Here is a 72,089-nt window from a genome sequence, read left to right as displayed (position 1 = left end):
AACATAGGAGAAATATTGAGAAACAAACCAGCTAAGGCTGAGACATACAAAGGAACTAAAGCATGCTTGAACTGTGGAAACTGCAATAGTATTATCAAGGGAAACAAGATCAATCACCCTATGAGGGGGCACGAAATAAAACTGAAGGTCAATGCAACATGCGACACAACTAATGTTGTATACGCCCTTAAATGTCCCTGTGGAAAACTATACATTGGAAAACAGAGAGGTGGATAAAAACAAGATTAATAGAGCACAAATCCAATATCCGTAAAAAAAACACAAAATCTGAGATTGCTGTTCACTTCATCGAGGAACAACATAATATATCTCAATTAAGATACAGGGTACTGGAGACAGTGGAGAAAAAAGAAGGAAGATACAATACCAAATACCTCCTACAACGGGAAAATTATTGGATACAGAAATTATCCTCTCAAAAACCAAACGGTCTCAATGATCGAATTGAACTATCATGTTACCTATGAACCCATGAAACATTTTATGGATCCTTGGTCACGGATGTGGCTCTTGCGATATTACCATTATAATCTTTATATGTTCACGTTATGGTCAAATGAATGTGCTGTATTTATGTTTGTAAATATGTGTACTTTACCCAGTAGCCAACATAGCACCACACGATAGTTCACCTGATTGATAACACACTGCAGTTCAGGATTTTAGGGTTTCAATTCCCATTATTGGCATGTGACCAATCACCAACTTTTTATTTATTATTTTTTTATCCAGTTGTAATTTTCCTCTAACCTTAGAAAGTATTATTATTCTTATTTATTCTGGAGTTGTAGATTGAGCATTCACCTAGTTTAATCGGGTGGGAGCGCCCTAGTATATAGTATGTCGTTTATTTTCATCACTCACGTGATTGGAACTTAGACCAATTAGCGGGTGCGCGGTGAGATCGAAGAAATCGCTGATGACGTTTCACTTGTCGGAACATTTGATGACACAAGGAAGTTTCGCAAACAATTAGATAACAGGTTAGTAAGGGCAGCGTTTGAATAACATTAGTAGCGATTTTGGTATAGAATCATGAGCATGGCTTTATTACAGTGTGTTTTTTACGCTTGATAGCATAGCATATAGTGTTTGCCCCATCGACTTCACGGGGGCGTTAAGGTTAAAAGGTTAAAAAATGATACTTAAAAAAAACATAAGACATGTCAAAACACCATGTTGGCTTAATACACATGTTAGATATAAGCAAATCAGCATATTCAAGTACAGTTTATATGTTTATTTTTTGTCTTTTATTTTCATTCTCTAGTATTGTTCCCTGATGAAGGGCAGTTAAATATGCCCGAAATGCATTGGAATTGACATCAATAATGCCGCATGTACAAGACTAAAAGAAATGAACAATTGAAAAACATGCAACTAAACTATGTGAAATAAAACATGGAAAAAATTGAAATATAAACTGTGTTAGAGCCCTCATTTTGCGCTGAGGGGTCACAGAGTGCCTACAGGGATGCAACTAATGCCCCATTAGAAGCACTTGCCAATACATTCAGGTTTTATATCACCTGTTCTCTTCCTGCACCATATAACTATGGCCTTAATTAAAACTTATATAAACCAACTGGTTATAGTTTTACAGTTCCCAAGTGCTCAGAGAGAAATTTGGCTAGTGAATCCAGTTCCATAAAATAAGAACTGGAAAGTCAATGTATAAAAGCAATTTCCCTCACAGGGCCTCAAGAAATTCAGAACAACCATAAACAAGATGTTCTTAAAATAATAACCTATGCAATTACCTATTCAACTTCTATCTAAGGCAATGAAAAAAATGGTCCTAAAATGTAAGCAATTAATTATGATAACAAATCCCAAATAGTGTATTTCCACCTTAACCAATATTTGTCAACAAGGTCAAAGATTGAATGACCATTTAATAGGATAGGGAAATAAAACATCATTTAAGGATGCACAACATTTAAAGAAAAGAAAAATATAAATGAAGATGTCTGTTTGTCTCAACTGCAAAAATTGTAATATTATAATTAAAGAAGATACATACCACCACCCATGTACTGGAAAAGCAGTGAAGAAAAAATGAAAAGATACATGTGACTGTGGATATATAACACATACAATAGGATGCTAGTATTGCTACTAATTTATTGGACATATTGTGAAAAACAGTCATGGGATATGTATAGCAAAAAACTTAATTGAGTATTGACAAAACATTCTTGTTAAAAGAATCATTCCTTTCAAGTAAATTCCCAAATATTTTATAATGTCCCTGCACTAATGAGGAAACACTTAGTATTATCAAAAAGGAATAATACTTGATTATTGAGCTGGGTACACATTTACTAAAATGACTAAACAACAATCTGATATGTTGCCTCTAGGAGATAATTGACGAAATTACATGACAATAACTGGAACCAAATTAATAAGAGGTAGGGATAAAGATTGTCGTGAAGGTTTGACATAAAGGACTAACAAATCAGTGGTTTAATAGTTTAAAGGACTGACAATGCAGAGAATCTGACGGGTTTTCCTGAGGGATTATTTTATGAAAAGTTTGATATGGATATAGGATATATGAAATGTATTTCCTTCACAAGGATGCTGTGGAAATCACTGACTGAATACCTATTTGTAAATTCTCAATCAGATTTGAACAGACTGAGTTTAAAGCCGCATCATGTAATCTAAACATGAATACTTAAGAAGTAGTATAACCGTGAATCATCAAACGACTCAATAAAATAAGACATTGATCACTTCTGTTGAAGTAAAATTTTAATAGTTTCCTAAAAAACTGAAGTAAAAGTCGATTACATTTTTCTAATTGAAAAACGCCTTGGAGGTTTGGTTCAGAAGAACTATTAAGGTGGATGCTTTTAAGGAATAAGGATTAAAATAGTCTTTGGGATAGCTGGAATAGCGAATAGACTGGTGTTTTTAAAAAAAAAATGGATGAATTGACTCAAAAGTACATAGGGAAGTGAATGACATGATATGTTGAACTTACTGGTAATAGTGAGTAGATCATTACAAACAATACCATATCAGGCAGTTTTAAAATAATATGTCCTTTTGGTAGCTAGAGATGAAATTCAAATTACATCTAAGAGCATTTAAAAAACAACAACATTTTTGGGTCCTCATTACACCTTCAGTTGATTAAGGTGTCGTTCCCTCTATTGAAGAAACTGACTCACTGAGGCTACTGCTGCAAGCTTGCTCACTCCACCAGCACAGCATCCAAAGCTTTACCAAGGTAATCAACAGACAAGGCAGATATTTTTGCCTTTTCAAACATAGCTCTTCCAGACCCTCTCATAGCTATCCGAGTCACATGCAATATTCACTTGGGATACACAATTGGCATATTTTAATATAGAGTGGGTGCTGCTAACTTCCACAACTTGCATATCACTCTCCTCACCAACAAAACTAGATGAAAAATAAACCTCACCTTTGTATAAATTGGTGCGCTATTCAACATGGAATCACCACCAAAAATACCATCTGAAGTCTTAACCTAACTTAGAGCATCTAGTAGGAATTAGTAAACAATGGAAATATATTGAGAACGGGTTGGAATTATACTATGGACAACATGAGGTATTTGTTCATTTTTAATATGATTTGATACATAAATTCTTTCTTAATTTGTTACTTAATTTACTTTTGAATTGAAATGCTTGAAAGATAAGAAGAAGTACTATTCATCTGTCAAGAGCTGAACAAATGTGGGAAGTTAACCCAAAACCAGATGTCAACTTTTACCTGGTCTAAGAACAATTGTCAGATTATTTTTTTTATTTATCATAGATTTTGAGCAACATGATAATCATAAAAGAGAACATCGTGATAAAGGAGAAACTATCTTCCAAAATGTATTGGTCTTAAAAATAATCATTATGAACTGATTTTTCCACGGATATGAATATAATGGAAAAGTGTCAGAACCACATCATTAAAATATAAATATATGTTTAAAAATATACGCTCCAAAATCCCAGGAACATCGGTCCAAGAGGAAGGTAGCACACTCAGGGGAGGTTTCACAAAGATTTTAATGGGGAAACCAACAGCAACTGTTGCTGTTGGTTTCCCCATTAAAATCTTTGTGAAACCTCCCCTGAGTGTGCTACCTTCCTCTTGGACCGATGTTCCTGGGATTTTGGAGCGTATATTTAATTCGGGCACACCCCCGAAGTGGTGTGCACCCACTCGAGTAGTGCAACTGGCTGGTGTTCGTAGCTTCCTTCCTCATATGTTTAAAAATGTTAACAATACTGCTAAGAACAGATTTGATTTTTTTCCATGAAATAGTTTACTTATGACACCATATTTGAATCACAAGCATTTGAAGAGAAATATAGAAAATTTGACTACTGGATTTGGGTTGGGAAATTGAAGGAAGAACTTTGTGTTTTTGAAAAATAGCAGACAATATGTGTTTAGATTCCGCAACAACACATTATTATTCCACGTTTAGAATTGTATTTAGGTCTGTTTTTCAGACATTGTTTACAAAAGGTGGCACATTCAAGACATACACGGCATAGAGTTACTTTGAAATTAACTTTCAGTTAAGATGAAACAACTGTTGCAGTTATTATTAAATCCATCGTGAGATCAAGTCTATTTTCAAGTGTCAATATACTCTTATTGACTCAAAGAGATTCACACATTTTGCCTGTCACACATAAAAACAAGAAAATGATATTGTGGATTCCTCTTGCATTTGCTATAACTGCAAGTTCAGTGTGCAGGGATACAGTTCAGATGTCAACTCACCTCAATCGCCACTGGATATTTGGCCATCATAAAATAATTAATTTCCAATCAGTGTTCTTGGAGTTCCAATCACACCCTGAGGAATATTTACAAACCCTGTATGCTGTTGGAATGTACATTTTTGTGGCTTACCAGTGGTGCACAGTGCTTAGCAATATCTATAAGACCATGTAAAGACACCCTGTGTGGCTTTTCATAGGCTTTTAGATATGGAGTAAGGTACTTGCCTTACTCTGAGTGACAGAGGCATTCCATGGTATTAGAAATGGGGTCTCTGGTTGGCAGAGGTTTGCACCTTGTCCAAGTGTGGGCCCTCACTCTAGTCAGGGTAAGGGAATCACACAGCTAATATAACCCCTGCTCACCCCCTTCATAGCTGTCAGGTCAGGCTTATCTAAGAGACAATGTGTAAAGCACTTGCTCTCACACACACACACACACAAACAAACACACACACACAGTAGTAGCCAATATTTATCTGAATAGAACAAAACCAAAATGACAAACATCTTACATACACAAGTCAAATTATCGCTTTTAAAAGGTTAAGCAAGTTTAGTTAAAAGGAATAAATGGGTGTGTTCATTGTTGCACAAAGTACATTAGATGCCTCAAAAATCAAAGATAGTGCAAGGCGCAGGGGAGGTGAGGCACCGAAAACTTAAAGTGATGCATCAGTTCCTTACTGGCAGGGTAGGTGATGCGTTCGTTACTTACTGCTAGGCAGGGAAGGTGATGCATGGGTTCCTTACTGGCAGGGGAGGTGATGTGTCAGTTCCTTTCTGGCAGTGGAGGTGATGTGTCGCCTTCCATACACGTGGCCTCGGTTCCTTACTGCAATGTAGTGTTGATGAAGAATCAACAATCTGGAACGATGTATCAAAAATCGAGATGTGCTGCGTCGATGCAACAACAGTGATGCGAGTAAAGCCTTGAATCCCCTGCCATGAAGCAGGGACTGTGTCAACTTCACAGCCACGAGGCAGGTGCTGCATTGGAGTCAAAGCATGTAACATGGACATCAGTGAGAAGGTGCTCGGAACTCACACTGTGGCAATTTTTCTGATTTGCTGCTATGGCAATCTGGGGCCTGTGGTGAAAGCTGTGCTTGATGCTTCAAGTGGGAACCACCCATCAGCGCAGGCATCGATCTTTTGCAGCGATGCATTAGGAAAACAGGCACTGGGAGTCAGTGCTTAGATTTTCTCCTTAAGATCACCAGGTTACACTTCCAAGGGCCCAGGAACTGGATTTGGCACCACTTGGCAAGTCACAAATCTCAGCAAAGGAGCCCAGACACTGATAGGTGAAGTCGTTGATGGCCCTGAGACTTCCTAACAGGAGGAAAACACACACAAGCCCTTGGAAACCTTGGAAGCAGGATACAGAAAGCAAATTTCAGTCCTTTCACTCCCAGGACAGAAGCAGCAGGCCAGCACAACAAAGCAACAGGCAGAGAGGCAGTCCCTCCTGCGCATCTTTCTGGCAGAATGTACTCAGTCCAGAAGTGCTCTGCTTTTGGGGTGTCAAAGGTCCAATACGTATACCCCTTACTTCTTTTGAAGTAGGCAATCTTCAAATGAAAATTTTTGTAGTGCACAAGACCCTGCCTTTCCCTGACCTGGCTCCAAACACACTACAGGGAGATGGAGACAGCTTTATGTGAGAATAGGCACATCCCTATTTAAGTGTCAGTGAAAAGTCCTCCCACCACTCTAGCTCAGGAATGCCTGTCAGCCTGGTGCTGGGCCATCAAGATATGCAAGGCATACTTTAGCTCCCTTTGTGTGACTGTCTAGAGTGAATGCACAAGATCCCAGCTGTCAGTCAACCCCGACATAGATTCTACAGACAGGCAGAGGCACACAATGGTTATGCAAGAAAAAGTCCACTTGTTAAAAGTGCCATTTTCAAACACACAATTTAAAAACCAACTTCACCAAAAGATGCATTTTTAAATTGTGAGTTCAGAGACCACTAACTTGAAATCTCTATTTACTCCAAATGGAAAATTACATTAAAAAGATTTTAGGTCAATTCCCATGTGACCCTATGAGATAATCCTTCCAACAGTGAAAAATTAAATTAGCAGTATTCACTATTAGGCCATGTAAAGCACACCAGTACATGTCTTTCTTTTAAATACACTGCACCCTGCCCTTGGGGCTTCCTTGGTGCTTACCGTAGGGGTGATTTACTTGTAGTAAATAGGAAGGTGTTTACCTGGCAAGCGGGTGTACTTGCCAAGTAAAAATTGCATTTTAAAACTACACTCACAGACAGTGCAGTGGCAGGTCTAAGACAGATTTTCAGGTCTACTCATGCAGGTGACACAATCAGTGCTGCAGGCCCACTAGTAGCATTTGATTTACACGCCCTGGGTACACCTGGTGCACTTTACTAGGGACTTGCTGGTAAACCAGATATGGCAATCATGGATAAACCAATCACCAATACAATTTTAACAAGGGGTGGCCCAGCACTCAACTAATAGATCATGTGAATGGAGCTTGTTTAAACTCCACAAATTTTAAGACTAAACATCAAGATAACAGTGTATTAAGATCTACCCAAAAAGTGATGGATTTTGATTGTAGTTATTACACACATACGTGTATTCAGTATCTTTCGATGCTGAACTGGATGTTACTTGCGTTGGTGGAGAAATACATATCCCAAATACCCTAATCTTAAAACCAGAATAGAAACTAGATTCACTAGGATCAAGAGGAGCAACACGAATACACGTATTTGTGTTTTTGTAGCATACTGTCTTGCTTTTTAAAACTCAACTGGATTGCATATAAGAATCCCTGAAGCCAAATAAAGATCTTAAAATACATCGGAGCCCTGAAGAAGTCCGTATGAGGATGAAACATGCTGGCGATTATGAATTTTAAGAAATTGAGAAAAGAATAAAGATTTTCATAACTACAATAAAAATCCATCAGTGTTTCTTTTACTTTTTGGGAAGATCTTAATACACTGTTATCTTGATGTTGAGTCTTAAAATTTGTGGAGTATAAACTAAGTATGGGCAAATTTTGCGGATCTGCGATCCGCGAATTCGCGCGAAGTCGCAAAAAAGTCCACAAATTTGCAGATTTTCCCGCAAACTCGCAGATTTTTTTGCGATTTCCATCTACTCAACTGAAGTACTTTCTACTGGCTAATCAGTAAGTGCTACCTCGTTGGGTAAATATATAGTACTTTTCCTACACTGCAGCTGCGTAAAGGGCCAGAAGATTTGTCTCCACTGACCATGTGTGCCTGTAACTTTGCCACCGCGCCAAAAGGCGCTGAGGTCCCTTGAGTGAGCTGTCCATCATAGTTGGGAAAGGGCGGGAAGACGTTTGATACTGGTAGTGTGTGGTGCGGGGCTTCTATGCGTGTCAACATGCCTCTTGTGTATAAAGGGTCAGAAAGCGAGCAGGGCAGCAGGTGAGGAGAAAGCAGCCTCCTGGTCACAGGAACTACACAGGGATTGCGCTCGAGAAACTCATGGATTCAAAGACCTCCCTTGAGTATTACAGATAATTTTTCACGGCAGATATGGCATTAAAGCACACTTGCCCAGCCTCGACCGTGCTCACTAATGTTTTGGGCTGATTAAAACGACACTGAATTTGAGCTTCAACTCGGGCACCTGCTTTATTTATATCTGTAAATGCTTCCTGTTGAGGTTTAATTTTTGTGACAGGAGCCGCGTGCCAGAATGAATCCTGCCCTTCATAGTTATCCACGAAGATGCCACCGTTTTGTGCAATACCACTACTCAACTGGAGTACTTTCTACTCACTAGTGGTTAATCAGTAAGTGCTACCTCATTGGGTAAATGTATAGTGCTTTTCCTACACTGCAGCTGCGTAAAGGGCCAGAGGATTTGTCTCCACTGACCCTGTGTGCCTGTAACTTTGCCACCACGCCAAAAGGCGCCGAGGTCCCTTGAGTGAGCTGTCCATCATAGTTGGGAAAGGGTGGGAAGACGTTTGATACCGCTAGTGTGTGGTGCGGGGCTTCTATGCGTGTCATCAACATGCCTCTTGTGTATAAAGGGTCAGAGAGCGAGCAGGGCAGCAGGTGAGGAGAAAGCAGCCTCCTGGTCACAGGAACTACACGGGGATTGCGCTCAAGAAACTCATGGATTCAAAGACCTCCCTCGAGTATTACAGCTAATTTTCGACCGCAGATATGGGGTTAAAGCACACTTAGCCAGCATCGACCGTGCTCACTAATGTTTTGGGCTGATTAAAACGTTACTGAATTTGAGCTTCAACTCGGGCACCTGCTTTATTTATATCTGTAAGTGCTTCCTGTTGAGGTTGAATTTTTGGCCCACAGGAAGCACTTACAGAGTTAAGGCAGGTGCCCGAGTTGAAGCTAACTTTTTAACCATTTTAGAATGGCGCCGGCAAGCTGCCAGAGTTGCTTACTTGCAAGTTGCAACTCTGGCAGCTTGCCGGTGCCATTCTAAAATGGTTACAAAGTTAGCTTTCTTCAACTCGAGCACCTGCCTTAACTGAAATCAGCCCGCGAGCGGATTTGCGGATTTTTCGGCAATTTGGCGAGATTCGCAAATCGCGAAATTGCCGAAAATCCACAAATTCCGCGAGCGGAACGGATTTTCCGCCCATAGTTAGTATAAACAAGCTCCATTCACATGATCTATGAGTTGAGTGCTGGGCCACCCCTTGTTCAATTTGTTCTAGTGGGACTCATGTCACTTTTTTAGGAACATATGGAAGTCATGTTCCAGGCACCTGTGCACCATAAAATGCAATAATAGACTGAGCCTAGATAGGGTATTGCTGACTGGTGTGGGATCTTAGGTTTGACTCTCCTCTTCTTTTGAATCCACCAATATTATTTTTTTTGATTTCAAAAGAATTTTATTGTTATAAAGAAGCAAATGAAGATACAGAATACAAGTATAAGTGATACAATTGATAACAGATAAAAAGCAATCAGAAGCTGAAATTCAACAATGAATCGTAGCAAATACATCCATACATAAAAGTAGTCTGCCAAAAACAGAAAAATGAATTAATTAAGATAAAGTAAGTAGCTTAGGCAGAGTCCACAATCAAGAGTATCACTATTAGCTGGTATAATCAGGGGAAGAGAGGAAAGGAAAGAAGAAAGAAGAAAGAAAGAGGTAAAAAGAGGGAAAAGATGGAAAAAGAAGAGAAGACAGAGAAGAAGGAGAAGAAAGAAGAAGAGATGGATTTCCAACGAACTAACCCGACAAACAAGACGCCATTCAACCAGACAAATCGAAGGGATATTGGTCAACCAACCCCTTTGATGACAAATCCATATAGTTATCCAGAGCAGTCCAAACCCCACTAGCTATAGATGGAGAAAGGTGAGCATGATCGACCGAGGTATGAGCACTTCGTAAAAAGGAAACCCAAGCCCACCAAGTATGATAAGAAACAGAGGAAAAGGATTTCCATTCCATAAGAATTACTTTCACTGCAATAGTCAATAGAAGATCCAACAGCTGTAATTCCATGGGATCCAAGGGGAGAGGGGCTGGGGCAGCTAATGGACCTAATAGAATTAATGGGAAGGAGAGTTGGAACTTAATACCAAAGATGAGCATGAGGTGTTTGTGAATGAGGTCCCAAAAGGGTTGGAGGAAGGAGCATTCAAAAAACATATGCGGAAAGTCACCTGTCAATAAGCCACAGCTCCAACATAGGTCATCTTCTTTGAGATTGAGCGAATGTAAACGAACAGGAGTCCACTGAAGAAGGTTGACGGAGAAAAATTTAGATTGCATTAACGATGGGGCGATTTTATTGCGAAGAGAAAGTTTACCAATCATCTACCAGGTGTCTGAAGAAATATGGTCAGTAACATCATGATCAAAATGGTGCAACCATTTTTGTTGAGCAACCGTATGAGTAGGTAAGGAAACAGTTGATAAAAATGTATAGATTTTAGAGGCTACGTGACCAGATCTAGTCCATATTTGAAGTAGAGTAATCGTAGGAGAAGTAGGATGAAGACGCACCTTAGCAAGTGCTACTTTGATTTTGAGAAAAGTATAAAAATCCAAATTAGTTAAAGAATGTTGTTGAGCTAAGGAGGAAAAGGGTAGTGGCTCGTTATTAGAACCATAAAGATGTTTAACAAGCGAGATACCCTTATCAGCCCAATAAGATATCAGAGAAGGATCAATATTAATTTTAATTTTAGAATTCCGCCAAATAGACGACCACCTAGATTTGTGAAGTGGAATCGCCACTTTCTTGTCTACCTTCCGGACCGCAGCAAGAGTATCTAGAATAATAGAACGGGAGAACGGGATGGACAAGGTAGACGCAGTGCAAAAGGAGGCAGTCGGTAATGAAGAAGCCAATTCCTGCTCTATTAACAACCAGGAAGGAACATGAATAGGGGGATAAGAGAACCATAGAGCACTTTGAGACGCCAAAAAGGCAGTTTGGTATTTTTCCCAATCAGGAAGATTGCATCCTCCCATATCATAAGGCTTCCGCAAGAATTTATAGGCAATTCTAGCCCGTTTATCATTCCATAAAAATTTAGAGGTCAGAACATCAATTTCATGAAAGAAGGAATCCGATAACTTTACCGGGAGCATAGAGGATACAAAATTAATAATAGGTGTAATCATCATTTTGAGGGTCTGAAGGCGACCCCACTAGGAAATGTGTTTCGGAGACCAAGTGTCCAAAAGACGCCATACTTTAAGAATAGTCTGGGTTTCATTATAGGCAATTGTAGCATATAAGGTAGAGCAAAAATAGATACCCAAGTATTTTAATTGCTTAGACTGCCATTTAAAACCAGCTGAGCCCATATGCGTAGAGAAACAGTAGGCATTTAAGGGGAACATCTCAGTCTTATCCTTATTAAGGTGTACCCTGAAACCTTCGAAAAAAGGGAAATCGTATCCGAGATAGCAGGGATAGCCAAGGCAATATCATCTGAGAAAATAAGGACATCATCCGCGTACGCAGCAGTTTTAATACGATGAGGACCAAAAGAAAAACCTTTAATGTCTGGGTGTAGCTCAATCAATCTGAGGAGAGGGTCACACCAATATTATTTTAACAGAAAGCATATGCACTTTAGCACTGGTTAGCAGTGGTCAAGTTGCCAGAGTCCTAAAGCTAACACAAACAGGTCACAAAAATAGGAGGAAAAAGGCTACAAGTTTGAGAATAACCCTGCAAAAAGGTACAGGTCCACCACATGGGCGTTGCTTTGGGTGTTCCCACTTAAAACCCATGGAATTTGATGCTACCCTACATTTACAAAACCAGGTAAACCTAGGCCAGCGTGAAAACCTTCTGCCTCCCTAGAGCAGGTGTAACAAGGAGGAATGTTTGGATTTCACCCACTTTTTTCCTCTTTCCATGTGTGCTGCATTCTGCAGCACACATAGAAAGAAGAAAAAACCTCTTGTTATATTTGTTGTGCATAAAAAAAATTGTGAGATTGTGAAAACAACACAAACACCCTTGTATCATGGTGCAAGGGTGCCTGCATCAGCGCACGGCTGCAAAATGTGCCACAGCACTGGCAGAAAGGAGAGGAATTCACTGTATTTTGTAAACGTGGTGCATTCCTGCCCTTCAAAATTGGTGTAGGGCAGTGCAGCAAAATGATTTGCGATGCTGCCCTACTCCAATTCCTTGTGAACATGGTCCCTGTTTATATAGATTGCAATGAATTGTTTCACTTAATGCTGTTTATTAATCACAACTCAAATAAACATAAAAAAATGCCTTTTTGAAATATTGCTTGTGAAGGTTGACGGACTCTCTGCAAAATGCTTTAATATCACATGTATGAAGATTACTTATCTGTGACAGTATGGTGACATGAATTTCGGAACTACAAATAAGCAACATAAAAGCAGGATGTCAAAGATATTTGGGCGAGAAATACGGTAAAGTATGATGTGATGGGGAATAAGATCAAGCATAAAGATCATGTTTACTTGTTTCCAAGACTTCAAAAGTTCTAAATTAATGCAGTTAAACAATGCATCTTGGATAAATATTGTTGCTCCCATTTTGTATCCAAATACAGATTTAGAAATTATTTTGAAATCCGTGTGCGCACCTGGCTGCTCCAATCACAAAATATGCTTCTTCCACAGCGGATGCATTTTTTTGTAAATCTTCCGACTATTTCTAGGAGTTAATAGCAATTACTTTGATCCACCTTGATCCATGTAATTGGGGGACACCTTGTTAAATCTAGACCCTCTTATGGCATCCAATGATACAAACTGCATTTTGCATGCCTTATGTTTTGCATGTGTTATCCTATGTTTTCTACTGTTTATTACCTAGGACCTTATTCAGAGTTTGATGGTTGGGATACTCTTTCAAAATGTGACGAATATCCTGGCTTCTCTATTTCAAATGTCATAGAGCAGCCGCCTCCATCGCCCTCCAGCTTTGCTGCACCATCAACCACTCCATCAAACTTCCACCTTTCCTGACAACTGGAAACAAGCCAAGATCAACTCCCTGCTGAAGAAACCGTCCACTGACCTGACAACCTCAAGAACTTCAGATCCATCTCCCACCTCCTCCTCCCCAGCCATGGTCATCAAGAAGGCCATCAATGCCAAAGTCCCCGATTTCACCAAAGAAAACCACGTCCTGGACACCTCCCAATACGGCTTCTGAAACAACCAAAGCATCGAGACCGCACTCCTCGCCGCGACTGATGACATCCACTCTCTTCTTGACAGGGGCAAAACCGCAGCCCTCATTTTACTGGACTTGTCAGCTGCCTTTGACACCATCTCCCATTGCACCATATTCACGAGACTCCACGGCGCAGACATCCATGACAAGGCACTCAACTGGATCCACTCCTTCCTGACTGTACAAACACAGTGAGTCAGTCTACCCCCATTCCTCTATGAGCCTTCAGTGATCAGCTGCAGGGTATCTGAGGGCTATTCCCTGAGTCCCACCCTCTTCAACATTTACATGGCCCCCTCACAGCCATCGTCAGAAGCCACGGACTCAACATTGTAACCCATGCTGGCAACACCCACCCTCACAAAATAATCCACAGCCCCCAGAATTAACTTTCACAATGGAATGAAGGCAGTCGCTAACTGGATGAAAGACAGCTGCCTCAAGCTCAACTCGGACAAGATCGAATACTCATCCTGGGACCTACCCCCTCAGGCTGGAATGACTCTGGGTGGGCAACTGTACTAGCAACACCTCTCACCCCTACAGACCATGTCAGCAACCTCTGCATCATGCTGGACTCCTCACTCTCAATGAACCGCCAAATCAATGCAATATCCTCATTCTCATTCCATACGCTATGCCTGCTTCGAAAGACTTTCAGATGGCTCCACGCAGAATCCAGCAAGATGGTCACCCCCACACTCATCACCTGCAGACTTGACTACGGCAACGCACTCTATGCCGGCGTCACCCAGAAACAGCTCAGGAAACTACAGAACGTTCAAAACGCCGCAGCCAGACTGGTCCTTGACATCCCCTGCTGCAGCCACATGACACAACACATCTGACAACACCACTGGTTCCCAATCAACAGGAGAATCACCTTCAAGCTCCTCACAGATGCATACAAGGCTCTTCACAACATAGGCCCAGAGTCTCTGAATCACCGCCTCGCTTTCCACACACGAGCCAGGCAAATCTGCTCTGCCCAAATCACCCAGGCCACCATCCCATGGATCCACAAGACCAGAACCGGAGGACGATCCTTCTCCTACCTCGCTGCCAAGACCTGGAACACCCTGCCCCTCCACCTCAGGCAAACCGCGTCTTTGCCCCAATTCAGGAAGGACCTCAAGAGCTGGCTCTTCGACTTGAACCTCCATACCCAGACGAATCAGCAGCCCCCCCTCCAGCACTTTGAGACCCTCACAGGTAAGTAGCCGTACTTTACAAATCCCTCAGTGATTGATTGATTAGTAGGGTATAAAGCACTTGTAATATGGTGAAATGGAAAGCCAACACTTTTGCGATGGAGTGTCCCATCTACCAAACTGTGGATAAGACCCTTAGGGTCAGATTAACTAAGGTTTAGGAAGTCATGTAATGCAGCACAGCAACTAAAGGTGTTGCACTGCTTTGTGTAAAAGGAAAAGAGCAGAACGGTACCATATCTACTAAGATATGGTGCCCTTTTCCACCCTCCCAGCACTGGCCCACTTTTAGCTGTCATGTGCCAATACAAATATACTTGCACTATAGTGCATTGGTGTTTACAGTCTCTAAAGTGTAGGTTTTGTACTGGAAGGAGGCCCTATCAGTACAAACCTGTGCTTTACAGTTTTTCCACTTTGTATATGTGCTCCACAATGCAGTTAAAAAAAAATCGATTTATTGAAACCATTTCTCCTTTATTGTGCCTTCCTCGAGGAGCCATAGGATTTTGGAAGAAATCCCTGTCTATGATTCTTTGCAGATAAGAATTTGCATCAAAACCCATGGGTTGTAGCATGAGAACACCCATGCAACGCTCACGGAATGCCCCATTGACAGAAAATAATGCAAGGCAGTGCATCATCCAACTTTGCATTACGTTGGGATACTATCCAACACAAATCCAGATATACTTTAGAAAATAAATCCCACCTTACAACTTTGTGTTGGGTTTGTGTGACGGGGTGCTGGGTGAACCCCGTAATGAACTGGAGTGGTGGTCCGCCGCTCCCCTCTCACCGTGCCCATTGTCCCAACAGCCACCTGAGAACGAGTGGAGCGAGAAGAGAGACGACTACTGGACCCCTCCTGAAATGGGACACGGCTCCTTTAATTGGAACGAGCCGAGTACTGCAGCCACGCCCCTTCTCTACGGCGCAACGTCAAAAAGCGGAAGTACTGATTCCAGGGCGGACGGCGTTTCCCTCGAGGAGTATGGTGTGCAGATCGGAAGGAGCAACGCGACTGAGACCGGGAAGGAGGACGAGCCCCAGACGCGCCCCGTTGAGGTCGACAAGCCAGGAGGCCATCGTTTCGGCGCTTCGCCCTGCCACGGTCCCAAGGGAGGAACGTGGCTTGACAAGGTACGGGGCCGGGTAACAGGGTGGGTTGGACGTGGTAGCGTCCCTACTGAATAGTTACCGCCTCGGGGAGTGCCTTGTATCCCTTGTGCCCTTACCCTCACGAGCACTACGAGCACTGCGTTACATTAGGGGATTCACGTGCCCTTGACTCCTTCACTCCCCTTCCTTAACAGCTGTACGTATTGGACGTCCCAGTAACCTTAGTCTTGCCTGTCTTTTTGCTTTTGGGTGCCGGTGGACCTGTCATACTACGCCTTGCAGCAACGAGGAGAAGAAACAAGGCTGAAGCCCCATGGTGTAAACGACGGATGCGTCCCAAACCCCTCCTTTGTTTTGATGAACTCTTAGAAAGACTGATTCCGAGACAGGATTGTTGCTTCTGTTATGCAGAGGAAGACTTATATCCCAATAAAACCTTCTTTAAAGTCCTTACTCAAAGCCCCTACCTTTGTCTTTACTCCTAACGCTGATAGAACAGAAGGGCTAAAACAACAAGAGGAACCCCCCCTGGGACAGTTTGTGTTAAAAGAAAGTAACACAATCACAATGCAAAGCATTAGTAAATCTGGGCCCAACTTTGTAAACAGAGAAGTGCAGAAGTCCAAAGTCTTTCTTAAGAGCTCTGCTGGATTTTGGCATTGTCAATTTCAAGTTTCTCTCAATTTACTTCACTTCTTGCCTCTTTACTCTAGCTCCGGAAACCAACACTTCCTGTTTCTTTGTCTCACTTTGCTGTCCTTTTACATCCATGATGTCCTCCTTTATCACTTTGTTAATACCTTTCTTTTCTTCCATTCAATCCTACTCTGCCTTTCTCTCTGTTGCTCTGAGTCAAAGTATTGACGAAAAAGATTCCTGGTCCCCAAAAATGTGTGCTGATGCCTTCCAATTACAACCACTGGCATAAGGTAAGGACTAATTGTATTGTTTCTTGGTCAGACTGTTTAGCTCAATAATTTAAACTATATGTACATTAGAAATTGAATGAGGGGCAAGTTTGGTTCATGCAATCCACTATCAAAGTAAAGCACACTTTCCTACACATGAGTTTCTGCAACTTTCTGGAAAATGTATCACACCGCGACATGATTGTGTTACTAGAAGCCACATTTTTTGTTATATATGGCTCTCACTGAAAGCCATTACTGTGAATGTCACATTCTACATGTGATATTTCGAGGCTGTGATGTAGCAAAGATGTGTTACAGATCTCACACCTTGCTGTTGCTACATCATAAACGAATTCTAGGCTACTGTAGTAGGGCTCTGTGAGAGATTGTGAGAGCAGCGTTGGACTGCTGGGAGCACAGCTTCTGAAGGAGAGGGAAGGGAAGCCACAGAGATAGAGGAGTAGGCGGTGATGGGTATTCTTTTTTCAATTTAGGATGGGGGAGATGCATAGTATGGATGACTCTCCCCTTACTTCTCTGCATAATAGTTGAAAGCACGGATAATACATTTTGGGGAGGCACACACAACATAAAATTATAGATGGGTAAAAAATGATTCATAGGGATGTTTTTCACCACAGGGTTCTCTGAGTGACATCATAGGAAACTCGAGCTTCATTCTTGTTGTCTGTTTCATGTCACACTAAACCACTTGGTGGAAAACATCTCCATATTTCACTATAACCCATCTATAATCATATATACTTTTGATGGGTGCCCTCCAGCATTTAAGACCTCATTATGAGATCTCGGATTTTGGTGTGCTACCCCTCTGAGCCCCTAGGGTTACCGGTACCAGAAGCATTAGAGTTTGAGTTACACTAGGAGGGTATTATGAGGGGCATCCTGAGGGTATCGGGAATAATACTCACAGAATAATAAATATCAAACCCTATTCTGCAAGTTCTTTTGATTTTCCACCCACCTCAGAGTTTCACCTGGAGACTTTGTGTGCTCCAAGTAAAAAACATTATGCCTGTGAAGTTATTGTGGAAGTTGATTTTCTGACAGGGCACCTAACTTTCCTTACTGAAGACCTCCCAAGAAAGCAGGCACTCCTCAACTCAAACAAACATAAAAGCAGACGGAAGAGAATATCAGTAAACCACACTAATGGGGTGGAAGGCAGGACAGTAACATCAACTGAGAATGTGCAAATCTGAGACAGGTGACAGAAAATCACGAAACAAATGGTATGCACCCTTGAATTCACATGGTAAAAATGTCACAAACAGGTCCTGCACCACAACCAAAATATGGCACAAGCACATCAGCTCAAGCAAGTTACCAACTACAAAACAAAGAAAAAGTCAGAAACAAGTCCATCAGTAACCAATAAGGCAGTATCTCACTGTCCAACACACAACGTAGTAATACCTACACAAAGGAACAGACATGACGGGATAAAAAAGGCCTTAAAGGGAAGTCCAAGACAAAGCATGCCACTAAAGGAAATCAGTAGGTGAAAAACATACATGCTATGCATCAAGGTGCAACTAACCCCGCCAGAGCATAGGCTAGGTTGCCATGCAACTCAGAGTCTCCAAAATACAAGGTAAGTGGTCCAGAAACACCAGAGAGCCTGAGGCAAGTAACAAAGTAGTATTGTCATGAAGATTTGCAGTCTCTCCCCACTGTTCAAGAGAGAGCACTAGGTAAAGCTTTTGACCACTCCCCATACCAAAAGAGGGAGATGGAGACCAACAAGAAGGTAGGCAATAGTACACAACACAAACACCGGTCAAGCTCCTATTCCCATAAGGAGCACACGGGGCAGAACCACCAGGATCAAAAAACAACAATCCCAGCAATCAGGGTGCCACAACCAGAATAACAACCAGAATAAGTACTTCCATCAAAAGGCAACAGTCATCATAGATTTTGAAACCCCAGAGAAGTTAATAAAGACCTACAAATTAAGGGACTTATTTATAAAAACTGTTGCATCGCTGTGTGAAAACAGCAATGTGAATGTTTTCACTGCACCCTCCTTGTGAGATGATGGATGTGTTATGTTTCCTGTATGACGCATCATGTCACAAAGAGTTACAGATACATCAGTAGTTCTGATGTATCTGCAGGCGCAAAAGTGACGCATTGCTGGGGTGTGTCTGAAAACAGATGCAACTCCAGCAATGTGTCCCGAGTGGTGACTGATGGGTATCCTGTTAGGGATCACAGGACACTTATTTATGTTTGCTTATAGACTTTAAATGGGTTGACACAGACCTTCTCTAGTTTAATGTACCACACATAGATTTTGTATATAGACCCTTTGACACCTCTGTGTTTCTTATGTTCAGTTAGGGAATGTGTCTCTGTATGGTCTTTAAATTCCCTTAGGCCCTCCTTTACCTGATTGTTTTTTATGCATTTTTTATGTCGCCCGTGCATCACAAAATGTGATGCACCGGTGGCATAACAGTGACGCAAGGACTTAGTCAGTCAATAAAACTTTATTTGTTTTTTTCAACCAAAAAAGTATACAATAAACAGCATATCATTCAATAAAAAAAGCAAGGACTCATTAATAAGGACCTAGGTTTGGGGAGCAGAAGAGGGATGGCCGCACTCTGCAGCAAAGACCCAACATGCACAGCAGCCCTGGAAATGAAGAACCATTAAAGAAGATATAAACACCACAATCCTAGGATACTACAGGAGCAAAGGGTGGCCCTCAAAGAGCACCAACCCCAAGGGGCAATCCTGAGCCATGCATCCACTTTGAAAAACTCCTAACACACAAGGAGCTGGAGTATTGAAGCAGCAAGACAGTAAAAAACACAATGCAGCCCACATCATTCTAGGAACTCGTAGACAACAGGAAGGAGAGAAGGCGGGAGACCAGCAAGGAACAAAAACCGTCAAGGACATTCAAAGGGCAAATGTTCCACACTTCAAGACCTACAGACAAAGGTACAATGCACAAGGAGAGAAATCATCCAATAAAAGATACAATCTCTTAATCTCAATAACAAGGTCACCCATCTGCAGGCAAGCTGCGAGCAAAGCGAGAGATCAAGCAAAAACCCCACAGCTGAAATCCATATAGAGTCCTATAAGACAGAATTAGACAAGAAGGCTGTAATGCCCCAAGCATCAATACAATGAAAAAGAATACTCCAGATCAACAAACCTCCGAAGGGGAACATAAGTCCAACCAGCATACTAGGGAACGACAGGATCATTTACTACAGGAAAAAAACACTACCTGATAAGGACAAGTCCAACAAGAAGTACATGAGACAGACCACCACCAAAATGTATGCTATATAAGCTTGATGGGCCAATATCCATTAAAAAACAGGAGCTCTACAAGAAGAACCATAGACAAACCAAGAGGTTGCAGTGTCCCAACTCCACTAGCAACTTAAAACTCAGGGCAGATGTGCACAACAAAAGTCTGAGGAACACATAGCCAGCAACCAGAAGCTTCAGATCCAATAGGGAGTGAGCAAGAGGAGCACACACATAAGAGACCTGGAGGCAGTTGGAACTGCAGATAAACATGCTAGCTTGTTGTAAACATGCAAACCTACTCACAGTTGCTACAAAGTGAGAGTGGAGGAGGAGGGCAAACTACCTCCGAATCCCCAAGTCTATTTGATGTACAAGTTGCTTTAAGCCAAGCAAAAAGACATAACCAACCCTCCTGCACTAAAGATAGGATCAAAGCCCAAGCAGCTCACCCATGGGAAACCAGAGTAAAAGCAACAATTACCATGCCCAACAGCGAGCTGGTGAAGACCCAAGAGAAAGCCAATTAGCACACCATGTCACACCAGGATGCAGAAGCTCAGTTCCTGGGCCAGGCTGTGCCACTGCATAAGCCACAGGGATAGACTAATGCCAACCAACACCTGGAAAAAAAGGGAGACATGAAAGCCAAACAGGAAGAAAGGGGGACAGGCCCTCAAAAACAAACTGGAGGCAAAAGGAACAAAAGGGCGGAGGTACAGCACATTAAGACAATTCCCAAGCCATCACAGAGCAAGATGTCTTGGTTAGTCCACCAACAAGCACCCATATACATTCCAAAAGGCTGGCTGAGTGGAAAGATGGATCAGAGAGGCAAAGATCTAGGCCCAGATGTATCAAAGGCTCGTGTTGCCCGTGCATCATGCAAGGTGACACATGAGCAACACAATTATTAAGTCAGTTTTACCAAGCCACCTTGCCTGGCAGTCAGTTGCTTGGTAAATGTGGACAAATGTAAGGGAGTGCAAGTCACTGTCCTGCATTACTCTTCACCGGAAAGGCATTCCATGAGTGGAGAGTGGGTGTTCCCATGCATCCACCCATGTATTTTGGCACATTATCAGATTTACCAAGACAAATAAATGTGGGAAGGCATCAAAATTGTATGCCTTCCTGATAGAGGAGAAACTAAGAGCTTAATTTCTCTTTGTTATTTCCTCTTTCGAAGTGTGCACTCTCCAGCAACTTCATAAGAGGAAAATGCCTCTATGCATTGTTTTGATCAGGAAGGTGTTCCTCCCTGCACAAAATGAATCCTGTTTTTAACGCAACCAACCCTTGCAACATAACGCAAGGGTGGCGGCATTGGAGCTAGGCAGCACACAGTGTGCCAGCACAGATAGACAGAAGGAACGTGTCATATGTTGGTAAACCTGGTGCTTTATTGTTCTCTCCCTTTGAGGTAGTGTAGCACAGCAAGTTGTATTGCTGTGTTGCACTGCATGAAATAATTATAAATCTGGCCCTCATCCAACAACCATCAGGCAAACAGTAGTGCACACCTCTCCTGATGCTTGAGCCAGGAGATTGTTAGACTTGAAAAGTGAACTCTGTTTTGCTTTTTTTGCACACTAATGAATTGCACATTTTGCACTCTACTAATTAAATTATAAAATTGAATTTTAATGTAAACTTGTGTTTTTAGAAAGGGTTTTGACTTACGGGGAACCCCTCTGCTGAAACCAGTGTTTGGGTCAGCTCACATCTTGCTTTTTCTTGCAGGGCCACCATCTTGGGGCTATTTTCAGTGAGCAAACTAGCCTTTTACTCATTAGGCTATAAATCACAAGGCGGTGCACCAAAGGCAAGCCCGTCTGCGCCCCACCTCGCTCGGCCAGCGCTCAGTTCCAGGACCCCGGGAAATTCATTATCAGGTAAAAATGCTCCGATCTGATACTCTAGAACAGATCTGTTAGCTCTGAAAAGGGTGGAGAAGGACCAGGAATGCTTTTGTCTTACCTTTGGTTCTAAGCCCACAGTACATCCTGATACCTGTTCAAATTGCAAAGTGACATTGCCTAATATTGTATACCAGACTATTAAGAAAAGGAAGGATGCAAGTGATTTGACAGTGGGGCAGGACACATTAGTCTTTAACTGCATCCTCCTGAATGCAAGATCCTTGGTCAAGAATAGCACCGAGTGTGCAAGACTAATTGAGGATAGGGACATAAAAATTGCCTTTATTACAGAAGCCTGGACTGAAGAAGGATCGGGCCGGACCTGGTTAAAGCCATTCCTCCAGGGTTCTCAGTGTACACTTTGAATAGGCCCCATGGAAAAGGGGAGGTCTGTCGGTCATCTACCCTAGTTCAATAAAGGCGGTCTTCTCTACTACCTCTAATGTAGCCTATGAAGCTTTGTCTTTTAACCTTACCCTCTCCCATCATCATACTTTTAAAGGTATTCTATTATACAGACCACCAGGAGCGAGAGGTGCGTTTAATACAACAACGGGAAATCTGGTGGAAGAGAGCATCTGCAGAGATGCATATACTATCATGGGGGACTTCAATTATTATTTGGAGGCCCCCTCTGATCCAGACACATCAATCATTATCGATTTGATGAAGAGCGCGGATCTCCATCAGCATGGCACTAGTCCGACTCATGAGGCAGGACATACCCCTGACAGTATATTTTCAAACCACCCAGGTCTCGGGTTTACTGGGGTTCTTCCTCTCGTTTGGGCAGACCATAGTGCCGTTCAGTTTGAGGTAGCCGTTCGGGATCAACGAGCGGGTGGAACATATATTAAGAGGCCGATTGAACTTAGGGCCTGGAATAAAGTGAATGGAAATGATCTTCAGAAACTCCTCACATCAACTGCAGTCCAAATGACCAGTGGGGTAGAGTAAGAGACCATTGCATACTCTAAATGGTTGGAGAGAGTGTGCGATAAGCTAGCTCCAGTTAAAACCATCTTTCCCAAGAGAGTACTTCCCTCTGCTCCTTGGTTTATGGAAGAATTGAGATATGAAAAACTGAAGTGTAAGTGTCTTGAACGTATATGGAGAAAAGAATATCATGAAACAGGGAAGAAGGCCTATGAGAACAGCCTTCTAAGCTATAAACAACTCCTGTTTACTTCCAAACAAAAGTTCTACACTGGCAGAATTGATATGGCTAAAAAATCGGCCAAAGAACTTTTTAGAACAGTCTCCAGTTTGGCACAACCACAATCACCTAAAGTTCAGTCTAGTCAGAAACTTTGCAAAAATATTGCTAATTTCTTCTGAAATAAAGTTGAGGTTATTTTCAATGGTCCAAGTGAAACAGGGAAGGTTTCCGTTGAGGAGGAACGTGAGCTCTCTGTTGTGCCCCCCATACCCTTGATAAGTTTAGGCCACTATCAATAGACAATACTCATAGTATGCTCATTGCAGCAAGATCAGGTTCACCGTTTAACCCTTGCCCGGCTACAGTAGCTAAACTTGCAGTAGAACCAGTGACCCTCGCACTTATGCCTGTTTTTAATGCCATGATTGAAACGGGACATTTACCTGAACCGTGGTCGGTGGCTTTGATTTTCCCTCTTTTAAAAAAGCCCAGCCTTGACCCAAAGGATCCAAAGCAGCTTCCGTCCAATCTTGCGGCTTCCTCTTCCTGCCAAAATGATAGAAAGAGCGATAAATGAACAACTTAGTGCCTTCCTTCGAGAGGCCCAAGCCCTGGACCCTACCCAATATGGCTTCACAGAGGGACATAGTACGGAGTCAGGTCTCATCATGGCTACTGATGAGATTAGGAGAGCTGTGGATCAAGGTGGCAAGGCCGCCTCAATCCTACTGGATCTGTCCGCAGCCTTTGATACGGTCCATCATGATCTCTTGATGGACCGTTTGAGGGCATGTGGCATCCAGTAGAAAGCATGGAAACTCCTACAATCATTCCTAACAGATAGGGTACAAATTGGATCCTTGCAGGATCACCACTCAAAGCCATTCAAGTTTCCCTGTGGAGTTCCACAGGGGTCATCGTTGAGCCAGACATTATTTAATGTATATGTTTCATCATTGGCTCCGATCATCAGTGCGTTTGGCTTTGGTATCAGCTCCTAACCGGATGACATCCAAATTGTGGTGTCTCTGCTTCCAGGTCAGGAGATGGGCCTAGAGAAATGTTTCCAGGAGTGTATGTTATTGGTTGGCAGCTGGATGTTGGATAATTGCCTAAAGCTTAATTCAGGCAAGATGTAGGTAATATTGTTTGGAAATTACCCCAATTTCTGGAACCCAAACAGGTGTCCGTCTTCCATGGGCTCTCTTCCGACTCCTATGAAAAAAGTGAAAAACCTGGGAGTAAATATAGATGATAGACTGACCTTTGGTGATCAAGTCAATGCAGTCTCAACTTCTACAGCGTATGTTCTCAAAACTGTGAAAAAATAATTACCATACTTACCATCTGACAGTTGGCAAGCAGTGGTAACTGTGCTAGTCTTATCCAGACTGTATTATTGTAACTGTCTATATTTGAATCTTCAGGAACGTCTCATGAACAAGCTCCAAAGGCAGCAAAATGCAGCGGCCAGGCTACTTACGGACACGCCCAAGTTTGATTCAATTTCTAAAGGAATAAAAAAATGACATTGGCTCCCAGTAAGGAATCGGGTCTGTTTTAAATCTTTGTGTAGCATATTTAAGGCACTCCAAGGAATAGGACTCGAGTACCTTCGAAAACAATTTAATTGATACACATCAAAAAGAAATCTTTGCTCCCTTGGAGCCAAGCTGGTTACAGTCCCATTAATAAAAAAGGCGACATTGGAAGGCCAAAGCTTTTTCTTCGGGGCAGCCAAAGCCTGGAATGACCTCCCATTTCACCTGAGAAATGCCACTGATCTTCTAGACTTTAGGAGGGGTTTGAAGACCTGGCTTTTTGATAAGTAATTTTGCTTCTGCTGCTCTGCCAAAAGGATAGGTAACTAGCACCAGGACACCTCTGGGTAACCGCTGCGCTTAAAAAACAATTCCGTAACATAACATGGCATAACACAGATTACCCAGGACCATTCCTGAGAGTGCACAAGGAAAGCACACCAAATCCTAAACTCTAAGCAACAAAAAAAGGTATGGAAGTAAGACAAGTGGGCCCAGGAAGGCCAAGTCATGGCACACATCCCATATGGCCCAAGCCCAGCTTGAGCATATGGAGAAGATCAAGCCAAGCTCACTCCCCAGTGAAGAAATGCAAAACTAATTGTACCATAATCTGATCAAAGAAAAAGGCAAGTCAAGCAACAGACCCAGCATTTGGCAAGCCTGCAAAAGCAGAGTAAAGGAGGCATGACAGAGATGGAGAATTGAGACAGATAGTATACAGGGCATACTCCAACCCCAAAGCTGTGTGGGGAGCCAGGGAAGGGGAGGGCATACATGAGAACGAGAGCCACATGGCCCCCAATAAGCTAGATAGGTATTCAGGGTTGCACACAGCCATGCGAGAGGGATGAAGGGCACACATCCCACAAGCTCTATTAGAAAACAGCCCTCTCTGAATGGTCACGCAAAGTTTTTTTCCTTCTTCCTCCTCTTTTGCTGAATTATTTTGGTTGGCCTATGGACTCTGATCACTTTGCCACTGCTGACTGTGAGAATTTGGCCTGGTATATGCTGTCCACTAGTTAAAGTGTTCAATTCTTGAAATGAATGACCATTGTACCTAGTTGGCAATGAACCACTTGGTTCTCCTCTAGAAGACATACTAGTGTTATTTGGTGTAGGCACCTACCTAACTTAGTGAAGATTAAAGTCTCTTGAGTTAGAGAAAGGGTGTGCTAGACCCTTGGCTTACCCAACTGCAAGTTCAGTAGAACTCACTTTATTCTAATATTCATGTATTATATGTACCTAATGCTTAGTGTTTTTCAGTTGATCATTCAATGAGATTTATCCGGTAAATTATTAGCAAGCTTGAATCCCAACTGTTGCACACCAATGTGAGAAGGTGGCCAGGTATATGCTGTCCACTAGTTAAAGGCGGAACCCTGTACCAGTCCACACGACCCTTATGATTATGAGGTCAAAGGTAACCTTATTGAAAGCCATTCTAGTGGTAGCTATAGAGAGCAGCCTTCAGGCTTAATCTTAAAGGAATTTAAAGCTGCTTGTTTCACCTGAATATCACCTCCGAAATGACTAAATGAAAGGAGAACACACAGTGTTGATATAAAAATATGTATTTATTAATATAATACTTTCTACTAGTCTCTACATGAGAGTAAATCAATAGAACATTCGTAATAGCAAAATACACAGCGGAGAGACTGGACCATATTCTAAAAAAATGCTATAACAACAACAACCTCACTAGACACAGTGCCTAGAGCACGTAGAATCGCTGGGACCCCAAGGAACCACCTAGAGGAGTGACACAGGGAGCACATGGAGCACAGGTGCAGTGAGGCAACAAAGACGCGTGCTCCGTTCAACTCTATGGGAAAGTCGCGGTTGGAAATTTACTAGTTAAGGACACTTTTAAGAGGACTTCGAGCAAACCCTTTGGAACTTAGCAGGTTCTAAGGTCAAACCACCAGTGAGTACTGAAGTACCTGTGTTACCTTTCCCAGAGGAGCCGGGTGCATAAGGTTCAAGTGGTGTTGGAAACCTTCATTGTTTTCAATTGAGAGCTGCAAAGAAGTCCTGCTGCCAGGAGGGCAAAGAACGTCCTGTGAAATCCAAGCCTGGATTCAAGGTGAGAGGAGCCTGAAAGCAGAGGGGCCAGAGGGTGTGTCACTTCAGGTGACCAAGAACTCGGTAGTCGGATGCCCACCGATGTCTGGTGCTTCAGGTGTGAAGAAGAGTTGCATGCCTCTGCAGCCATGGGAACCAGGAGATGTTGAGTATGACCAGGATCCGTAGGTGAGCTGTTCCACAAAGGATTCAACGGTGATGGGTCAAACCCAGATCTTTTGACTGGGTGTGAGTGTTTGATTGGTTCAGATGCTCCGTCCATCACCACCCCCTTTTGTACCGCTTTTGGCCGCCAGAAGTGTGGCAGGGTTTGCTCAGACGTGAGTTCCTTGCTCACTTTGCCACTGGATTCAAGCAAGCCGGGCTGAAGACGGCTGTAATGCCAGAAACCGGTCCTCGGAAGCTTGTTTCCGGTCCAGGGAAGGCATGGCTTGGCAGTTCGGGCTGGACTGTTCCCATGAGGCACAGGGTCAGACTGATTTGCATATAGCTATGCCTGAACTGGGGTGGCAGAGTGGGCTAAAGAACGGTGATGGGTCAAACCTGGATCTTTTGACTGGGTGTGAGTGTTTGATTGGTTCAGATGCTCCGTCCATCACCACCCCCTTTTGTACCGCTTTTGGCCGCCATAAGTGTGGCAGGGTATACTCAGACGTGAGTCCCTTGCTCACTTTGCCACTGGATTCAAGCAAGCCGGGCTGAAGACGGCTGTAATGCCAGAAACCGGTCCTCGGAAGCTTGTTTTCGGTCCAGGGAAGGCATGGCTTGGCAGTTCGGGCTGGACTGTTCCCATGAGGCACAGGGTCAGACTGATTTGCATATAGCCATGTCTGAACTGGGGTGGCAGAGTGGGCTAAAGAACGGTGATGGGTCAAACCCAGATCTTTTGACTGGGTGTGAGTGTTTGATTGGTTCAGATGCTCCGTCCATCACCACCCCCTTTTGTACCGTTATCCTGCTGACTGCGGTGCCCATCTGTTAGAGCAGACCCGCTTCAAGGTCAGCGGTCTAGACACCCAACTCCCTCTCCACTCCACTTCCTATAAAAACCGGATGCTGCGACCGCGCAGTGGGCACCTGCCATGGGTGCCCCAAAGGCAAGCCCGTCTGCACCCGTCTGCACCTGTCTGCGCCCGCCTACGCCCGTCGGTGCCTGGAGCGCGACCAGCGCCAGGATCCCTGATCATTTTGGGAAGCATATCTACACTTGAAATGAACTTTTTGATCTAAAGCATGGTAAGTGCATGCATCCAATGTTAGTATTAGATCAGCCGAATTATAGCCCTTGGTTTTGTAACACTTGTGGTCTGATGACTTCGCATCTCTTCACAAAATCAATTCAAATCACCAGGCACAGGGAGACTGCTAGGTCTATCAGCAACCTGGGTAACATATCTCCCCCAAATACAAGGGACCCCAGATGCATGTACTAACCCAAGGAGCCCCCTACAAGGATCCTAAAACAATCAGTTGTATCCTACTACATCCAAGATCCATGGTCAAACACAAATATGAGCTTGAGTGTCTGATTCAAGTAGGAAACCCAGATCTGGTGTTTCTCAGAGAAACCTAGTCAAGCAGCACCTCTGAGACTGATTGGGCAGCGGCAGTGCCAGCAGCATTCCTGGTTGCTCAAGTAGATACGGCAGGGACGAAAGGGGGAGGGATAGTGTGTATTCACCGATCCCACTACAAGGTGAGGATTGTGTTAGAACCCACGCAGGAGGCACAGACAATGTTATCCAGTGTTACAAGCAACAACCATGAACTCTTTCCAGGGCTACTTATTTATAGGCATCCCAGTACGAATGCTGCTTTTATTAGATCACTGCAGACCTTCCTAGAAACTTGCTAGACACTGACACCGTCACAGTTCTTGGTGATTTCAATTTCCATCTAGAAGCAAATAACGACAGTGATGCATCATGCCTGATTGATAACTTGGCTGGATATGGCCTGAGCCAAATCATAACAGAGCCAATGCATCAAGCCGGCCACACGGTAGATGGTATCTTCACCAGCAACTCACATATTGAAGTGAAGAGTGTACAACAAATACCTTGGTCAGACCACTCCGTAGTTCACTTCAATGTCTAGATTGCAGCAATCAACTGTGGTTGTCGGACTAGTTCTTCCTTGGTCAAATCGCGCCCTTGGAAATTAATCCCAAAAAATTATCTTACTGCTGCCTTGGCAAATAACCTCCAACATATATCGGATTCAAACATAGCAGCCAGTAGTTATGACAACTGACTAAATCAGGCAGTAAATAAACTGGTGCAGGAAGAGACTAAACACCAAAGGAGAAGCCAAGTTTCTTTTCCCTGGTACTCGACCAAGCTTAGACTAATCATAATCAAGTGCAGACGTCAGGAGCGAATATGGAGGGCTAACTACAGCACGTAAAATAGGAAAGACTACAACACAGCATTAGAGGAATATAAGACTGCGATAAAACAAGCCAAAACGGAATACTTTACTTACAAAATTCAGTAGGCCACTAACTCATCTAAGGAATTGTTTTAAACTATAACTGCTCTATCCAAGTGCCTGTGGGAAACGGTGTTCACACTGGACCAACATTTTGTGGACAAAATGGCCTTTAAAAAAAAATCAAGTTCAGTCAGTGTATAATGAACTTGTGAACACAGTTTCAGTGGCAGAGGTGAACTGCATAGAAGGACAGGAAGATACTGCTCCTCAGTGTAGTCAATCACGGTTCTCAACGTTATGGGAGAAACAAGTGGCAGACTTGCTGGTGCAAACCAAATCCGGGTCCCCCCTTGAACCCTGCCCCCATACATATTACACCTAGTCCTGGATTAGATCAGCCCCTCCTTGACCCCCGTACTAATTATGATCACAGGTTTGGGGTGTTTTCCACTATGCTGGAAAAAGGTCTGTATCAGAACTCTTTTAAAAAAAACTACTATTGGCCCACTGGAAACCAAAAATTACTGTCCAATATCCTGTCTCCCGTGTCCCTCTCCAAGATACTTGAGAAAGCACTGAACAGTGAGCTGACAGAATATCTGGATAAGAATAATATCCTTGATTCCACTCAGCATAGTCTCACAGCTTGGCATTCGACTGAATCTGCCTTGATAATGGCGACAGAAGAGATCAGAAAAGTGATGGATGGAGGGGGTAGGGTCATCCTGATATTGCTCGACTTAACCGCAGCCTTCGAGACCGTAAACCACGAGGTACTGGTGCAAAGGCTGAAATCAGTTGGCATTAGGGATAAGGCTCTAGCCCTTTTAGCTTCATATCTGGCATCCAGGGAACATCTAATTCACTGGGATGGACTTCAGTCAAAAAAGTTCACTCTCCCATGTGGAGTGCCCCAGGGCTTGGCTTTGTACCCCACCATGTTTAATGTGTATGTTACACTGTTGGCAAGACTGATAAAAAGTCATGGTGTCATGCTAGGGTCGTATGCGGATGACACCCAATTAGTGGTATCAGTTAAGCAAAGCGTGAACTTGACGGCGGAACGGTTCCCGGAATTGCCTAACGGCACTGACGGCATGGATGAATATAAACTTCCTGAAGCTGAAAAGAATGAGGTCTTAGAGTTTGGTCAAAAATCTACGGTTTGGAGCCAACTATGGTGGCCACCAGATGCTGGAACGTGTCCTGCCCCTGTTCCGAAGGCTAGGAATCTGGGTTTCCTGATCGATAAAGACCTAACACTCGCCCCCCCAGATAAATCAAGTGTCATCTGCATGCTTCTTTACGCTGAATGTCCTGCATAAGATTCTTCCTTTTAACCCGTCCTCACTAAGGAAAATGGTAGTCGCTGCACTAGTCTTGTCAAGAATAGATTACTGCAATGCAGTATATCTGGGTGTAGGTGTAAGGCAGCTCTTCAAACTTCAATCTCTACAAAATACGGCCGCAAGAGTACTGCTCGGCCCACCTAAACATCACCCAATATCCGCGAGCATAAAACACCTCCATTGGCTCCCTGTTCAACGTAGAGTAGAATTCAAGGCCCTCTGCCTAGTACATAAAGCCCTCTATAGAGAAGATGTGGAGGACATACAACCGTTGTTCCCCCAATATATGCCATCACACTGCCTAATGTCAGCTAATACTGGACTAGTACTTCCCCCCAAGACCAAAAGAGTCAGGTGGGGAGGAAAGGGATTCTCATACCAATCGGCTAAACTGTGGAATTCCATTCCCACTGATCAAAACCTGTCTCTTCTTCAAGCCCTAGTCATGGTAGCCCTATGGATTTCACATACCTCAGCGCCAAGACGCCTTGGCAATAGTGCACTTAACAAATATTCAGTCAGTCAGTAAATAGTGCACCTTGCTGCCATTTATCCATCCTTCCAGAGCCTTAGTAGCACAATCTACAAATTCAACCCAGTCCTGGGTCTTTGCCTTCTGGGTGTCTCTGAACTTAATCCTATACTGTTCAGTGGTTAAGCCAAACCCATCAATGAGAGCACTCTTCAGGACGGGAAACATCCTTACCGTGCAACCATTACTACGCGGTATGGTACATCGTGGTTTTGACAACGCAAGTCGTTACACCGACTTGCACTGGATGGCGCTCTAGACTAAGGAATAGTGTTAATTACAATTCCAACACCTTCCCTACTGTATGTAGACTGTAGTTGGAATAGTAATTCACACTATTCCTAAGTCTAGCGCCCTCTAACACAAGTCAATGTAACAACTTGCGTTGTCAAGACCGCGATGTAACATACCGCGTTGTGATGGTATGCGTTGTATCATCATACATTCCTTCAGGACTGAATATTTGTCAGCATCCTCTTCTCTAACAGTGAGGAGCTTATCTTTACCTTTGTCAGCAAAGGAGAGCCACAATATAGCTGTCCACTGCTCCTGAGGGACCCGCTGTACCACAGGCCCTCTCTAGTGCAGTTATCCATTTGAGGATGTCATCACCACTCTGATAGGGCGGAGACTATCTTTTTCAGGTTCCTATGATCATGGGAATATTCTGTATACATGGGCTGCCACCATGGGACTCTAGTCCCAATCTTCTTGTTGCTCTTTGGAGCTCTAGGGATTCCCTGTCTAGGGCCAATTGTTCTTTCTTGAGCCTGAGCTTGACTCTCTCAAGATCTAAGAATTAGCACTTCTTATCATAAGAGGATTACCTCTTGTTTGATATGGAAGTCCCTACTGAAGTTCCTGAATGATTAGACTCCACAGAGGGAGTTCTGGATCTCCTAGGTAAACTCTGTACTTTTCCTGGTGGAGTAAAGAGAGGGCCGCTGGGGCCTTCTCCCCCACCTAAAGGAAGATCTATGTTGCCCAGGTTAGAATCATTGTGCTTCTCCTTGTCAGGGTTTGAGTCAATGTCAAAGTAGGTTTCACTTCCTGGCCGTTCCTCATTCCCTGTTCCACCCACTCTATCTACCTCATCAGACCCTAGGGTCTTCCTAAGGTCATCTAATAGCAAAACCTCAATGAGATGTTCTGTTTTTGCTGTTCTCCCTGTCCTCAACTTCCTGGATACACACATGGCTTTCAATTCTTAAAATGAATGACCATTGTACCTAGTTGGCAAAGAACCACGTGGTTCTCCTCTAGAAGACATACTAGTGTTATGTGGTGTAGGTACCTACCTAACCTAGTGGAGACTAAACTCTCTTGAGTTGGAGAAAAGGTGTGCTAGACCCTTGACTTACCCAACTCCAAGTTCAGTAGAATTCTACTCTTGACGTATTATATGTACCTAATACTTAGTGGTTTTCAGTTAATCATTCAATGAGACTTATCTGGTAAAACAATAGCAAGCTTGAATCACAACCGCTGCACACCAATGTGAGAAGGTGGCCTGGTATATGCTGTCCACTAGTTAAAGTGGGCACCGTGTACAAGTCCACACAAGCCTTATGATGTATGAGGTCAAAGATAACCTTATTGAAAGCTATCCTAGTGATAGCTATGGAGAGCAGCCTGCAGGCTTAATCTTGAAGTAATGTAAAGCAGATTGTTTTACCAGATTATCACCTCCTAGACCGAACCATATACTTAGAAAATGGTATACCGACAATGACTTCACTAGACACAATGCCTAGAGAACGTAGAATTCCTGGGACCGCAAGGAACCATCGGAGGAGTGACATAGGGAGCCCACGGAGGACGGGTACAGTGAGGCAACACAGACGCGTGCTCTGTACAACTCTATGGGAAAGTCACGGTTGGAAATGTCCAAGTTAAGGACACTTCTAAGCAGGCTTCAAGAAAACCCTTTGGAACTTTGGAGGTTCTAAGGCCAACCCGCCAGTGAGTAACAAAGTACCTGTGTTACCTAGACCAGAGGAGCCGGGTGCATGGGGTCAATTGGTGTCGTAAACCTTTGTCGTTTTCAATGGAGAGTTGCAAAGAAGTCCTGCTGCCAGGAGAGTGAAGAATGTGCAGTGGAATCCAAGCCTGGATTCGAAGGATGTCGAGTGCTGAGGGGTCGATGTCCGGATGTAGCACCAACAAGCCTTGGCAAATGCAACCCACATGGTCAGAGGAAACAGGTTACGGTGTGGACCAGCAATATCCAGGGGACTCTCCAAGCAATGGAGAGTCAGGGCATGTCTGAAAAACCAGGTAAGCCAAAAAATTAACAAGGTGACCTTCGCCAGGACCCATGGGCCAATGGGCCAGGGATCGCGAGAAGACCTCAAGCAAGTTTGCAAAGTACTAGCCCACAGGACACTCGTGGAGTGGAAGCCGGAAATCTTTGGTGCAATTCCTGCTCATCATCAGGACTACGCTCATCAAAGGAGAGGGATGAGGAATACTTGTCCCATTCAGTTCCCCAAGGACAATATTATGATAATCAAGTAGAAAAGGACACTTGTATCTACAGAAACCATTGGTTTACTTTGACAACCATCATAGACGCTGAAGATTTTGACGATGCGGTATATTTGTTTTTCCGCCCCTCATCTAGCGACATGGCATAGTCATTGGGTGGTCAAAGGTAAAGTATGCCTGCCTCACCAGAGGCACCTCTGGAGAGTGTAGAAGTGTCCAGAGATCAAAAGGAGAAGGTCCAATGGCCAAACTACGAGGGAGATTTTTAAAAAACAGTATAATCACCGTGAACAAATTTATTAGAGAAGGTGAATACTGTAGACTAAAATCAAGTGGGTATATTCGATAATCGTGTGACTAGATTATCATATATAAAGTTTTTTAAAAGTCGACATGTTTCAGCTCCTGTTGGCCCAGAGGGGTCTGTAGAGCTTTCGTCAGGACAAAAGAAGTTTTACTTACACAACTTGTGCAGTATTCAAATGCTTACTGGCAATCACGGATTCATTATCCTGTATTTTAGGAAACACAAAACACAACATCATACTATTCACATGAGAATCTTAGGCATACTGGACTGTTCAACTATCACAGTCTCTGTAACACTATACACATTGGAAAGTGCCATTTTTAAAAAAGTTGCACAATGCTAAGTGCGCTCAAACTCTAATTAAGTGGTGAAGGAGATAGAAATGGTGAGGGAAAATAGGGCATAGGTCTCAGTAGAAAAATAGCTCCGGCTACATTGTTGTTATTATATATTATGTTATTATATATTTTGACACCCAAGTGCCCATAGTTACTAGCGCAGCTGGCGCTGCCCAACTGTCATGCATGGCGAGATTCCAAAAAACGTTATGTTTGCAGTAAGATGAATGAACCTCAGACTTATGTATCTAGCGGTTTGAGGAATACGCACATTGTAACAGTAGTATCGGTAAAGAATTCATTCTAACCACAAGCGCCTCTAAATTGCATTAAAAGCGCATCAGAATTGTTGTTATCGGATACTTAGCGGTATTATACCTGTATGCCTGTAGAATTGATCCTCTTCAGGGTGCTGAGGGCCGCTAGTCGTGGTTTATGCTGTAAATAGCAGACACGACTTTTTAGTTATATGGTAAGCCTCCAGAGCAACTCAAATGCGCGGAGGCTAAGCACTTACCCACGCGTACTGCAGAAAATGTCTGTGCTGGCTCTGCCCCTGGAAGCGCCGAGCACGGACAGGACGACGCCTTATGACGCTACTCAATGGAAATAGACGTAGTCTGCAGATTAAAAAACAGACTCGCGTCGAGACTGTCGGCAAATTCCAAACAATAATGCACCATGATCTATATTTTAATGGAATATCGCTAGGGGCCATTGATATTTGCACAGAGATTATCTTCAAAATGTATGAACAAATTAGTGATACTCGACCTGAAGGGAGTCGATGAACAGGCATTTAAATAGCAAATTTCTGGATACTAAGTTAGTTTATGTACCTAGATCAGGTAGAGAATGCCCAAATGTTATAAGAGTCAAATATTAGAACTAAGGCCCAATCATATTCAGTTGATGGATCGGAGATGGTTTAATCTATGTGCACTTTGTTAAGTTGCAATTTACTCAGGGGGAACCAGACATAAGTAATATCAATGTTTCAAATTCAGATAGAGAGTGTAATGTGACAAATGTAAGTGTGTCCTGAGGCTCTGGACCCAGATCACTCAATAAAATTGATGCCAAGGAATGTTATCGTTCATCCCTGACACATGGGTTTTTAGACGATTCACCCATCTTTGCTCCTTTTCGAAGAGGATTTGTTCAGCATTAGTGTCTCTTTCTTGAAGCATCTCAAGGACCGTCCATCTCAATTCGTCGCATGTATGGCCAGCTGCAACATAGTGGGCACATAACTTCGTTGTGTTCTTCTTGAGTCTCACATTACTTCTGTGTTCTCCAATGCGGACTTTCACTTTCCTGCAGGTCATGCCTACATATTGTTTCTGGCAGGGACAGGTGATCAAGTATATCACGTGAGTTGAGTTGCAGTTCGTATGTTGACGTTGGGTCCATAGTAATTGGTCTGTTAGTTGTAATGTTTTGGTGTTTCTTGTAAATTTGCAAACCCCACACATCCCACAGGGATAATGTCCTGTGACTGGGGCCATATTGAGATCTCTGACGTTCAGCACTGGTCGTCTTGTCTGGGGGCGTGTGTGAACAAGTACATCTTTGATGTTTTTTGTCCTCCTGTTGGCAAATCTGGGCTTGGGCCAGTTGTAAGCACCAGAATTAATAATTGGCCAATTTTTCTTTATCAGTTTTTGGACCTCATACGTTGCTGGACAGAAAGTGGTGACGCAGGTGACTAGGTCTTTTACTGGTTCTTTTTCATAGATCTGTAACAAACAGTCACGTGGTTGGTTGTTTGCCCTTTTCCTGCATTTAGAGATAACTCGAGGGGTGTAGTCTCTGGCTTGAAGTTTTTCACTCAAAATTCGTGCCTGTTGTTTATAATCACTGGTTTTGCTGCAATTGCGTTTGTGTCGTAAAAACTGGCTATATGGAAGATTGTCCCTCAATGGTTGAGGGTGATAGCTCAGGTACGACAGAAGGCTGTTCTTAGCAGTAGGCTTTGTGTATGTCTTCGTTTCCAGTTTTTTATTTTCACAAAAGAGCGTCAAGTCCAGGAAATCAATGCTTTTATTGCTTGCAGTGAACGTGAATTTCAACCAATGGTCTTGCCCATTTAGCCAATCGATGAACCTCTGTAGATCTTGTTTGATGTCCCAGATCAGTAAGACGTCATCAATGTAACGTTTCCAGTATAGTATACTGGAAACGAAAGGATTTTTGTTGTTCAGAACACAGTTTTTCTCAAATTGACTAACATACAATCCCGCTACCGAAGGGGCAAAGGCACTACCCATAGAGGTTCCATGGCATTGTAGGAACAGTTGTTGATTGTATTCAAAATAGTTCTCTTTTAGAGCAATTTAGAGGCGCTTGTGGTTAGAATGAATTCTTTACCGATACTACTGTTACAATGTGCGTATTCCTCAAACCGCTAGATACATAAGTCTGAGGTTCATTCATCTTACTGCAAACATAACGTTTTTTGGAATCTCGCCATGCATGACAGTTGGGCAGCGCTAGTAACTATGGGCACTTGGGTGTCAAAATATATAATAACATAATATATAATAACAACAATGTAGCCGGAGCTATTTTTCTACTGAGACCTATGCCCTATTTTCCCTCACCATTTCTATCTCCTTCACCACTTAATTAGAGTTTGAGCGCACTTAGCATTGTGCAACTTTTTTAAAAATGGCACTTTCCAATGTGTATAGTGTTACAGAGACTGTGATAGTTGAACAGTCCAGTATGCCTAAGATTCTCATGTGAATAGTATGATGTTGTGTTTTGTGTTTCCTAAAATACAGGATAATGAATCCGTGATTGCCAGTAAGCATTTGAATACTGCACAAGTTGTGTAAGTAAAACTTCTTTTGTCCTGACGAAAGCTCTACAGACCCCTCTGGGCCAACAGGAGCTGAAACATGTCGACTTTTAAAAAACTTTATATATGATAATCTAGTCACACGATTATCGAATATACCCACTTGATTTTAGTCTACAGTATTCACCTTCTCTAATAAATTTGTTCACGGTGATTATACTGTTTTTTAAAAATCTCCCTCGTAGTTTGGCCATTGGACCTTCTCCTTTTGATCTCTGGACACTTCTACACTCTCCAGAGGTGCCTCTGGTGAGGCAGGCATACTTTACCTTTGACCACCCAATGACTATGCCATGTCGCTAGATGAGGGGCGGAAAAACAAATATACCGCATCGTCAAAATCTTCAGCGTCTATGAGGGTTGTCAAAGTAAACCAATGGTTTCTGTAGATACAAGTGTCCTTTTCTACTTGATTATCATAACATCATCAGGACTACACAGAGTCCAAGTCACAGGCTCAGGAATTGTCAATAAGCATATGCAACTGCAAATGTACGCGGTGCACAGGGGTTCGGTAGCAAGGTCTACACGAGGGATACTGGTCTCAGAATCGGTGAGAGGGCAGATTGACCTCAGGGACCTTCAGAAACCCACCTCCTGTGTTGCTGAAATCTTCGGAGTCCTCAGGAGCTCAGGAGAAGCAAACCGGTCAGATCTGTTTAGGGGCCTGCTTTTGCAGGGGAATAACTCCTTTACTCCAAGGGAGATTCTTCAGTCGTCCAGCGTCACGCAGGCAGTTGAAGTACTTGGTTTCTTCTTATCAGAATCTTGTCCAGGTACATTCTAAAGTCCTGTAGTCAGGTAAACCACTTTATACACATGGGAAGGGGTAGGACGGAATCTGTGGACCCTCCTTGGGGAGGGGCAGGACAGAGGGGTGGCTACACCCATGTCCTTTGTCCAGTTTTGCACCAGAGCAGGAGCCACTGGCTCCCAGAACTGCTTTGAACTGGACTATGCACAAGGACACCAAATGTGCCTCCAGTTCAGACTTTCTGGCACTCAGAGAGAGCACCCACCCAGCCCCAATACACTAAATCCTGTCTAGGCGGTGGTTACACCTCCCTGTCACTGGATTCCCATTGTGATGCTTTCCTCTGCGTGAGCTTGGCTCAGCAGCAGGAGGGCGGACCCATGTCTGTAGCATCCATTTTGTGCTTCCCAGGTCGAGAAGCTGATACCGGGTAGAACGGTGACCCACAGTAGTGGTTATAGAAGGGTGGAATCATACCTCCCACACCAGTTAGTTGTGTGTAGGTATGATTTCTAGGTGTTTGATACCATAAGGGACATGTATCTAAGCAGCCGCTTTAAAGTTAGCATTTACCGCGAGGTTATAATGCACTTAAACATATATGTCTGGTTGCATCACAGACAATCCCAGATAATGCTCTCCGATGGCTGCAGAGGGGCTCTGCTCATGCAGGGGCACCCTCTCACTTAAAACCCAGCACCCTGCCTTCAGGATTGATAAGGCCTGCTATAGGGGTGGTGACTGATAGGTTTTTAAGTGTAGTCATTTACATAAATATAGTGAACTATATCTTGGTAAGAGGTGCAAGCACCATCTTGCACAGTCTGCCCTAGCAGGCTTGTCGTGTCATTTTGGCTAGCCTTTCAGGGGTGGCATATTATATGCTGCAGCCCATTTGAGGCCTCTGGGTACCTATGCTCTAGGTACATGATGTACCCTATACTAGGGACTGATATGTGTACCCCAGTATCCAATCTGGAGTGCACCTAAAGTACAGACATTGCATTTTAATGTTGAAAGCAGATAGATTGGGGTAGTGGATAGCAGGATCCTAGTCAGACCAGTCAAAAACCAGCAAAACACCAGTTAAAAAGTGGGGGTAACCATGCAGTCAGTTCCAACCTTCCTACATAGTAAGGGTGGGCTGAAAATTCTGTTCCGCTAGCGGAACTTGCAAAATTTCGGCATTTCCGCGTTCCACACGAAATGCGGAAATGTCGAAACTTCTGCGATCCGCGGCAGAACGGAATTCAGGGGTATGAGGTTTATTAAACCAGGAAGCACTTACAGATATAGATAAAGCAGGAGCCAGAGTTGAAGCTCAAATTCTGTACCACATTAATCACCAGTCAATGGTCCTAGGCCCCCCTTTGATCTCATTCAGGACTCTGGTTGTAGGACGGAGGGAACAAGAGGCGTTTGCTTGATCACCACACCAGCTAATCCCTGAGGCTCCAGCCCTAATAATGGAAGGATGGTGAAAAGATTGCTCTTGTATGGCAGGAACCAAAAAACAAAAAACAAAAGGGGGGATATGTTGGAAGAGCCTTTACTTTTGTTGTAAATCTGTTTTATTTTCAAACCGAAGTGAAAACACCGGGCCAGATATACACAGCATCTTGCCCACAACCCTATGCAGGGCCAATAGCATCGTATAGGCCTGTCTCTACAAGTATGTAAAGGCAGTAGCAGGGCAACTTAAACACAGCATGTCGCCTACAACCCTTATTGGGCAGGCCGCGTGGTATAACATGCAAAACAGTGTGGGTTTGTTGCGATGATTCGCAAAACCCCTTAAGAACATTAACATCAGAACGTGGGAAAAGGACCCAGAGAAGAAGAAACATGAAAGAGTCAGTGAGAGAGCGAAAGATAGAGAGAGAAAATAGGTGATCCTAGAAGGAAGGAGCGTGTGGGCGGGCGGATAGGGGACAGAGCCAATAATGTGTGCCCATGGAAACCCCGTTAGTTAGTAGAAGAGGCTGCGCTCTGTTTTAACCCGGGTGTGAGAGCAACCTATCGGGGTCCGAGGGGAGGACAGCATCCTCAAAGAGTCGCAGCGTTCTAAGTTTGGCGGGTAGAAAGCGTGCATTTTCTAGTTTGCAAAGATACGTAATTAGGGGCTGCCAGACAGCGATGAAGCGAGTATCTCGGGCTTGTAGATGCGCTGAAAATAGTTCCATAGTTATGACATGCCAGAGGCGCACATACCAAGCAGCAATTGGGGGAGCTTCCGCTTTCTTCCAGTGCAGCGCAATAAGTTGCTTGGCTGCTCCAAGCATTTGCAGTGCCAGAATCCAATTGCTACGGGTGAGTGCCTTAAGATTATCTGGTTTGATACCCAAGAGGATCGTGTTAATAGGGGCAGGCAGGGGGAAGTCAAGTACCTGTTTAATATGACTGAAAACTTCTTTCCAAAACAGGGTCAAGAGCGGGCATTCCCACCAAATGTATATCAAATCCCCAGTTCCAGCCGAACACCTCCCGCACAAAGGAGAGAACGCAGGAAACATTTTATGCAGCCGGTCAGGTGTATTATACCATTGAGTCATGATTTTATATGCATTCTCCCTTTGCGAGATACTGCGGTAGACCTTGGGTATGTCGCTCCATAAATAATTCCATTGCGAGGATGTAATTTCTGTGGCAGACATCAGTTGCCATTTATGCTGATATAGATGGGTAAGTATCACCGGGGGGTGTTGTAGGATCTGATATGTGCGAGAGATTAGACCCTTCAACTCGTCAAAGGAGCGGACCAGCCGTTCAAAAGGGGTGAATGATCGGGTGGCCACCTGCTGCATTTCCAAGGAGGTGACCCAGTGACGCAATTGCGCATACTGTAGTCCAGCTCCCAATGGGAGGTGAAATTCATCGCTGCACTGCGCAAACATTTTTAGTGTGCCTCCCTCGTAGAGATCGCTGACCACCCTGTATCCCCCCTGTACCCATTTACCGAAGGGTTGGGAGCGGTAGGCCGGGGGAAATAGTGGATTCCCCGCAATGGGGGTGTGAGGAGAGGGGAACGTTGTGAGACCCCTGCGCACAGCCACCCTATCCCAGATGTCCAAGACTGTTTACGTGGATACAGCCATATAGGCGCTTCTGGATTGTGCTGTACGGTGGAGCAACGTGAGGTCAAAGATGGTGCGCACGGTGACCATCCTGTCCATATGGAGCCAGATCTTTTCACCTTCAGTGGTCGTCCATTCTGAGGCGAAACGGAGATGAGAGGCCCAATAGTAATCTAGAAGATTGGGACAGGCTAGCCCTCCCCTGTATCGCGGCAACATGAGGATCTTCTGAGAAAATCGCGGTCTACGCCCGCCCCATATAAAGGTAGTCAGGTCACGCTGGAGGCCTTGAATCTGGTGTTGCGGGATCGGAGTGGGGAGGCATTGAAATAAATACAATATTTTGGGGAGGATGGACATTTTGATGGCATTGAGTCTGCCCAGCCATGACAACATCAAGGGCTTCCACCTTCTCAGGTCCTCTAGTACAGCCCTTCTACACTCCCGCCAGTTGATTTGAGTCCAGGTGTCAAAGGAGGGGGTTAGCTTAAGGCCAAGGTACTGAATGTGGTCGGTACCTCACTGGTACGGCGCAAGCCTCTCCAGAGTTGGTATCTCCTCCTTAGGAATTGTGAGATTCAGGGCCCAAGATTTGCCGTGATTAATTTTGAGGCCCGATGCCCGTTTGAAGGATTGTAGCAGGGAGTGTTGTGCCGGAAGAGTTATATGCGGGCCCGAATGCATGAGGATAAGGTCATCCACGAAAAGCGCCACCTGTTTCTGTCTACCCCCATAGAAATGCCATGTATGTCCGCCCTCTGTCTGATCATCTCCGCTAGAGGTTCTACCACAAGGGCAAACAGCAGAGGCGACAGGGGCCAGCCCTGTCAAGTGCCTCTGTGAATGAGGAAGGGTTTCTCGAGCTGCCCATTGACCCGAACCCTGGCCTGCGGGGAAAGGTATGGCGCCATAATCCTGGACACCATGTTCCGGCCTATTCCAGCTCTGCAGCACCGCCTGAAGGAAAGTCCAGTCCACCCGGTTGAATGCCTTCTCCGCGTCTAGCGACAAAAGACAGGCTGGTATGTTCCAATGATGCGCTTTCCCTAACAAGTGCGTGATTCTACGTACATTGTCCACCCCTTGGAAGTTGTGAATAAAGCCAACTTGGTCTGGATCCACCAGACCCGGCATGTGGGAATGCAGACGCTTGGCAAGAATTTTGGTGTAAATTTTAAGGTTGGTATTTAATAGTGCTATGGGGAGGTAGGAGGTGCATAGCGCTAGGTCCTTCCCAGGCTTGTGTACGAGGGCTATTTACACCATACCCATGGAGGGTGTTGGCCCATCCGTCTCTGAAAAGGAATTGTACAGACGCAAGAGCGAGGGCATAAGCTGTGCCTGAAACATGCAGTAGAAGGTCAGCGGAATACCATCCAGGCCCGGGGTCTTTCCAGGAAGAAGGTCTTTTAGTGCCACCATCATTTCCGCTGCAGTAAGAGGCCCTTCTAGCACTTGGGCGTGGTGGGGATGAATCGGAGTCCAAGCACACTGGTTCAGAGCAACCTCGATAAGTTCCGGGGGGGGGGCTTCTGCCATGTAGAGGGCAGCATAGTAAGCCCTAAAGGCCTCGCACTTTGCTCGCTCCGTGGTGATTCAAGTGCCATCTGGCAGCCGAATATTGGCTATATGGTCCTTCGCTGCTCTCGCCCTCAGTCGCCTCGCCAGCAACCTGCCCACCTTATCCCCCCTTCATAGTATTGCTGCTTCAGGGCTAGCAGGGGTCCTTCCGCCTTATTGACGCAAGGTGCGAAGTTGCCCCTGGAGGTTCGCAAGCCGCCGTCGAGATGCAAGAGAAGAGCGGGACTGATCTTGTTTTTCTACAGTTTTATTATCAGCAGAAAGACTATCCTCTAAAAGTAGGGTCTCACGGGCCGAAGCGAAGTGATGTGACCTCGGATCTTGACCTTGAAAGCGTCCCACACCAACGGGAACGGCGTCTCAGGGATATCGTTGTTCATGAAATAAGAGTCAATGGCAATCCGAATGCTCTCGATATCATCAGGGTCCCACAAAATGCTTTGCGGCAGGCGCCACCGTGTGGTACGAGAGGGACAAGCAGCCGGATCGTGGAGGAGAAGTTCGACATGGGCATGGTCAGAGAGCGATATGGCAGACATAGAGGCCTCTAGCATGTCACATACCAGGACGTGAGATATAAACAGATAGTCGATGCATGAATATGAGCGATGTACGTGGGAGCAATACGAAAAATCCCACGTCTCAGGCGAGTGGTATCGCCACGAGTCTATCAAGCCAAGGTCAGCGATCTGCGCACGAAGTGTAGAGGACATAGCCCCGGCCCCATTCGAAGTTGCTTCCCTGCGATCCATCCCAGGGTCCCACACCAGGTTAAAATCCCCCCCCATGTATCAGCGAAGGGTCGCCCTGCGGGACATGGTCCCTCAAGAGTGCTCGGAGGTAGGAGTCCTGCATCTGGTTTGGCGCATAGATATTGCACAATGTGAATGACCGCCTCCCAATTCCAACGCCCACCTTAATGTAGTGCCCCTCTGGGCTTCGAAAAGTTTTAAGTTCCCCCTGTCTGATGCCATTTTGACACAAAATTGCCACCCCAGCTGTTTTGGTGCCCGCTGCAGCCCAGAATTGTAAAGGGTATTTAGGATGTGCCATACTCTGAACATCTACTTGCAAATGGTGAGTTTCTTGAAGGAAGATAATGTCGGGGTTGTGTTGCAGGAGGTATCACCATGTCTGCCACCTCTTGTTGGGAGAATTAAGCCCCTTACCATTAAGGGAAAGGACCTTCAATGGGCAAGGGTGTGCCATAAGTGTGTCGTACCAAAAGTTAACCCTTTAAGCCACCCTGGGAAGTAGCGTAGAATGAGGGAATGGGCGCGCGAAGTCAGTGCTGAGCCACCAGTAAAAGTGTGCCACAGCCACAATGTTCCCCACCCGCCACACCTAGGAAGAATAGAGAGGAAGAGGAGAAAGGACAGAGGAGGAAAAGAGCAAAATAGCAAAGACTGGTAAATCAATATTGGCCAACCGGGCCACATTATTTTGCTCCAGTCGTGGGGCATACTACACCTGCCGGTTTGGATGATCCCAGGGACGTCACTCCCTCAAGAACAGGTGGGGGTAGGTTGTGCAGCCTCTCTCAAGTTCACCCAGGGGGGGAGGCCCCAGTGACCCCTGTACTGCCAGCAGGAAACTGGGGAGGCCTTCAAGTCCGTGGGTCAACCATCAATCTCAGAGAGCAGAACGTACGCTTTCAGGGTCAGAACATGCAGGTCAGTGTGGGCGAGTACTTTGTTGATCATGGAGTCGACAGGTGTGAGGCTGTATCCGATTTATCCCCCTCAAGGGACTTGATGTGTGCTATGATGTCCTGCTTGGCCTGTTAGGCCAATTGCTCGTCCAGGGGCGGCGCGCGCATCAATGGCGACGAACAGTGGACCAAGATGGCTTTGCTGGCACCTGTGTCAGAGGCTGCGGGCGAGTGGGGCTGGCCGGCGGCATGGACGTCAGTTGGAGCAATTGCGCTGCCTCTGTGTAGGACTGCACCAGCCTGCGCTTGGACTCCCACTGGAAGATGAGGGCGAATGGGTGCCCCCACTGATACGATATGTCCATACTGTGCAGCTCGTCCGTTATAGGCTTGAAAGCACAGCGACCTCATAAGGTGTTAGGAGCTAAATCTTGAAAAATCTGGATCTTGTGCCCATCGTAACTGAGGTCCGGTTTGGCTCGCGCCGCCCTGAGAATGGCCTCCTTCTCAGTGAAGAAGTGGACCCTGGTTAAAATTTCCTGAAGGAGACCCGGCCTGCCGGGGGGCCCGGTCACCCGATCCAAGGCCGGCGGAGAGGCATCCACATCCCACCAGACCTCATGATGGATCTGTGCTACATATGCCATGATGTCCTTCCCCTCTGCACCAAGAGGAAGTCCCCTGATGCGGAGGTTGTTCTGGCGGCTTCGATTCTCCAAGTCTTCCTGCTTCACCTGCAGCTGAATGTACTGTTATTCTAGTGTGGCCAAGCGTTGCCATAGTTGTTCCTGGTCCTCAGTGCGGGCATCGACTGTCTTCTCCATTCCATCCACTCGCTCTCCCAGGTCCGCAACCTCTTTTCTGAGTTCCCATACACACAAGTGTACCTCCGTGCGCAGGGAGCCTATTTCCGTTTTGAGCTCAGACATGAAGGAGGCCATAAATGCCTGAGTGACCGGTGGCGAGTCCCTGCCTGCCTGTGGCGCCACCTCAGCAGGGGCAGAGGTTCACGCCTTGCCCCACATCGCCGCTACCGGATTGTCTCTGGGGGCCGCCGCTGGAACATCTTTGCCCCCTTTGGAGCACGTCATCACCAGACCTCAGGTGTCCCGCAGTAGGCCAGGAGACTTGGTCAGGGTGGGCCCGCAATGGCGCACTCAAAGAAGCCTGTCTCCCAAATGGTGGCACTATGCGCTTCAGCTAGACTCAAAGACCTGGCCCACTTCGCAAGGCGCACGCCAGTTAGCAGGCTCCGCAGCCACCACAGTAGAGGAAAGAGATCCAATATCGCAGGCCCAGCTGCTTCGGTAGTCGTTGACAGTCAGTGGAGCGCCCCCACACCCGCAGCACCCACAGAGCCCATGGAGCCCCGCAAAGCCCCCAGCAACTCCCAGAGGGCCAGCGTTCAGTCTCCAGCGCACAAAATGCTATTTGCACCAGGCCTGATGTCTGCTCCACCTCAGCCTGCAGGGGGGCATACAAACTTGTAAGCAATCCACTGAGGTCGATGAGATCCGATGCCGCCACCGAGGGAGTCTGATGCGCGGGGCTCCCAACACCGGCCCCAGCTTGCCACGGGAAAGTCCGGGCCTTGCTAACGGCTGCCCCCGTTCCACTCGTCCCACAACAAGGTCCAGGGGCCACAAACCCACAGCGCAGAAGTGAATGCAGCAGGCAGTTGTGAGGAGGTGGGGTCTGTGCAACCACTGTGTAAGCCCCTTAGGAACCAGAAAAGACAGCTCAGGTCGCTCACCCCGAGACAGCCGGTGCCAGGCGGTCTCCAGGCACCTTGCATCCAGCCACATGCCCTTACCGGCAGGGGGCAACAGCAGCCCCCACCAGCCACCAGTGCACCGTCTCCACTACCTGCATTGCTCGTGGTCGAGAGGGCCAGCTCCGTCTTAACAGGAGGTGGCCAGCACCGCTCCTACCCGGCGATGCACAGTCATCGTACGTTGATCGAGCCCCTCGCGCACTCCTCACCAGCGCAGGGGTCACGGGACCCCCGGAGGTCCTTAAGGGCAGCCCTGTGTCTCTTGGCCGCCCTGCACCAGGAGCTCTAGATGGCGATGCAGCCACGCAAGGCCGATCACCCCCGCCATGGCTCTCCTCGCACCTCTCCCTCCCGCCAGCATGCAGCTGCCGAGTATTGGGCTACTTACATTCCTCCCGCCAGCATGGAGCAAACCACCAACCTCCCAGGTGCTGCAATGGGCACCTCTAGGCCGCGCCTAACAGGGAGAACAAAATGGCGGGGCTTCTTTTCCGACGTTAGCTGAACACCATAACCTGACCTGGCATTACGCCCGAGGTTTGAGAATTCCTAGGACCTGTATATTTTGCCTACGACATTGATAGAACTAAAAAACATCTACCCGCCCTGAAGAAGCCCCCGGCCGGATGGCCATGTAAGGCAGTGAAACACGTGTTGGCTGTGTCTTTCTTTCACCCACTCTGATGAATACAGTACAAATAAACTCATAAACACCTTGTGAAAAAACCAGTGCATATTTGGAATCCCTTCCAGAAAAAATTTCAGATGAAAAGCATCTTGCCCAGACAAACCTGTTGACCCTTGCTCACCTTAGGAGGTTTGGGGTTGCTCCCCCTGTCAATGGCAAGAACTAGAATAAGAAGAATCTAGGGGTGGCTCCTACTGTCAAGGGCAAGAACTAGAATAAGAAGAATCTACCCTCAATTTTGGCTAGTAAGGGTTTGGAACCTTTTAACCCTCACTCTCAAAAAGGGGCTTCTTTTCTGGTCCGGGCGTCCCCGTGGTGATGTCTCTCCAATCGTGTCTGTCCGCCTGAATGTGGCTGTCCTGTGTCGAGCCTCGCACACACATCTGGACAGTGCTGGGTGAGTTACAGGCCTCCCGAGCACTGCAGCGGGTGGCCCTGAACCTCCAGGCCGCCCCGCTCTGGAGCTCAAGATGGCGGGGCTGCTCTGCTGGGTCGGGCACCTCTCCCTCGCTCCCCAGCCTCAGCTCCGCCGAATCCGGGTCAGGCAACCACAAGTGTCCAAGGCCGCACCGGATCTCGGCCGCCCCAGGGCCCTCACCGTCTCAGGCGGCATCCCTCAGGGCAGGCTCCACCGGGGCTGATGGCCGCCTCCTGCCTTCACAGGAAACTCCTCAAGCGCGACCCGCAGCACACCACCGCCTCGCTGACTGCAGCCGTCACCGCACCACCGATCAGCAGGATCTGCGGTCGCCGCCACCGTGTCCTGCAGTCCCCTGCACAGCAGGTCTGTGGGCAGCCGTCAGGACGTGTTGGGAGCCCCGCTGCCGACCTTCTCAAAATGGCGGAAGGCTCCGCTCAGCCTCTGGTGCCCGGACAACTTCTGCTCTGCGAGCCACCTCCAGGCACCGCTGAACAGGTCGGACAGCACCTCCGGTCAGCAACAGGTATTAGCCACTGCAGGGGTGTCAGCTAAGGCCCCCCAGCTCCGCTAAAATTGCTTAATACAGCAGCGGTCAGCCTGAGCTCCCCGAGTGCACGTCTCACCACATCGCTGGCCAGACCATGCTCCCCCAGAGCCTTTACTTTTAAGCCTCGCTCGATTTTGACTTCCACGTGCTCTTATGCTCTCGGGGCCTACTAGTGTTGCAGTGACTGTGTTCCTCCTTGCTGGACCTGTGGTCGGCCCAGAGGGCTTGTACAGCGTCTCTGGCAGAAAATGCCTCTGAAACCCAGCATGGCAGTGAAGGACTCCCCTGTTGTGGGACAGGACTCGGCTGAGCCCCGTCGTGGTGTGCCGGCTAGAAAGTCGGTATGCTAAGGCTCCAGCTGGAAGAGATTTGAGGACGCGGAGAAGGTCTGCAAAGATGCAGCCAATGGAGAAAGCCTGCATCGACCAGGGCGGTCTCAAGTAGCCCACCATTGTCACTCCTGACCAACACTGCATTATTCTCGGTCAGTGTGTGTGTGTGTGCGTGTGCCTGTCTGTGTGCGTGTGTAGATGGATGCACTTTGTATCAGTGCGTGTGTGTGTAATTTATCAGTTCATGCACAGGTGCATGTTCGTGTATCTTTGTGTGTGTGTGTAGATCTGTGTGTGTAGATGTGCTTAGGTAAGCATATGTATGTATTGTGAACACTTGTGTGTGAGCATGTATGTGTACCTGTAAACAGTTGTGTATGTCTATGCGTTCAATTTCTTTTAAGTGTGTGTCTATGTCAGCCTGTGTGTGTAAGCCACATTTCATTGTGTTTATGCACAGGTGTGTCTCAGTCTGTATGTTTGTGCTCCTGTGCATGCGTATCTGTGCAGATGTATGTCTGTGTGTGTGTGTGTATTTGTGTGTACCCATGTGTGTGTCCATGTGAGCATGCGTCTGTGTGTCTTGTTGAGAGAGACTCTACATAACGGGCGCAACAAGAAATCTCAGTGAGTACACAAAATTCCTCGGGCTCGCAGAGATTTCTTGCCGTTTCACGGAATTTTGCGTAGGGAAACTCCGCAAATTCGGCCCACCCCTACTCCACAGACCAGTGACAAAGTACCTGTGCTTCTTCCCTAAACATGGTAGCATTAGTGTATACACAATTGGCATTTTTAGTTTACTTATGAGTATCTTGTAAAATGGTATACCATATACCCAGGGCCTGAAACCTAAATGCTTCTAGCAGGCCTGCAGCAGTGATTGTGCCACCCATACAAGAAGCCTTTCAAACCTGTCACAGGCTTGCCATTTCAGGTACTGTGTGTACAGTTTACTGCCACTTCCACTTGGCATATACAACGACTTGCCAAACCTTTAACTCCCCTTTTGTCACACATATGTCACCCCTGATGTAGGGCCTAGGTAGCCCACAGGGCAGGGTACTGTGTAAGTTAATACTAGGACATGACTGGTACGTGTTGCATGCTCTAGTAGTGACAAAACCACAGATTTGTTTTTCACTACTGTGTGGTCTACTCCTCTTACAGGCTAGCATTGGGAATTCCTTCATACACTTTTAAGCTATATTCGTCATAAGGAAGGAGTGCAGCGTCATGTTTTATATCTTTGGAATGATAATGCTAAATCCTCTTTACTAGTAAAGTTGGATTTCACATTACTACTTTAGAAATACCATTTTTAGACAGTGGACATGTCTCTGCTCTTAATGCGCTGTGTGCCTGCAACCTATTTCCAATACACATCTGGGGTGTGCAACAGCTATACTTTGTTTATTACCTCTAGACAGCCACAAACAGAGGAAGGGCGGGTATAACAAAGAACTCATCTGCATTCACCTGCATTATGATAGCTCTTCCTGGGCAGGAAGAGAGGGGGGAGCTGACACTTATACCTGAATAGCCAGTATCCTGTTTCACACCCAACGGGCTGATTACACTTATTGATAGTCTGGAGGTAGGGTTAGGAAGAAAGGAGGGCCTGTGCACTTTAAGGGCCTGCTTTATATAGTCACCAAAACTTCAAAGGCACAACTAGGTTTAAGCACTGCATTGCTAACCCTACTAAACCAGTACAGTACTGTACTTGTGAATAACTGTGACGGGAGTAAAGACTGCTGTGCTACAAGGATTTCCACTCTGCTTGACTGCTGCTCTAGAAGAACTGTGTTTCTGTTTCACTGTGCTGCCCTGCTGCTTGCTGATCTCTGCCCTGATGATCACAAGGACTGGACCCATCTCAATTGAACCCAGAATGACTCCAAGTGGCCATCAAAGACTTCCTTCCACCCTTCAACAACACCGGGACTCTGCCATCTGTGAGTTCTGCCCTGCTAAGTCATGTCAATCCAGTCCTGGTCCCTTGAAATGCTATTTATTTTGTGCTCATCCATCATTGACTCATTAGTGACTGCGCCTATTGGAAGCAAGCCATCTCCCTTCGATGCAGCTGCCACTCGACAACTTCATTTAGACAGACATTGCGGCTCGACGACTACAGATTGCTCATCTTGATGATGACATCGCCTACATCGTAAAGGGGTTCGTTGATCAAGCCTTCATCGATTGCGCGGATTGGAATCGATGCATTCGGAATTGATGATGATGCCTCGCCTCCTCGCTTTGAGTCTTAGAAGCTGACACTTCTTCCATCCAAGGTACTTTTTCAGCTGTACCTGCATGAGTCCGGTAGGCAGCGTGCCCTTCATTTCAATCAGCCAGATCTTTGGGTTTACCCGGTCTAGTGAGACCAGATATCCCCGATTGGCATTTTATGACTCTAAGAACCATAATTTGATTTAGTATTTAAAAATTCATAACTACAGTTCTACTTATTGGATTTTGGTTGTTTTGGTCTTCAAATACTCATAAAAATGTAATCTATGTTTCTAACCCTGTGTGGAATAGTTTTGTGTTTTGTTTCATTGTGTTACTGTGTGTTGGACCTGGCCCATTTTACTGGGTTATCCCAGAACTTTTTGCCTTCCTCCTGTATTTTTTATGCCCTTTGCTTGTTGGTTTTATGCCTCTGGGCACTTTACCACTGCTGATCAGCGCTAAAGTGCATGTGGTCTCTCCTGTAAACTTGGTAAGACTGGTCTTCACCTGTTTGGCATATTTAATTCACCTGTAAGTCCCTTGTACAGTGGTATTTTATATACCCAGGGCCTGTAAATGTAATGCTACTAGAGTGCATGCAGCGCTGCTTGCCCTACCCACAGAAGTAGCCTTTCAAACATGTCTCAGCCCTCTGACGCTGCAAGGCCTGCCTGTGCAGTTTACTGCCACAATGACGTGGCATTTAAATTGTTTGCCAATTCTGAAGCTCCCCTTTTACTACATATAGGTCACTCCTAAGGTAGGCTCTAGGTAGCCCTATGGGAAGGGTGCTGTGTAGGTAGAAGAAAGGACATGTGCCTTTGTTGTGTGGCATGTCCTGGTAGTGACAAACAGCTTATTTAATTTCTCACTGCGGCAAGACAGTTCCTCTCGTAGGTTTACATTGGGTATTCCCTGATATGTGTTTCAGTGGCAATTCAATTCAATTAACTTTATTTCGATACAAAGTATCATAAAATTACATAGGCAGTACAGTAAAATACAGTCATAAAAGTGTTTATAAAACCATTATATACATCAGTACTACACTAAATGCGGGTATTACAATATGTCTTGATTAATCGAATTAGTCATGATATAGGATATAATTAAAATACGTTTTTTGGTTAAAATTTAAAAAAAGTTAAAAAACACTATGTAAACATTTCCTAGTGATATAATCGATTCCAGCTATGTTCAGTGAGGTTATAACAGTTCATATTTTTTCTCCCGCTTTTTTCCTTTTGAAATACACTGCAAGCAGATACCTGCTAATGCTAAATACTAGAGCCTGGCGTGTATCTGTTAATAGGATTCTTTCTGCTTCTCTGAACCTCCGCACTCCTAGATTTATACAAAGAGGTTTAATCCACTTTATCCTTTGGGCCTTATAGGCAGGGCAGAAGAACAGAACATGCGTAATGTCCTCCCTCCTACCTCCACTACACATGGTACATTTATCATCGCTGTTTTTGTTCCACCTTGCAACACAGCTTTTTAACAAGAGTATTCTATACCTAAATTTAAGGTATAGGGTTTTAGCTAATGGTGGGTTCACTTCATTCAGGAAGGATTCATAATGAGGGTCTACTTTGAACAAAAGAAATTCTCTAGTTAGAGAGCCATTTGATATATCATTAGTTCTGTGTTCATTCATATAGACCCAAAAGATAGCTTTTAATGTCCTTCTCGAATTAGGGGTTAATGCATTAGGACTATTCCAAAAATGTGACAGTCCTACCCTCTCAAACCATACTCTTATGTGCGTGAACCATGTGATGCAGTTGGAGATAACCAGGTCTTTTAACTCCTCTAAGGCTGCCCTATAATGAAGGAGTGCCGGTGTGGTCCATAACCGTACCCAGAACATTAGTGGTCTGAGTATTGCATGATTATCAGTGCGCCTCATCTTAAGGTCTAACATCATCAGGATTGTAGGGGTACGCACGGGTATCTTTAGGAGAGATCTGTAGAATATGTTTTCTTTCACCTCAAATGATTTTTTTACATGCAGGGCCCCACAATTCGGCCCAGTATAAGGCCGCTGTTTGTGCTTTAGCTTGGTACACCTCGAGTGCAGGTAGCACTGCTTTATTTTGGCTATCCCCGTGCCTTTTTAGTATTGGGCGACTATTCTGTATTAGGAGTAGCTTGCTTTTTTCGATTTGGGTTTTCCACTGCATTTTGGAATCGAGTGAGACACCCAAATAGTTAAAAATTTTGTACGTATTCCAATTTTTGGTTGCCTAGGACCAGATTTCCTCTAAAAGAGCTGTGGGGATTTATGGCCATATATTTGGTCTTACTGGCATTTATCTCTAATCCTTTATCACTACAATAAGAGGGAAAGGAGTTAAGAAGACGCTGTAAACCATTTGCAGTTTGGGATATTAGAATGGTGTCATCTGCAAACAGTAGTGACGACACCACCTCTCCCCCCAGTTTAGGTGAATAATTTCTGTATTTACTTAAATAAATGGGAACATCATTAACAAACAAAGAAAAGAGGGTAGATGCCAGGACGCAGCCCTGGCGCACTCCTCTTTTTATGGGGATAGAACTCATTAATTCACCCCCTGGGCCCCACCTTACCCTAGCGAAGTTATAACGATGTAATCTTATTAACTGCTCTAAGATATTGGCGGGTAGTCCCTGTTTGTCAAGTGCTTCCCACAGCAGATGCCTGGGGATGAGGTCGAAAGCAGCTCTTAAGTCAATAAATGCCACATACAAATAGCCCTTCTTTAGACTGATGTATTTCCAGCTCAAACAGCAAAACCTAAACACTTGATCTATTGTGCTGATTTTGGTTCTGAATCCCGCTTGGAATTTGGAAAGTACATTCCCTTCTTCTATCCATAAATTAATTCTATTTAAAAGGTGACTGGCATACATTTTTTGCAGTATATCTATCAAACTTATGGGCGGTAATTAGCTGGATCTCTCCTATCCCCCTTTTTGTAGATGCAAATGATTTCTGCCCCCCTCCATGAAACAGGTATTTCAGCTCCCGCAGCTATAAAATTAAACAAGTGATTAAGGTACGGCCCCCAGATACTCGGGTCATGTTTATACAGGTCTCCTGGAATGGAGTCTAGACCGGGGGCTTTACTTTTTTTCACCATATTTATTGCTAAAATTGTTTCCTCTAGGTTAAACTCCAGGATACTCTCTTCCTGGTTAGTCACTGGGTGGCAATCCCACTCAACCTCAGATTGCGGGGCTGCATATAGGGAAGTGAAGTGGTCTCTCCACGTCTTTTCATCCAGATATACTTCTCCGGTACCCCTTTCTTTCTGATTTTTATTAGCCACTAGTTTCCAAAATAAAAAAAGAATCATTGTTCCTTGCCGCAAGTAACATATCTGACCAAATTAAATTATCCCAGGCCGATTTAGCATTCACTAGAGCTTTCTTGTATCTTTGTCGAGCTTCCCTTACCTTTAGGCTATTGTCCTTAGTTTTGATTGAGTTTATTAGTTCAGATTTAGCCCTCCGGCAGGCTTTATTATACCATGGTTTCCCCATTGGCCTCCTACTTCCTCTTGCTGAATCTGCTTTAACTGTCTTTGTTAGCATGGGGACTATTGCCCTAAAGAATCCCTTATGTAGTTCCAGGAAGAAATCCCCACCTATTGCAGCTTCATTGTGTATAAGGGGGGAAAAAGTTGAAGCCAATAAGGTATAAATATTTGCTAAATTAGTACCATTGTCCAATGTCTGTGCCCATTTAACTGCACGACGATTATTAGAAACAATTACATTGTCAGTACTTGCAGGGAAGGAACCAGTATTATCTACAATACTAGGTATTATCGTACCTTTTAATGATAGTTCGATTGGCCGGTGGTCACTTTCCAATCTTGGCTCTACCTTACAGTCAATCCCATAGTTCCAAAGGTCAAGGGACAATACTATATAATCTAACTTACTATGGGAGTTGTTCCTAGAAAATGTAGGAGCCATCATTTTATCAGAAGGGAGACGGCCACTACATGATCTTAACCCATTGGTCATCATTAGGCTCATTATTTGGAGTGCAAGAGATGTACATTGGACCGATTTTAAACCGGATATTTCGGGTATCTCATTTACCATGTCTTCCTCCTCGTAAATATGTTCCAGTCCCTTTATTGGCTCATATTCGTAATTAAAATCACCTCCTAGTACTACACCTATACCTATACTGTTCCTACTGATAACCTGTTCCAATTGGGCAAATACTAGCGATTCTTTTGATGCCGGGCATGGTCGGCTATAGACATTGTATACATGCAGGGCCCTGCCATCGTTAGCCACAATTTTAATGCCAAGAATGTCAGGAGAGTGCGTCTCTAGCTGTTGCACTGTTCCATTGATGGTAATTTTAGTCCAGATAACTAAACCTCCGGATGGCCTGCCTCTGGGTGAAGGAGTAGCTGCGATAAAAAAACTTTTGTAGCCCACACGATGTATGTTCTTGATTGCCCACGTCTCCTGCAATAAGCATATATCAAATTTCTCAATGTATTTGTTCCACCCCGGGTCTATTGTATTCTTCCTCAAGCCAGCTATATTCCATGAAATGATGTTTAATTGGGTGTCATTTGGGTCGGTAGATACTGTGGGATTAATAATAATACCTGGAGTCATTTCAGTTAGAATGGCTGCTTCTTTGCCATGATTGTTATCCCATTCACTTCTTCCGTTGTTTACACATGTGGTACATTTTTTGCCTACATCTATTTTTAATTCCACCCTTACCTGATTTCCCTGAGCGTGTAATGGATGCAGTCAATCCACTGCTTCCAACTGGGATAACTCTTGAAATCTATTGGACAGAACAATGGAACTTATATTATTGGGAAAAGCTACAGTTTTAATGTGATGGGATTTGTAGAAATAGCCCAATGGAAGAGCATGAATGTTTGTTTGGGTTGTGGAAGTTTCTTCATAGGTTCTTAACAGGGATCGGACCAGATGTGGGTGCCTAAAGTTGATGACTATACAGTCCCCAGGGATGACTTTCGGTGAGGTTCCCATCCACCCTACCCTACGTACCATTATGATATTGTTGGCTCCCCTCTGATTAAAGTTTTTATGTTTGACTAGCCACTTGATAGTTTTGTTTTTTAGATTACCCCACGATTCCAATTGATTTCTTTTTAATACCGGCACACCTGTCAACACTATAACATAGGGTCATGAGGCGGGAGGGAGAACCAATACATCCGTATTGGGGACCAGATCTGTCCCTTTGGGACTGTATTGTGTGTCGCTACCTGATTTGTGCAGGGCACCAGTTATATCCTTACCTATATCTGGAGTTGGTGGAAACCTCCTCTTAGCCGGGGACAGACCAACCAACTCCTTGCTAGCATTAGGGCATGGTCTATCTAGATTAATCCCATCTGTATCCTTTGTGTTACCCACCGGTACTTGTACATCAATGTGCCCCAGAATCTTTGTTAATGGTGCTTTTAGTGTAACAATCAGCTTTTGACCTTCTGCTGCTAATATTTTCCCTTCACCAATACTCTTCCCCAAGTGAATAACAGCGGTATTAAGTTGGACAATTTCAGTATTCAACTCCCGAAGTTTGCTGTTCAATGACTCGTCTATTTGTCTATGGATTGAGGATAAGGCTGTTTTTAAGATGACTGTCATTGACTGTTCGAGGCCCTCTAGTACTCCTATGTCCCTTGCAGATTCATTAAAATAAATGCCTTTGGTTTGAGTACCCATGGACCTAGATATAAGACCTGGAGTTACTGTTTCCTTACGTGTGACCCCCCTTTAGTGACAGTTCTTTTTTTCTGGCTGATCTTCTTCTCCCTGATCGGGTTATCACTCTTCTCACTATTAGATTGACCCATAACCCCTGAAGCCTTAGCAGCCCGCAGTCTGCTCGAAATGCCAGGGCTTGCCACTAAGTTATCTGTGACCTGATTTATGGACGAAAAGGAATCCACAGAAGGACTCCCATTGTTTGTATTTTGCATAACTTGGACCGTTTGTGATAATGAATATTCCACTATTGGCGTATCCGTAAGAGTTACATAGGTTGGCAATTTAGAGGGGTCCAAGGAAAATCTTCTCTGTACAAGATCGATCTTGCGTTCTACAATTGCCTCCGCGCTTGAAATAAAATCGTCCAGAGTAATATTACATTTTGTCACAGATCTTTTGCTCAGTGTTAGCCTAAACATAGTCAATGAGTAGTGTCCACTTACACGATGTATAAGGAAGTAATCAGCAGGGCAATAGTAGGCGCACCAGCACAGTAAGGGGGATTAACAACAGGCGATGACTATAAATGTGAGGACAGTACCTTTACTCGGTTAGATGAGCCTCAAGGGGAGTGGGTCCAGCCCAACCTCCTCCGGCCTGTGACGGCCTGGGACGGCCCGCCCTTTGCCCGGGCTTCGCCCGGCACGGCCCGCGCGCGTTCCCGCGACGCGGGTGAGGAGTGCGATTTAAGGCGCCTCCGGGCGCGTGTGATGACGTGGCCAACTTGCGGCGCTCAGCCCCCTGGGGAAGGTAGTCCTCCTCTCGGCAGCCGCTGTGTTGGAGAAGCGGCGGCGGGAGGATTACAGGTCAGCAAAGGCAGGTAGGGCCAGGTAGGGCCAGAGTCAGGAGGGAAAATGCCACGGGCTCCCAGACACAACCGGAACAGCAGAAACACCCGCTCTACCGATGAGGAGTGCGATTTAAGGCGCCTCCGGGCGCGTGTGATGACGTGGCCGACTTGCGGCGCTCAGCCCCCTGGGGAAGGTAGTCCTCCTCTCGGCAGCCGCTGTGTTGGAGAATTGGCGGCAGGAGGACTACAGGTCAGCAAACGCAGGTAGGGCCAGGTAGGGCCAGAGTCAGGAGGGAAAATGCCACGGGCTCCCAGACACAACCGGAACAGCAGGAACACCTGCTCCATCGATGAGGAGCGCGATTTAAGGCGCCTCCGGGCACGTGTGATGACGTGGCCGACTTGCGGCGCTCAGCCCCCTGGGGAAGGTAGTCCTCCTCTCGGCAGCCGCTGTGTTGGAGAAGCGGCGGCGGGAGGACTACAGGTCAGCAAAGGCAGGTAGGGCCAGGTAGGGCCAGAGTCAGGAGGGAAAATGCCACGGGCTCCCAGACACAACCGGAACAGCAGGAACCTCTCTGACATGAAAGGGATAGCATGGCCATGTTTGGTATGTTTGGAATAGTGGGGATAAATCATGCTTAATTGTAAAATCGGATTTGTTATTACGTTTTTTTAAATGCCACTTAAGTGGGCATTTCTGTGTGCTTATGAGTCTTTTTGCCCTGCCTGGTTGAGCAATCAACATCTGGTTTATACTGACTGGAGCTGGGTATGTGCATTCACTCTAGACAGTCACAAGGGGGTTTTGTTGTATCCTGCCTTGCCTGGGTGACTCATTGCTAGGCTGAATAGACCCGGTCTGCATTTAGAGTGGTGGAAGGAGTTTTATTAGCACCTGAATAGGGCTGTGCCTGCCTTTCAAAATGCTTTCTCCACCCCCTGTAGTGTGTATGGTGCCAGTACTGGGGATTGAATGGGGGTGTTGGGCACTTCTAAGGGGTGCTTGAAGTGCCCCTAGAACAAAGATTTTGGGACTATTAGTACAGGGGCTGTGATCCCCTGATTTTAGACTCTGTGTGGGACTTGCAAACAGACACTGCTGGCTTTACATGCTGTACATCACCAGAGGATTGCGGGACTGCCAGGATGAACTGCATTGGGACTTGGTTGCAGTGCTGACCTGCTTCCTGTTAGGCTGAATTAAGGACTGTCGCTTTGCTCAGAGGACCCTTGTGCTGGCCTGTCTGTCTGCACCCTGCTGGTGTGCCCCCAGTGCTCTCCAAGGGGTGCTGCTTTTGCCCCTTGTTGTTGCCAGCAGACCACTGTGTTCTTCACCTGTGTTTTCACAAAAGGAAGTGCAGGTAGAGGGCTTAATTTTTACTTGTGATTGTAGCACTACAAGCACATGGTGACAGCTTCATTTTCCCTGTGTTGATTCTGCCACAAAGTACATGGTGTATGCTGTGTGTAAACTGGGGGAACAGTGCGAGGCCAATCCCCTGTTGGTACTGTGTGGAAAATTCATTGCAGGCGTGATTTGTGGCTGAAGGAAAAAAAGAAAAGCCAGAAAGTTGTCCCTGTGTTGCTGGGTCAACCTGCCCTGCAGTGCTGAGGAGGGAGCACCAGCCCAGCTCTGCCTGCCCCAGAGCCAAGGATGTAGGGCGGAGTCAACAATATGGCTGGAGGACAAAGCTCTGCTTGTCATAGTCCTGAGCGAGAAGCTCTCAGGACAAAAGGGAGCAGAGGAGCTTGCTGTTGTCCAGCTGTCGGCAGGGCCAGCGAAGAAGGCTGCGCCCACCATTAACAGCAGAGGAGGAGAAGGTGTCACCAATCTCGCAGGAGAGGGGCGAACCCAGAGAGGTTTCCCAGTGAAGTCCGCAATGTGGGTCCCTCCTTCCCTGGGGACCCAAGGTAAGAGTGTACCGCAGCCCTTCATCAAGCCCCAGGAGGTCAGTTTCGAAGTACAAGGGGATAGCATGCAGCAGTTGCTGCCCATCAAAGTAATGGGCCACCAGCCGCTTGTGAGGGAGGAGGTTTTTCCGCCTGTATGGGCAGTGCTGTTCCCTCCCACTCCTATTTGCTTGATTGGGCCCATATCGGGGGCACAGTGTCTTGGTCGTCGGGATGGGTAAAACCTCATCAGAGACTCCGATCCCCTGAGATTCCCTCTGCTGGAAGAACTATTATGCTGTGGCCTTGTGGTGAGGGCAGAAGAGGGCCTTTTGCTTAGATGACTGTATCCCATGGAATAAGCACACAGGTGCTCTGGGCCCTACACTTGTTGATTAGGCTACCGTGTAACCCAAAATATTTATGCAGGTGCACTGCAAACTATATTATTATGGGGATATTTTGTGATCCATGGGGCTATAATGACTTGTGATGTATGTTGTTTTCACCACATTTCCAGGATTGGCATAGTATGCTCAGCAACCATAATTTATGTGTGACCTAACCTGCATTTTAGGCCCTGATATGTTCTAATGTATGTCTCTTTGCTTTGCATTGTCAGGATAATTAGCATAATTTCAGGTAATGGTATTTTTATGTTGTGTTCGACCTCTAAGTATTTATTTTACACACTACTGTGATGTTATGAAATTTGCCTAGTTGGCAAAGTGATTTATGAACTATGTGATGTCATGACAATTACCAAGGTGTTGAAGTAATTCATGTGATTGTGGTCTAAGGTGTTTTATGTATGATACAAAGGCAATTTTATAGAACCGAGAGTGGAGTCTCTTTTGTAGCATATTTTGTGTGTCACTGGTGTGTGTGTGTGTTGCACAACACTTTACATATTGCCTCTAGGATAATCCTGGCTGCTCTGCTAAGCTACTAAGGGGGTGAGCAGGGGTTATCTTGGGTGTGTAACTCCCTTACCCTGACTAGAATGGTGGGTTCTGCCTTGTTTAGGTGCATACCCTAACCAACCAGAAACCCCATTTCTAACACTGTGTGTGGTTGTTGCTTAAATACTTTTCACATTGCCTCTTTAGATTAGCCTGAGTGCTCTGTGCTAAACAACCAGAGGGTGAGAACAGGTAATCTTTTAGTGTGTATCTAGTTTACAGTGAACAGTGAGGTGGTTCCTGCTTGTACAGGGTGAATACTCTGACAACCAGAAACCCAATTTCTAACAAGCTACAATTCTAATGTGTCCATCTGTGCAGATGTTACATTGCAACACACAAGGCAGGAGCATCATAACTGCAAGCCCAGCAAGGATTACATGGATGAGGGCCAAGCTATTGCCCCTAGTGCAGGGGTTGATTGATAGCCATCCAGAGACACAGACCACCACCAAGCAGGACACACACAGCACCAGCACCCAAATTCATGATGAAGAAATGAAGAGCAGGTCAAAAATCCTAAGAACCCCCAAAAACCAGACAGCCACCAACAAGCCAACTAGAGTGGCTGTAGAATCCAATAGTCAACCCCAGGCAACCAGGCAGGTACATCCCACTAGCTTAAGCCCAGCAGAGTGGCAATCAGACACTCAACCATCACCCATTGAAAATGAGATGGAGGGGCAATCACCAGTCCTCCAGTGAAGGTGATTTTAGCACCATTTGCCAGGCAGGGGCATCATTGGACCCAAGCTCAGACAGAAGGGAGTACATAAAGGGGTAGGGCCACATCCTTCCACAGTAGTCTGGGTGAAGGGGATGATCCACTTTCAATGGCATATACGCGGGGCAAGCTCAGAAAGCAAGCTACACCACAAAATAGATGAACAAGAAATGAGACTGGAAATAAGGTAATACTAAATAAGCTCCAAGCTGTAGAAAGCATAGTGGCAAGCCCTTGGCCAGCCAGCAGGCAGAAAATGTATATGCCTATCTTCTAGAGACGAGGGCTCCAGCATCTCCATGTAAACAGTCACTGCAAACAGGTATTACACCAAGCTGGGAGAGCACATAGTGCATGGACAACTCCCAACACTTCTGTAGTGGTGGAGGTGGGGTCCAAAACATCTTCCTTGTGAAGGGGGATACACGTCTAACGAGCGCTGACAGCAACCTACAGAAAAGCAGCTTCAAATAGATCCCAATTACTGTATGGAGCTAAGATAGGGAAAACCAAACACAGAAATCAGCACCACGCATCTCCAAACAAAACAAGCAGGAAGGGGCAAGTGGACACAAAGCTGGCGTACGTTCAAGGTGCGAGGCCAGTAGGGGGCCCGGAGATAAACAAAAGTCAAGAAAACAATCCACGTCAAGCTGAAAAAGACGAAATAGCGCCCACTTCTTTCTATCAGACCCATGAAAGACTGTGACAGCTTCCCAAATGTGACGGATAAAAAAGGATGTTTCTTAGTGGAGGTGGCCCTCTAAAGGCAAACCTAGAGGGACAGGAATATACATGTTTTCTTTTAGCTAGGCAGCAGTGTGCCTGTCTCTAGAGCGGTGACATACCACATGACGTAAGATGTGGGGCAAGGGAATGCTGAGGGGGTAATGTTGCACATCCAAGGTATTTCTCAACGGCCGTTTCACCCATGCACGTGTTTTAGTAATATGCACGTGAGCAAAAACATGAACAAAGGGATTTCTTATTTTGCATAGGGACGCACTCCCATTCAAATGGGGTAGTACCCTGATTGAAGTGTGCAACCGAATACATACATTGCTACAGAAGAAGCCGAGCACCTCGTCAGATAATGCCTCTGTATGGCACATGGAATAGAGTGCACAGCTTTTTTTTAAATTTAAATCCAAGTCTTTCTGGTAATATCTCTTGATTTGATTTGTTTCTTCACCTAATCGATGACATGGGTGATCCTCTTTCCTTGTACTGGACATGCTAGAAATATGTGCAGTAAAACACAACGCCGAGCGTCCGTTTCTTGCAACATCTGTGTGCGCAACGCACCGTGCTCGGTGCTTTGATTGTGGAGCTGTAACTCCTTTCTGTAACAGCTGAAACAGTACCATCAACGTGGTTTAGTGCAGAATACTGTATGTCTCATATGGTTCTGCGCTGCGTGTTCAGTTGTGTAATCAGATAAGAAACACTTGTTAGCAAAACTATCGCGTTTGTTTTCAGCAGGGGGGTTAACGTGTCTTCGCTAAATATGCTAATTTATAACACCCCGAAAATTAAATGCCACTTGCTGCAGCCGTGTTCTTCTACTTTAGTTACCAAAATTAGTTTTGGGTAACATGGCACATTTCTAATTAAAGCCCTAATTATTGTGCATAATGTAGCTTACACCTGTGGTGATAATGCTTTTTACGCACCGAGACTGAACACCTCAAGTCATCTCATTAGGCAAAACATCGACTTCTAATTTAATAGAGGAGCAATTAAATCATATTTGATCTGTACGAAGTCACATTATGACTGGAATTCTGCTTTGGAGAGCGCAAGCGAGTCGGTGTTTGACTGCGGATTGATAAGCTACTGCCCTGTATATTAAATGTGACAAGTGAAGCGTTGCAGTGATCTTCCAATGCAGCATCACAGAACATTTTAAATGTCTAACAATTTAATGCCTCGGGCTTGAGAGATATACATGCATTGCTAACTCCCTCTGCTTGACAAAGCACAACAGCTGCCTGTACACTGAGGCATCCGTCTGCGTAATCTTGAAAACCCCATCGAGCGCCATTGTGACACGGGGAAGAGAACCCGTTCATCGCCGGAGCAGTATGTCAGAACTATTTTGCCATATGTAGAAAGTTACAAACGTCATGTCAATTTAAAACACGTTCATGTTAATTTCAGAGACCATCCGTTTATCTGCAAAAGTGCCGTAAAGGCTGCCTACCAGCCTATTTTGGTACTGTCAACTTTGACCTCACGTTATGTAATGATACGTTACGTTACATGATATCATGTGGTATTTTTCTTCTAATCAGAGGTGGGGGAGATGGAATATTGATCCATTCATTTTCCAAAGGATATCTTGTAATCAAGGGGGGAAGGATCACTTGTCCTGAACAACCTTAGGTCTGCAGGATGGTTGGCGGGGGGAATTCTGTCCCAATATAAAGACCCTCATGCACGTGATGGGTATGGTGGTGTCTGAGAGCGGTATATCTTGATTCTCCGCTTCTGTTTCACGTGTGTGCATAATCATCAGGTCTACTTAGGTTATGCAGCCTCCACCAGGAGGATTTTACCCAAGGTTGGTGCAGTAGTGAGCCAGAGATAAAAGGACCAGAGATCAGGAGAGCAAAACTTTAATAGGTCTGATTTCGGGTCTGGTAAACTCAATAGTTGTGCATCCGGTTTACTTGTTTATGAGTTACAGTTGCACTTTGAGTGACGAAGGGGTTAAAAGATTGGTCGACATGTTTCTGCCTCTATTGCCTTACTACTAGGACTTACGGGCATTCTTCAGGACCGTGAAATGACGTGCAAAAAAATATCATACAGTGTAAAAGGTGAGAAGAAAAGGTATTTGACCTGTTTCTAAGTCTTGGAGGTCTTATGGTACCTGTAATGAGTAAACACATAGTTGTAACGCACACACACAGGGTCGGGGGGTGGGGAGGGGAAAGACACACACCCACAGCAGTTTGCGCTGTCATTTTTACAATAAACAAATAAAAAATGGCAATACTTTTAGACCGTTCGTGTCCATTTGAGTGTCAACTCTCGCATCCTCTCCATGCTCAGGCACCGTCCTATAGCATGCTTGCAGAGGGGCAGTGCAGGACTATCATAGTATCGTGAGTGTATTCGTTTGTGAACTCTCGTGACAATAATGGTCGTGAGTTTGTCTGTTTTTATCAGGGCGGGTGATTAAATCAGCCGACAAATATTCGTGACATGCAAGGCATACTCCGCGTCTTAGTGAGCTGGTGACGCCGTAATCTTAGGGGCGCCATGTGGCATGCAAATGTTGTTTTACGCTTGCGGTTACCTCGCGCATTGCTAATGCACACTTCCTTCAGCCGGTAAGGATATTGGAGCGGGCTAAAGGCGGGGATTAAACAAGAGGAAGCATTAATATTAAAGCGGCTGGTTGGTACTTGCGGTTTTGTAGACCGGGTGAAAGGTATCTCCTTGCTACCTGTTTCGCCTCGTCCTCAGCTCGCTATTGTGCGCGCTGCTCTGCTCTTACCGAACCGGAAGTGGTTCCTGTCCCTTCCTGGTAATTTTTCTGGGGCGGCCTTGTGGGCGGTACTAGCGCTCCCTGCGCAATCCTATAGGGCCATCGGTATTTACAGTTAGTAAACACGGATAGTGTGCTTCTTTTCTCATTCCGGGGATTTTAATAAAGGTTGCACGGACCAGAGAATAAAAGTAAATTGATAGGCAGTTTTGCACAGTTATTGCACACCGGGGTGGTGTTTTTATGACGAATAATATGTTTTCGGTCGACAATGACAACATACCCTGGCTCAAAGTGGCAAGAAAATAGGGGTCTCACTCTATACTCTAGGAATGAGTAGATTGACCCAACGAGACTCACCTAGAGAAAATAAAAGGCTATCTGAACACTGCAAATTACAGTTTATCACTTGAAAGAGAAGGTACTGCCACTTCCTCCAATGCGAACTATTTTACCACCTGCCAAAAACATCACAAAAGGAACAATGTCGGGAATAAATGAAAACCTGTATAATCGTATAGACCTTGAAAGAAAAAGAAATAGATCACAACAAGTAATAATCTGAGGAGATGTGCGCTACTGGAAGTAATGACCACGAATAGCAATGAATATTGCAAAAAGATCTTTTTAAAGCCACCCGTCACAAAAAGACAGTGCATATATCACCCGACCGAAAACATATTATTCGTCATAAAAACACCACCCCGGTGTGCAATAACTGTGCAAAACTGCCTATCAATTTACTTTTATTCTCTGGTCCGTGCAACCTTTATTAAAATCCCCGGAATGAGAAAAGAAGCACACTATCCGTGTTTACTAACTGTAAATACCGATGGCCCTATAGGATTGCGCAGGGAGCGCTAGTACCGCCCACAAGGCCGCCCCAGAAAAGTAACCCGGAAGGGACAGGAACCACTTCCGGTTCGGTAAGAGCAGAGCAGCGCGCACAATAGCGAGCTGAGGACGAGGCGAAACAGGTAGCAAGGAGATACCTTTCACCCGGTCTACAAAACCGCAAGTACCAACCAGCCGCTTTAATATTAATGCTTCCTCTTGTTTAATCCCCGCCTTTAGCCCGCTCCAATATCCTTACCGGCTGAAGGAAGTGTGCATTAGCAATGCGCGAGGTAACCGCAAGCGTAAACAACATTTGCATGCCACATGGCGCCCCTAAGATTACGGCGTCACCAGCTCACTAAGACGCGGAGTATGCCTTGCATGTCACGAATATTTTTCGGCTGATTTAATCACCCGCCCTGATAAAAACAGACAAACTCACGACCATTATTGTCACGAGAGTTCACAAACGAATACACTCACGATACTATGATAGTCCTGCACTGCCCCTCTGCAAGCATGCTATAGGACGGTGCCTGAGCATGGAGAGGATGCGAGAGTTGACACTCAAATGGACACGAACGGTCTAAAAGTATTGCCATTTTTTAGTTGTTTATTGTAAAAATGACAGCGCAAACTGCTGTGGGTGTGTGTCTTTCCCCTCCCCACCCCCCGACCCTGTGTGTGTGCGTTACAACTATGTGTTTACTCATTACAGGTACCATAAGACCTCCAAGACTTAGAAACAGGTCAAATACCTTTTCTTCTCACCTTTTACACTGTATGATTTTTTGCACGTCATTTCACGGTCCTGAAGAATGCCCGTAAGTCCTAGTAGTAAGGCAATAGAGGCAGAAACATGTCGACCAATCTTTTAACCCCTTCGTCACTCAAAGTGCAACTGTAACTCATAAACAAGTAAACCGGATGCACAACTATTGAGTTTACCAGACCCGAAATCAGACCTATTAAAGTTTTGCTCTCCTGATCTCTGGTCCTTTTATCTCTGGCTCACTACTGCACCAACCTTGGGTAAAATCCTCCTGGTGGAGGCTGCATAACCTAAGTAGACCTGATGATTATGCACACACGTGAAACAGAAGCGGAGAATCAAGATATACCGCTCTCAGACACCACCATACCCATCACGTGCATGAGGGTCTTTATATTGGGACAGAATTCCCCCCGCCAACCATCCTGCAGACCTAAGGTTGTTCAGGACAAGTGATCATGTGGTATTTGCCATTTGCTAAATACTTGGGGGCAGATTTATGTTAACTGGCTCATCCCCAGGGATGCGCCAGTTAATGTGCGCCACAGTGCGCCACTGCTTCGCCACCCATGGTGCGCCGCATTTACAATGCGGCGCACCATGGTGCAAGGCAGTGAAGATGCGTGACGCATCTCTCGGCGTACGGGCGGCGCATAGCAGGAGTCATGTCGCAAGTGCAACATGACTCCTGCAATGCACAGGGGCCACCTCTTCAATGCATGGTGCGTCACCCAGGAATTGACGTAGAAAGTGACTGAGTGAAATCTCATAGATTTCACTCAGCCACTTTTAGGAGGCGTTCCTGCGCAGGAACGCCCCCCCCCCTGCGCAGGAACGCCACCTTATGGCGCAGGGCTTTCCAACGTTACGCATCTCCTAGATGCGTCACGTTGTAAATAGGGCGCATTGTTTGCGCCGCCGTTGCGTCACATTAAGTGACGCAATTGCGGCGCAAGGGCCTCATAAATCTGCCCCTTGGCCTCTTGGAGCTTACCATTTATATTGTGTCACTTTTTCAGTGTATTGAACGGGTTTAGTCCACATCCCTTTAAAAATGCATCCGGTTTGTTTATCAGGTGACTGCAAAGTTCGACAGTCGCCGGACATGTTCTGCTTACTTTTTATCCTCTTCCCCTTATATTGTGCGGTGTTAGGGCAGCGAGCCTAGAAGGACGAACTTAAGAGGGTCTCTAAGGTATCACTGTTGTTAGTAGCTCCATCTCCTCCCTGCCTTGCATTCCTTTTATTCCCAGATGACACAGACCAATTTAGGTGGAGAAACAAGACGCCCCCAAAGGCTTCCCTCCCTTTTTTTATTCCCCTGCTCCTTGGCTCAGATGAAAGATCAAGTTCTGATTTCTGTTTCAAAGTACTTAAGAAATACATTAATGCACAGTTCCTAAATCCTTAGGAAGAGGGTTGCTAAGAGGAAGGCAAAACGAGCCCGCCACGGAACGCCTACTTAGAGATACCTCTAGGGGCAACAAAATAACATCTCTTGCGACCTCATAAGATTATAAAAGGCCCCTGAGAGAACACATCATGAATGTGACATTATTTTCTCAGGGAGACTCTGAAGGACTATCTATGACCACCACTTGCCTTTTTTCAGGCTATTCACAGGGGCGTAACTTGGTCAATAAGATTTTTGGGGGGGGAGGTTGTAAGTTTGGAGTAACATCATTTTGACTCCATCCTTTTACATTTGGCTAGGCCACATAAAGAAAGTGCATCTATTGTGTGTTATGGCATATATATGTGTCCATATAATCGTTTTCTTTTGCAGAGACATCCCGATTGCTGATTTTCATTTTCTATAGGTTTATATTGTAAAGTGGTGTGCTAAATTGCATTTAATGGCGTGCCTTTGCCAGGGATTAGTGAGAATGAATCAAATGTGTGTCTAATGCTTTCTTTATAAATTATGACAAGTTGTCATTTTTGGTTAATAAAAATGTATTGATATATTGTGTCACATATAAGGGTACAGTATATAAGAGTTGATACCTTTATTAAAAGATTTAATGTATTGGATTATATGTAGGTTGTAGAACTAATATGCTGGTAAAGAGAAATGTTCACTTAGCAGGATTGTGGGCCTCTAGCTTGCAGTTGAGATAATATTTATTACTTACATAAGTGGAACTAACAGGAAACACACAAAACATAGAAACGTCACACTTGCAAATGTGAAATGAAATGCAATTGATTCAAATACACAACACATCGTCTGAAATATGATGCAAAACGTCAAAACGTGTCGCATTTAAGCAGGGAATGATGCAATGATTCTACAATGTCCGAAACCAGGCAGTACACAGTTACTTTCACTTTCTAATATATCTCTAGGTGTGTGCTTGGTGGAGGAGGCTGGTGTACATTTTGGAGCTTGAGAGTTGTCTTTTGCAGTTTGCTTTGTCAGTCCTCTGTGTAGTTTGTACTTTTCTTGGTCTGTCTTTTGTCACTTGTCAGTCTTGTGTGTGTCATAAATAGTTGTATTTTGATGTGTGTGTGTTTATAGCGGTAGTTAGTTGTAGGATTAATATACAGGTGGGGTAAATCATTTTTCTGTAGTTTATCTTCCTATAGGTTTCCTTTATAACTTTTTTTAAGTTTCATTTTGAAAAAATACACAGACCTGAGCATGTCTGGCAGGTCCAAGAACCTGACCAACAGGCAGTTTGGTGGCCTCATATGGCTGATGTGGCTGATTTTCCATTACTTGCCTGAGATGATCAGCAAGGGGGGCTGGGTGAGCCAGGGCTCCACAGCAGCCATGTGCAAGCGGAGGTGGGGCCTGATCCAGCAGCATTTTGCCAGGATTTTTGATGTGCAACGCACACCCCACCAAATCAAAGCACTGCCGGCAGGATGTCCACATTATGTCACATCTCTGTGCTTAGCCCTGTCCTCTTACACGAACTGCTGCCGTGTGCTGGTACAAGGCTGCCTGCGTCGTGGGGATATTGTCTTAATGCAGGAAGGAGCACCTTCCTGCACCAAAAATTTACAATTGAGGTGAATTCCTCTTCCAATGTGTGCTGTTAAATGCAGCACACATTGAGTGATGTAAAAGGGAAAGGAAAAATCAATACATTTCTCCTTGTTGCACCCAGCTACACCACTCCTAGGGTGATATCTCATTCTCACTCATTTCCAGATTTACGCTTTATTGTAAGTTTGGCAATGCATCAGTGGATATGGTTGTAGCGTGGGAACATCCACAGCAACACACATGGAACATCCCTTCCATGCATACTACTGCGTGTGAAGGTGGCATATTCACCAGGGCATGTGAAGTCATGCAGGCTGGATTTTCAGGTCATTGGAAATATTCAGCATGACCCGGCACCACAAGTACGTCAACAAAAGTGAAGTATTGGTTGCACAGGGGTTTAGGAAAATGGCCACGTTGTATTCAAGTGCCCAGAAAGTTACACAGTGTGGTGCAGACAAAGGGCTGTGGTGCCTCAATGCTGCACACTCTTGGAAATCAGGTAATATCCTGTGAAAATCTCATGAAGTGGTGTGGCACCGCAGCTAGGGTGACTGACTCCGGAATCAGGGGATCATGGTTCGATCCCCGGCTCCGGCAGCAGATTAGCCCAGCACCATGTGACTCTGGGCAATAGCTTGCTTAATCTTCCCGACGGCCCCCAGCGCCTAGAGAAACCTTACGGGTTATTGTTCGCGCTTTACAAATGTGGATTATTATTATTATTATATACATAAGTCTGGATGTGTATGTAAGCATGAGGCATCAATCAACAAACCAACTAAGCATTGAAATTAGAAGTGCGCTACCCACATGTGAGAGTCTTAATAGACGTGCAGTTGGAGAGGCAGGTCTTTACAGTTGCAATGAAGATGTGCAGGGTGGGGACTGTGCAGGATGATGATTGTTAGCTCATTGAATGTGGGTCAGAATTATGAGCACTTCCACTTGACATGTAAAAAGCCACTTTTTACGCAGGTGTTGATCGTAATCTTTTAATGCTGGAGTGGGGGGCGTGGCTTTGCAGCGAACCAACATGGCCGTTAGCTATGGCTTCTCCGGAGCCCTCCTTCCCTACCCCGAAAATCCGCTGCACACATCCGTCATCTTGGTGCCGGTTCATAAACCGAAAGAGTAGCGGTGCCAGCGTTTCCACCCTGACCGGTGGCAGGCGTCGTGGGCCTGAGATATCCTGCTCGGCGCCTGGGAGAAGGAAGGGCCTTGCGCGGTGGTGCCGGCTGGTGCGGACGTCGAGGGTGCCAGTGTGCTCCCTTCCCCCATCTCCGGGGGGGGCAGAGAATTGTGCTTGCGAGGCTCGCCAATGCCTCAGAACGCCCCAAAGGCTGCCACAAAGCAACCCCGCACCTAGCCTGTTATCTAGAGAACCCAATGTGACGGGGAGGGGCTCATGTATCGACCTGGGAGCTCCGCAAGGTGGCCAGCGGGGGTGATGACCTGCGGACTGCCGTTGGAGCAGAGCCGTATTTTAACTGCATGCACTGGCTGTCTCACATGGAACAGGGGTGAGGGGTGCGCTGCTTGGGGCCCCCCTGACTGACTGTATTGACACCCGGTGAGGTGGCATCCCCTGCTGTGAGCCCTCTGAGAACTGGTGGGCCCCCCTATAAACCATCCCCGGGGGGCCATGGGGATCAAGTAAGGTGCATTGACTTGGTTGCCCTGGACCCTTGAACCTTATCTGCCCGGGCTCTATTGGGTGCATCAAACCCTCTGTGGAGGCTGTGCATATGTGGGCAGGCCTGGGCTCCCATCGCTCTCTGCGCCTAGATGGTGGCGGCTGCTGGGGGGCCCTCTGTACCGACCCCCTCATCTTTCCTCCCTTGTCTCTTTCTGGTCCCCACCTTGGCCTTTGAGGATGGAACATGCAGAGTGGAGTGGCGATGTCGTCTGGCCCCCTGAGTGCTGGATGGCATACTTTTGACTCTTGATGCGGTTGGCTTGCTGGCTGGAGGTGTGGGGCCACCACAAATCGTGAGGAGTGCGTGGACCACTGCAAGATCCTGGCGTAAGGCGCATTAATAGCAAACTATGTACTGGATGACCTCCCTCAAGGAACTCTCTGACCGTTGTCCTGTTGGCGTCCGGGAGTGGCAAGACTGTCACAGTGTCCACGTCGACTGGCCCATCGTTGGCCTTCCGCGCCACCAAAGGCCTCACCATGTCTACCGCAAAAGGCGCAAAGACGTCCCAACAGAGCAGACTTGACTGGTACACCTGTCCAAAGGCAGACCTACCTGATCAGAAGGGGACAGGTGACAAGCAACAAGGCGGGGCAGAACAGGATCCGTCTGAACGCACAATGAAAGACTTAATGGCAGCAATCACAGGGGTTCGCACGTCCATTGATGCCCTATCCTCTGAAGTTACACTGATCAGGGCGCACCTCACAAAATATAGGGAAAAGGACAAACAACTTGAGCTTACCACTGCCAGTCTTGTAGAAGATACTTCGCAAGTGCAGACTGACATTCAGGAACTTCAGGCATTCTGCAAATTCACAGAGGACAAGCTGGACGACTATGAGGGGAACAAATGCAACAACATCCGCGTTCTTGGGGTACCAGAGAAATCAGAGGGTCCCGCTGCAGACCTGTTCCTTGTGATCGAGAGGGCACACAGGGTACCCGGGGGGGGCGCCTGAAGCCGGGAGCGCCGCACCACCCAATACCAGCTGCTTAACTACAGAGACAGAGACACGATTCTCCAGGCTGCCAGGGTTGTACCTCTGATCTGACTGGACAACTCAGACATTACCACCTTTCCCGAGTTTACCCAGGCAGTTCAGATGCATCGCTGCTCATTCTTGATGTCAAAAGAAGGCTACGAGACAAGGGTCTGAAGTACGGTATGCTCTTCCCCATGAGTCTGCATGTCGAGGCCGATGGGAAGACCCGCTTCTTCAACTTGCCAGAGGTGGCATCCGACTGGCTGGACGGCTGGAGGGACTCGCCGGAAAGAAGTACCAACAACCATTGAAACAGACAGTGTATTTACATCTAATGTCCTTTGATGGTCCCGGCCATCTTCTCTCTCCACAAGCTGGACTCTACTGAGGGCCTCTGGACGTTTAAGGATGCTAAACTGTCCACTTAATATTCTTCATGTCGTCTTTCCTCCACTTTGTAAACCAATGATTTGCTACGGTAGGGAAGGGGGTTAAAGGGGCACTACAGCCTCCCACCACGTTCTTCTTTTAGACTTATGGTTGGGTGAAAGTCACTCTGCATTTTTATTATTATGGGCAGTTCGGAGCCCAGAGTGCAGGGAAGCAGGGTGGGGAGTTGTTGGGTGGGATTGTGTTTTTCTGTTTTTTTGTTTTTAACACTTTCTCGATGGTATAGTCCCTGTCTGTAAAACAAATTGTTTTGCTCAACATGTATGTCAATGGGTACGCAGCGGAACAAAGAAGTCAAAATCTTAAGTTGGAAGGTTAACTGGTTGGGGGACAAAATTAAAAGGAGTGTGGTGTTGCAATATATCAGGAGACTTTCACCGGACATCGTATTGCTTCAAGAAACGCATCTTATCGGCAATATGTGTAAAGCAATGCACAGGTGGGGACACTCAATGGTGGCACACGCGGGCTTTGCATCCAATTCAAGAGGGGTGGGCATCATGAAGAAAAAGGCATTCTATTTATCTATCACGTCCACCTATGTGGACGACCTAGGGAGGTATGTCGGGGTCATGGGCACTTGGGAGGGCCGAACCGTCACT

The sequence above is a fragment of the Lissotriton helveticus genome, chromosome 10, assembly GCF_964261635.1.
Source record: "Lissotriton helveticus chromosome 10, aLisHel1.1, whole genome shotgun sequence".
NCBI classification, from domain to species: Eukaryota; Metazoa; Chordata; class Amphibia; order Caudata; family Salamandridae; genus Lissotriton; species Lissotriton helveticus.
This window is presented reverse-complemented; position numbering follows the sequence as displayed.